This window comes from Pristis pectinata, chromosome 7 (genome assembly GCF_009764475.1).
Source record: "Pristis pectinata isolate sPriPec2 chromosome 7, sPriPec2.1.pri, whole genome shotgun sequence".
Taxonomy (NCBI): Eukaryota; Metazoa; Chordata; class Chondrichthyes; order Rhinopristiformes; family Pristidae; genus Pristis; species Pristis pectinata.
In genome coordinates, this window is record NC_067411.1 from 38,585,560 (window position 1) to 38,646,192 (window position 60,633).

A 60,633-nucleotide genomic window follows, 5' to 3' on the forward strand; every position below is an offset into this window, starting at 1 on the left:
TGAGACAGGGTTCTAAAGGCTTCATAATCACAGACCATGTGCATGGAGGAAGTGTAAATAAGTGATGAATGAAAACAGAGAAAGTGAGAGACAGAAAAGGTACCAGAACTGTGCGGTGCAAAAGATTGGAGAAGCAAAACTGTACAGATGCTGGAAATCTGAAATGGAAGCAGAGAGTACTGGAACTACTCAGCAGATCTGGTAGCATCTGTAAAGAGAGAAAATTAGAATTAATATTCATAAATATTAAAATATCTATTCATAGAAGTACAGTCACTATTTCAAGTTGATAAGCTTTCATTAGAACTGGAAAGGCTGGTTACCCAAAATTATTGAAGATGCAATACCTGCTCTTTCACCAGGTAACCAAACAGTCCTTCCAGGCACATCAGTGATTCACTTGCCCTTCTTCCAATCTTATATACTGCGTTCACTGTTCACTAAGTAATCTCCTCTGCACTGGAGAAACCAAACATAGTTTGGTATTCTCTTTACAGAGCACCTGTTCAGTCCACAGAGGTGATCTGAGCTTCTTGTTACCTGCCACTTTAATTTTCCAACCTGCCCTTACTCTGCTCTGCCTGTCTCTGGTCTCCTGTACTATTATACTGAGATTGAATACAAACTTGAGGAGCAGCACATCATCCACCATCTGGGTGCATTGCAGCTTTCTGGACTACAGCTACAGATAACTTGCTTTCTCTGTATCAGGATTGACAATTTTTGCTGTAGGTCATCCATCTGTGACACTGATTCAGTTTTTCTCTAGCCTGAACTGCTGGGCAGGTCCCACCGCCCGCATATCACAACATTTTACATTCCTTTGTCTGCATTATCACTCCCTTACTGCCAACATTAATCCATTGACTGCTATTTATCACTATTGGCGTTGTTTGCCCAACATCTGCCTCACCCCATCATAGATATTCCCCTTGTCCTATCCATTTCTCCTCCCACCTTCCCTGCTTAAAATTAACTTGTTTCCTCTCTTTCCCCAACTCTGACAAAGGCTCGTCAACCTGAAATATTAACTCTATTTCTCTTTCCACAAATGCTGCCTGACCTGCTATGTCTAGTCTAGCTATGTCTAGCATTTTCTGTTTTTGTTTCAGATTTCCAACATCTGCAATTTTCTTATTAAAACATGTAAGCTTCTGAGGGGGGGTTGATAGGATGAATGCTGGTAGGGTGTTTCCCTTGGTGGTGTTATAGAATCATAGAGAGATACAGCATGGAAACAGGCCCTCTGAGTCCAAGCCAACCATCAACCATCCAATTACAGGCCCTCCCCAGCTTACAAAATCCCAATTTATGTTCAGCCTGTACATAGAAACGAGTGTTTGGGAGATTGGTGGGATGGATTTTCCAACAGCAGACACCGATGCTGGAATCTGGAGCAAAAAATGGCCCAGATGAAGGGTCTCAGCCCAAAACGTCGACTGTCTGTTTTCTTCCACAGATGCTGCCTGACCTGCTGAATTCCTCCAACAGTTTTGTTCTGAGATGGATTTGCCAGCTGCTGCAGGGCTGCAGGCATCTTTTGCAGTGTGGGAACGTGGTTTGCAGCTGCATTTTCGACTTGCAAACTGTTGGGGTTACAAACAGTTCTCAGGAACAAAACCCTGTCGTACCCTGGGCAGAACCTGTATACCAATCCTATATTAATCCACATTCCCACCCCTCCCCCAACCCCCCTGAGATTCTACCATTTGCCTACACACTAGGGGCAATTCACAGTGGCCAATTAATCGACCAACCTGTATGTCTTTGGGACGTGGGAGGAAACCCGAGCACACGGTCACAGGGAGAACCTGCAAATGCAACACAGAGAGGATGGTAGGTTGGGATTGAACCCAGGTCTCTGGATCTGTGAGGCAGTGGCTTTATTGTGCCACCCCCACATAGAAATAGGAGCCATTGTTTAAGAATAAGGGGTCTGCTCATTGAAGACTGAAATGAGGAGGAATTTTTTCCCTCAGAGGGTTATTAGTCTTTGGAATTTTCTGTGCAGAAAGCTGTGGTGACAGAGTTATTGAATATATTCAACTCAGTGCTTGACAGACATTTAAACTCCAAAGGAGTCAAGAGATATGGGGAGGCAGTGGGAGAATGGTGCTGAGGCCAAGTTTGGATCTCACTGAATGGTGGGACAGGCTGGAGGGGCCCGATTGTTCATAGTATACTTCAGTGTTCAGTGTACTTCCACAGCACCAGTGTATCAGCCCAGATGTAATGCTTTCTAGAGACAACCTGCTGAATCGGTACTGAAAATCCTCAACGCCACAGTTAACAGTTAATCCAGTTTACCGAAAAAGAGAGAGGCGCTCTTCAATGTGGAACTTTAAATAAACGTTTAAGATCTTTTAGCAATCTAGTCTTCAAATAAGCCAGCCAATTACATTCTCCTCCCGGAGTGGGCCAGCTTCGTCTTTTGCCCTTGATAAATTTTGTTATGCCATTACTATCGCCTAGAGGGAGTTCGCTCGAAGGACTGCTGACGATTGTATTTGCATAGTGAAAGAACGAGAACGCAAGCACTGCAGAGCGGCTGCAAAACATGGCAGTCGGGAAGGGAAAGCGATATGAGATCTGTTGATTGTTTATTTGCGAGGCCGTAGATTAGCATTGTTACACGAAGTGTGCACCGACCAAAAGGGGAGAGTGTTTTTAAAAACGCACCATGCAGCAAAAAAATACACGGAGAAGAAATGGTTTGCGAAACGGAATACCTAAGAATGGCCAAAGCCTGGAGATAGGCTTGTTGCAGAAGGCTGTGGTTCACATGCAATGATCGCAAGGAGATACAAAAATCGATTTTATTTGATTCATGGTGCACTGGTATTCGTAACAATTTATATTAAAATACCGTATTTTCTAAATAGATTAACGTATGCTTCGTGCAGTCTATTTTCGTATGCATCAGTTGAAATGTTATATATAATAGATATCTTGCATGCTAATAAAATTCTGTAAAATGGCGCGTGATGGTCATGTGTTTGTGATTGACAGGCATTAGGCGTTCTGCCTTAATCGGTGTGTATTTCCTCCTGAGATCTGTTTTCTTTTGTAACCAACTCATTTAATGAAATAAATGTTTACGGACGGAAATTGAACATTTTCCAAATGCTGAAAATGATTTGCATCGGCTGAACTAATTACAAAAATTACCATTTTACAGTGGAAAAATTGTACAGCTTTTTTATTGTTGAGTGCGTGAACTTAATGTTAGATTTTAACCACTGATGCAAACCTGGTCTAAGTCAATATCATTCATTACACAAATATGTTAATTTTCCATATATGACATAAAAACACACCACATGCAAGTTTGGAAAAAAAGACTTTAGTCAACTCCATACTAATGATTTCTATGTCTAGTTAAGAAAAGCAGCAGAACAAACAAACCTCCCCCGAGATGGTTGAAAACAACATCATTTCAAGTAATCTGTATGACCTGCATAATTTATGGAGTCTATCCCTCGCCTGAAAGAGCATCCATATTTTCCTCATTTTGTAGCACTGAGATCACACTTTCTAATAAGAGTAGCTTGAGCAAGAAAAAGGCGGTTCGAAGGGGGCCTCCTGTTTTATAGTTATGGCAGTTTTACTCCCCTGTCACTGGGCGGCACATTATACTGCACCTTTCGGTGGCATGTTACTTTAAAATTAAGGATGTTTGCCCTTTCCATTCACGGACGTTACCCAGGATTGAATTTCATTGAGCGCACACATTTAACCATCTGTACAACTATTTAACAACCCGCCGCTTGCGATATTTCACTGCCTACAATATTCCACGTAGCTCGCCACTTTGCTGACATGCAAATGCCACACTTATTAAATAAGTTTTAAATAAAATTTTGTTCGAGGAAACGTTTTCTGTGCGGTTAATTTATTTTATAACCCTTAATATAAGAGCTGGATTTTAACCGATTACCCCGGTTCTTCGAATGGTCACTAAAACGCATGCTGTTTGTGAGGGAAGGGCTTCAAGGTTGCTGGTCCCAGCGAGCAACGTGTGCATTTCCGTGTATGCACCAGGAGATGGCGGCTGCTGGGGGTTTTGGAAAGTAGGTCATTTTAGTTACGTTGAGCTAATTATTGTCCTTAAACCCACATCCACGCCTTTGTCACCAACATTCAACTATGTCAGTTTTCTTCTGGTTGACCACCCAATCTCCAACTTCCAAACTGCAGTTCATCCAAAATTGTGCTGCCTTGACCGCATCCCTGCCTAAGACGTGCTCATCCACCAGCGCTGTGCTTGTTGGTTTAAATTGGCTCCCAGTCAACAACTCCTCTGTGAAATTTTCATGATCAAATCTCATAAAGACCTCCCCCCTTCCTAACTGTATAAACTCCTTCAGCCCAACGTTGTACCGAGAATTCTGCCTTCCTTCCATCTGTCTTGTGCATTCCCCATTCCCATAGCAGTCCAAATAGTAAGTACACCTCCTTACAGATGGTGAGAAGGCCCAATTCACCTTGATAAATCTAATTCCATGGAAGTGACATCAAGCATCACCATTCCATTCACTTCAAATGTACAGAACCTGCAGTTTAGTTACGCACATTAAACCTACACTACGTGATGTTGTCTTAACCAGGTACATTTTTTCATTATAAAGTGGTGGATATGAACAATACATGCTGAGATTTGTAACAATATCAATTGTACTAGATATTGTACCAACTGTTAAAAAATCATTTTATAAGGTTTAATAAAATTATCAACAAAATCTTTGCAGGTACAATTAGATTCACTGTCAAATATTGTTTGCTTTTGAAATCATTGAACTTTATTTTCATTCTGAATTAATCTGTAATCAACTGTGTTTTACTCACCTTAACAGGTTACAATGCATGGGTCAAGTCTCTTATGGTGGTACATTATCTTCCCTTGGGAAGAAAGATGATATTGTTCTCTCTTATACTATGCCCCTCATGCTAATTATTAGGTCAGCATAATGCTGGTGGTTTTTTTTTGTAGGACTGGTAGCCATTCTAACTGAATCCATGTGAGTGTTTTACATGGCCCTGAGTCTCTCCCGGCAGGTGGAAGGAACAGATGGTGAGTGGGCTGAAGTGAAAGAATAATTAAGATAATTAAACATTTTCATAGAAAATGAAAAAAGTAATTCCTAAATACTTCTAAGTGAGCATTAGGATCCTTTCAGCTTCAAAATGAGTTCAACATAACTACTGCCATTTTTCCATGTTTCAGTAAGCAGCATTGGAAAGATTTGGAAATGAACTTGTAACTGTTGAAATATCTGTACATTAAAAATTGTCAAAAGGATTAAATGTTTTTCTCTTCAAAATGGTTGGTAAGAAGTTTTCTATCTGTAAGAATACATCTTATTAATATTTTAAAAAATAAAATGTACATTTATAAAATATCAAGATATTTAAAAATGGTCAATTTACTATGATTATGACTGTCATTAGACACACTGAAGCTAACAGTATTTTTTGAACCAGTGCTTATTTCATCAATAATTCAATGTGAATAAAGTCAATGAATCCACTAAAAATATTACTAAAATAACAAATTAATTTTCTTGGAAGACTTGGAAATGAAGCTGGCAGTTGAACTTGTAGTGAATAATCTTGTTTTTAAAACTTACTGAAACAATGTAGGATGGGTCCCTGAAGTTTGTTGAAGAATAGCTTAAGAGTTTTATTGGTAGGGTAGTAGACTCCTACTCATGGCCATCTGGGAACAGAATTGGGATCAGTAATCAAATCTGCTGAGCAATTGAGGAAGTGTTGCCAGTTCTTGGTTGGGTTCGTTACAATAAGCAATCTTAGAATCTTAGAATTGTTACACATAGAAGGCAGCTATTCACCCCGTTGAGTCTGTGCCTTCTCTTTGCAGAGCAATCTAATCAACCCTATTTCCTTATCCTTTCCCTGTAAATTATTTACCTTTAAGTGCCGATTTGATTCACCTTTGAAAGCTCACATTGACTGTTTTGATGATCCTTCATAACCCCCCTTGATAAAAAAAATCCTCACACTCATCATTATTTTTATCCTATTGTATATCTATGTTCCCATGTTAATGGGAACAGCTTCTTTCTATTTATCCTGTCTAACCCATTGTGATCTTTTGCACCTCTGTCAATGCTCCTCTCAATCAATTGTCCAAAGAAAACAACTTCTTCTCCAATCTAACCTTGCAGCTGAAATCCCTCCTTCCTGCATTGATGGAGCCGACCTATGTTTCAGTAGCATATTCCATGTTACCTGATCAAGGAACACCTTTGTTGTCATCTATATAAATATTTACAACAAGCGCATTCTGCTCTATATATAAATAGAGCAAGCACAGCAGCAACAATCAGAAGAAGGTATTTGAAAAAAAACAGATATCTTGAATTAATATATATGTTTTATACTGTGTGTTGCTACACACAGTAAAGGGAACAATTTAGATTTTCAGTCTTTCATATCTTGAAGTGATAGGATTCTATTTTTACCAATTCTGTCAATGTTTACCAATGAAAATGATCATTTGGATAAACAAACCAAAAGCATGCCTTGAGCTTGCAAGAAGATTCTCCCCTGTTGCTCTCAATGCAAAATGAATAAATCTTCTTAGTAAATTAGGCAATGTTGATTTAAAAAATGTGGTTGTGTTTTTAAAGACCATGTTTATATAATACCTGTATATTAAAATTCAAAAGAATCACGGTTTTTAATTGGAACAAGAGACATTTCACATGGCTGCGGTGTGTCAAGAACAAGAGGATGTGGTCTCACTCTCTGGCCATTGAGAATAGAGATGAGAAGAAATTTCTTAAACCAAGGAGAGTTGAACTTTTGAAATGCTCTGTCCAACAGGGTGGTGGAAGCTCACTGGATGAGTATATTCAAGAAAGAGATTGAAAAATATTTAGAGATTGAGGGAACCAAGTGCAGGAAAGTGACACCGAGGTAAAAAGATAAGCTATGATCTGAGTGAATGGCAGAGCACACTCCAGGGGCTAAATGACCTCTTCTGGCTTCTGTGCTGTGATGTTAAATATAAATTGAAGATTAGAGAGAAAGGTATAGATCAAGCAATCTGTAACAGAAAGCTTTGTGAACCTTTGGAGCCTTGGAAATGTCACATCAGGAAAGTTAGAAGATCAATGGTGAATGAAATGAGATTGTCTTATTTTGCATCAACTCTGACTGGGATTGGGTGACATTGAAATGATCAACAAGAATCTTTCCTCTCACAGGAAAGGCATTGTGCCATTTTTTTACATTGGCTCCCACGTGCACAAATTTGCAATTACTCTAACTCATAAGTAACGTTCACATGTGACTTACCAAAGTTATATTTCAACCCTGCAGTTGTTATTCACGTAACAAAAGATAAATAAAATGCAGAGCTCCCATCTGTTCCGTTCACTGGCATTAAGGATGGACAACAGCCTTTGCTCTTATTTTAAGAGTGTGGTAACCAAAGAAGTCAAGCGTGATTTTTAGAGAACCAAGATGCTGTGCATTTAATTGCAAAAAAAGTATTTTCTAGACAAATTCTATAAAGTCAGTGCTAAACCTCCCTTATCATTCCATATCATTTATGAGGACTTTAACCTTATTTTACTTTAACTTAAACTGAAATTCCTCCTGTGGCCCATAGGCAAAATGTCCTAAGTGACACTGAGACCTGTGGTGTACCATTTTTCAGATGAGGCCACTGCTAATTAATATTTTTCTTCTCAAATTTACTGCTCAAACAGACTTGCTGAGGATTATCTATCAACTTCAAGGTTGAATCAGCGTGAAATAAGTGGAATACAGTTGAAGTGGCTCAGCAGGTAGCTCTCTTATCTCTGAGTAAGGAGGTTGCGTGTACATATCCTGCTCCAGAGATCTGAGCTCAATAATTCAGGCTGACACTCATGACAAGGGGATGTTGCATTGTTGGAGATTCCATCTTTAGGATGAAAGGTTAATATTAAAGATCCTATGGTAATGTTTTGAAGAATAGAAGACTTATCCCTGACAGTTTTGGTCCAATATTTATCCCTCCATCAACATTTTTCAAGGTCACTACCAGCTCCTTGCTTGTGAGCACAATTGACTGGCATGTTCCCACATTACAACAGTGACTGCACTTCAAACTTACTTCACTGGTTATAACGTGCTCTGGGACATGGAAGTTGCTACAGAAATGCAAGTCTTTCTTCTTTTGGAATGCATTTTTTTTGGTCGCGAGAATTATCCAGACAGCATTAACACTAATAAGTGGTTGAAAATATAAATTTAGAGGAGTACGGTACAGTTTACAAGATCGCGAAGTGGAATTGCGAATAAGACAAACTGGTGCAAAATAAAACCAGTTTTGGCCCATGGAAGCTCTTCCTAATGCCGACCCTAAAAATGACAGCAAGGAGATTAGGCCGTGTTTAAAGATATTGGCGGGACTTGATAACGAAGAGCATGTTATTGCAGCATTAACTTTTAATGCTGTGGCTGGGTTTTAGAAGGACATTCTCCTTTAACAGTGTGTGATGTGGCTGCTTTGCTTGTTATCCACCGGTGGCAGCAGTGAGTCTTCTGTGTTTCCATTTCCACCCATGGTTCTCTCGCTCGTTCTGAGCACTGCTTGCTGGTTGGCGCGGGCAGAGAAACTGGCGTTTGCTCATATTACCGACACACTGAGTGTAGATCGTCAAGACTGACTTCTTGCTTGGATTAACAAATTCATCATCTTAGACCATTTAAAATAAAAAAAATGGACATGAAAAAGAGAATCCATTTGGAACTGCGGAACAGAACGCCGTCTGATGTAAGCTCCCTCCCTCTTCCTCACTGTAATTTTGTAACTAACATTTTTTGGGTGTTAGTTTTGTTGGCGTTACTTTAACAATATTAAGGTAGTCGTGACCCTTTGGTGACCACATGGTTTACATTTTATTTCTTTTGTAGCGGGACTATAAATTTAGAGAAGCGAGTTTATAAAGGAGGAGGGGAGATTTGAAACAAAATATACAGAGGCATATGTATAAATTTATTTAAGTATCAAAAGAGTGAGGCGGGAGTTGCTGCTGTGTTGCAATTTAACTGTTTGAAAGCTGGTTTTGTTTTTGGAGGAGCAGAATTAATGGGAACTTTCTGCTGTAGTGGGGGGCGTATCTCCTCTCAGGACGTGGAGGGATGAAGGAGACATCGTCTCTCTCCCTGGAATTTTTTTTTGTAAGGCACTGGAAGCCATATTTGTAACATACAGTCAAGGCGCCCTTTTAAAGAGAGCACGGGGAGGGGGTTAATCTCCATGGAGAGTTATATTTTTATTTTTTTTAATTTGGTAAGGCACCGGTCTTTGATGCATTTTCTGGATCAGATTACACTATCTATCTTATTTACGATCACCACGTAGGCACCCTCCCTCGTTTTAATGTTTGTGACAAGGGTCAAATATTAAATATGCAGCTTCGATTTGTGTTTACCAAGGGATAATGTGCTACAATTTAAACAACCCAATATCGCGCGATTGCAGAGATGGCGACAAGTTTATCATTTGGTTTATCCAATTTGGCTCAAATTAGTTGCAAAAGGTAAATCTACTCAGTAAACTTTTTTTTGGAGGGGGCGCGAGGAAGAATTGCTGTATCGTTTCCTTTGGGCATAAGGAACATGGTTCGGATGCTTCCCGCCACGCGTGTTATTGGTTTTCCGTAGGTGTTTTGCTCGGGGAGAGGAAGATTTGTCTTCAGCGCAATCCGACTACAGAGCTGACCCGAGGGTTATCATTAATATCTTTCTTTTTGGCCAAAGATTCGGTTTGCGAAATGACCCGATGTGGGTGGGTGGGTGTTGGGTGAGAGATCCTCCAGCTCGATACTTGCGAGAGTTCGCCATGTTGGTAGCACGTTTTCTACCCGAGCAGCACTTAAAAGACACAATTTTTTAATATATATTTTTAGAAAGCTATAACAACAAAATACGCCTGCAGAAGTTTCCTGGAATCCAATGTGACTCGTTAGAAGAGGAGATGTCTAGCTTTAAAATAATTTTTACGTTGCTGTGTGTCTCCGTTATACGTTGCTGTTGTGGCGAAAAGGCTTGTCTTTGCGCTCTTTAGCCGGTCTGGAGCTGCCTGCCGAGGCGACCCGGCTCCAGGTGCCTTTTGAAACAGGCGAGCGACTCGCGCTACATTGTAATCCGGGCACTGATCAATTTCCCACCCCCCACACCAATTCTTGCTGGAACGCACCGCTGGCTCTTTTGCTACATCACGTTCCGAAATGGAACCTTCAAAGGCGCCGCCAAAGTATCCCCGGAGCGAAATGTATCCATTCTGCAAATGTCGCCGTGTTCTAATCATTTAAAGGAAGTGGGGGAAGAGAAGGGCTGACGTCATTGGACAGTGCACCCACCACTGGGGTAGGCGAGGAAGAAGCTTGTTGTTTGATAAATTGCCCCCCTTTGTGTGTCCCTTAAGTTTCTCTCTTAAACATCCCCTTCCCCGACATAAACACGAAGTTTGCATGAAATTGAAAGCAATTGAACAAAGTATGCGAGGAGGGTAAAGGAAATATAGGAGTGCACGGTAGAGTCGTTCAGCGTCAAAAAAGGCGATGTAGCCTTTGCAGTGAATATTTTGTTGAACAACGATTAATACCAGCGTAATTCGAAAAACACGGGCCATCGTTTCTTTCCAGTTTGGGATTGCTGTAGATATTGGGTTAGGGCACAATTCACAGGAAAGTATCACTAATTACACTATATAAGATCCCAGTAGTCCTCGGATCTTTGCGCCTTATGAGCATTATGGATTTTAATCAACAAATAAAATCCCGCAGATGCTAGAAATCTGAAATAAAAAATAAAAATGCTGGATTTAGCAGATCAGACAAGCATCTTTGGAAAGGAAAGCAGTTAATATTTAATACATAAGCTTTTAAACTCATTTTAAGCAGTTAATATTTAAGCTTTCATTGGGATTTCTGATGAAAGGTCATATAGTTGTGCAGCACAGAAACAGACCCCTTGGCCCACCATTGTTCTGACCTAAACTAATCCTATTTACCCAGATCTGGCCTGTAGCCTTTTATGCTTTGGCTCCTTCTAGCCGAAAAATTGTCCATTTCTCTCTCCACTGTTGCGCCTGACCTGCAGCACTTTGTTTTTATTTCTGGACATGAATCAGTTCACCACTGGTGGGCATACCTGTAGCTGTTTGGGGCCCAAGCTCTGGAATTTCCCCACACTCCCTCCATCTTTCCATTTTTAGCTGTTCAGTTATCCAGTTTTGAAGAGCAAGCTTGTCAGCACAACATGGTGGGACGAAGGGCCTGTATTGTGCTGTATTGTTCTATGGTAAGCTTTTGGTCAGCTTCCTTAATATGTGTGTTTTGAAAGATTTTGCCAAATTTTGTTTGATAACACTCCAATAAGGTGCTTTGGGATGTATTACAACACTGAGGATGCTATTTAAACAAGTTTTATTCTCTTTCCCCACTTCACTCCACTTTCCACTCTTTCCCATATTAGTGTGACTGCTACTGCTTTTTAAGCTATTTCGAGCTCCATCTATGCTTTGTTACTAAAATTCTAGTTTTAGGTCTTTATAACCGATTATACAAAGTCAACATTGTTGAAACAGATTTCGTAACTAAAATTATTTGTTTTCTGGTTGCCCGAAATTGGTGGTGTGGTACAACTCAAATGACTGTGAGGAAAAGTTCCACAGTGTAAAGCATAATCCTTTTTAGGGGTGATCTTTGTCATAGTTTGTTCTAAACACAGATACTGCACAGAGATCCCTACCTTCTGAGTGCAATGCAGCATAAAATCTATGCAGATTACTGGCGTAACTAAAGCCCTCCTATTTGGGTGCCACCAGTGAATTGTACTCTTGCCTCTCAGTCAGATGTCTCGCTCTGGAGACGTGTGCATAAAATGAAGTTGACAATTCAGTGCAGTACTGAAGGAGTGCTGTGCTGTTGGAAGCTCTGTCTTTTGAATGAAGCATCAAAATAAAGTCTTATCTGCCCTCTTGTGAGAACATTCAAGATCACAAGAGAATTGTTTTGAAGGAAACACAAGTGGTTAACCTCGTTTCTTGGCCAAAATTTTATCCCTCAGCTATCATTCAAAACAGTTATCTGGCCATTAATATATTACTAATTGCCAGAGCTTGCTGCTTGTTATTTGGCTGCCACATTTTCTACAGTACGACTGTGGGTTAATTGGCTGTACAGCTCTTTGGCATGCCCAGTGGTCACAAAAGGTGGCTTTCTTCACTGGATTTGTTATGATAATGCCCTTATTAAGAGATGCAAATTGGTAATGGCTTTGATATCAAATTATCCTGATTGCACTTGCCAAATTCCCATGTTCCAGATATGTTGGGTGGTATACTCCCTTTTAATTCTTTATATCATTAGGTGTGGTGGTGCTGCAACTTGATTTATTTTTGCTGGTGCACAGCATTCTGCATAACTGGAGCAGTGCCATGAATCTTCCTTGTACGTGCCCTGTGCTGAGTGTGGTTTTGAGGTTTACAATTTAATTGCTGCAAGTAAAACCATCTAGCAACTGAGTTTTGTCTGAGCCCCGAGGATTTATAACTGAAAGGTATCTCAAAAGTTGGGAAAAGAAAGAAGTGCATTTATTTAGTATATTCTGTGCCCCTTTGGAGTGACCCAAAGTAGTTTGCAACAAATGAGGCATTTTTGAACTGTTGTCAATGTAATGTAGGAAACATATGCACAGAAAGTTCCTGTAAACAATTTGATAATTATGAGATGATCAGTGTCACTATAAGACTATGTAGACTACATATAAAGAGAATTATATACAGTATACTACAGAAAGGCCAGGACAACAGGGCTGTTCTTTGAAATGGTAAAAGGGAATCTTTTTACACCCATCTGATAGCAGCCTTATTTTTAATTACTCACCCCAAAGACATTGGGCTAGGAATCCCCTTGCACAGCTCAAAACATAAAATCATTGCTTTGTGGCTGAAAATTGATGATCCAGTGTAAAGAGCACATCTTGGTGTCTTTGCACCTGATGGGAAATTCAACTACTGACTTTTTGGCATACTCACTGGTAAAACATTAGCCCTCCTATTTAGGTGTCCCCAGTCAGTCACATTCTTGCCTCTCAGTCAGGGGGTTGTGAATTTGTCTTCCTCTGGGATGTGACAGACAGAATTTCCTCTATCTGGGGGGAAAAGAAGTTCTCATTTACTTGCAGAACAATTGGGCTTTGCTAAGTTTCCCCTGAAACTCTACCATTTCAAGGGCCAATATTCAAACTTCATGTTAAAATACTGAGGTTTCTGATCTCCTGGGACCTTGTATGCAGCCTCTTAGCTACTGGAAGGCAGGGTCATGGTCACTCTCAAGTCCTTAGCCTCAAGCTGTTGCTGCTGATCTCTGCCAGATCTCACAGTTTTCTGCTTGGTGCTGCATAAGGAAGGTCACCCAAGCTCTGTACTCAAGGAGAGAAGATTTCATCGACTTCTCCTTCAGCCCACAGCAGCTGGCAGTGCAAGCGCAGGTTTCCCCAAGTACAGTAATTCATAGAGTGCAGTGACGTCATAGGGACCTCCCTGGAAGTCTTCTACCAGGCTGTACCTTCAAGCATAAAAAAAGAACATGCCACCTGCAGGCAGTTTTCTTCACTAGAGACACAAGAGACTGCAGATGCTGGAATCTGGAGCAACACAAAAAGCTGGAGGAATTCAGCAGGCCAGGCAGCATCGGTGGAGGGAAATGGACAGTTGACGTTTTGAGTTGAGACCCTCCCTCAGATCTGAAAGAGGGGAGATAGCCAGTATAAAAAACTGGAGGGAAGGGGTGGAACAAGGGCAGATGATTGGTGGATCTGGGTGGGGGGGGGGAGGGGAGAGAGTTTTCTTCACCTGTCTATTCAAAGCTGTGGGAACACTCTCCCACCCCTGGCCATCATTGGAATATCTAGTGATTCATTAGCACACTCCCCTAGAGCTGGAAGATTGTTACTTGCATAGTGGTGTGTCCCTTTAAGAGTTGTCTTTAGAGGTTGCACCTGGTGGGCTCAATGCTGGCAGCTGTATAGATCTTGCAGTAGATCAATAAGGAACACCATTTGAAACTTAGGGGGAAATCCAGCTACAGTGTTCTATGAACTTTCCTGAATTGAAGATTCCTGTTCTTTATGCAACTTTCACAAGCAGCATTAGGGTGACCTATAACACTGCTTTAATGGCATTAAGAACAACTAAACCAATATCTAGATCCACAAGTCAGTACTGCAGTGGAATATCAGATAGTACTCTGGTCTCTGGACTGAGACTTGAATTCTAAATCTTTTTCACTCCAGGGTGCTATGAAATGACCCCTGCCTTCCGTGTAGTTAAGTCCAATTGGTACACCATTTAGCACTTTGAGTTTGCTTTATCCCTTACCAGAACAGATGATCTAGTCATTATCATTGACGTTTGTGGAAATTTTCTGATAATAAAATGGCAACTGCTTTTCCTGTGATATAATAGCGACTGTACTTAAAAGTATTTCCCTTAAATCCTGGCTTGGTCATCTGTATCTTAACTTCATTAGATCATCAGAAAGTAAATGTAGCAGCTGTTCATTGTACAGATGATCCCACCAAAATGAAATTCAATTGATGTAAATGTTGGTGGTGTAATTTTAGGGAGGAATATTGGTTCCACAGCTCTCAATTTGACAGCTATTGAGCAGACAGAAGTATAAATTGACTTCGCCATCTCATTGGAAGGATGACGCCATGTGTAGCAGCATTATTTTATGTTCCACTGAAACCAAGTGATCAAAGCCTGAAGACTTGTACAGAAGGCCATGCAGCCCTTCATTGCCTGTCCCAGCTCTTTGAAAGAACTGTTCGGTTATTTGTAGTTGCATACTCTCCATCGTAGCCCAGCACAAATTTTTTCTTCAGACATTTATCCCTTGAATGTCAGCATTGAATCCACTATCCTTGAAGACAATATGTTCCAAATTGCACCTTGCTTCACAAAATAAATTCTGAGACACAAAAAATTCTCCCTGTTTTCTTCATGATGTATTTGAATTATTTTCAATTAACATAATTCTGGTCCTTTTGCAACCAGAAACAAGTTTCTCCTTATTAGTAAAAAAAACTTCTGAACGCCTCTATTAAATCTTCCCTCTAACTTCTCTGATGAGAACTGCCCCAGCATCTCCCCGTCTTCACATAACTGAAGTCACTCATCCCAGGAACCACTCTGGTAAGTCTTCCCCACCCTCTCCACAACCTTGGAATATAGAAAGCTACAGCACAGGAACTGGCCCACAATGTTTGTGCCAAATTAAATTAATCCCATCTGGCTACAAGTGTTGTATATCCCACCATTCCTTGCCTGTTTATACGGTTGTCTAAATGTCTCTTAAACATTACTGTTATATTGTCGTCCATCACTTCCCCAGGCAGTGCATTCCAGGCAGCGACTAATCTCTGCAAAAAAAAGGGCCATATGCTGCCTTTACCACCCTATCTTCTTGTGTTGCCACTTTTAGGGAGCTATGAACTTGCACCCCAAGGTCCCTCTGTACATCAGTGCTCTTGAAGGTCCTGCCATTTACTTTCCTCTTGCATTTGACCTCTCAACGTGCAACAACTCAAACTTGTCTAGATTAAACTTCATCTACCATTTCTCCACCGATATTTACAACTGATTTATATCCTGCTGTATCGTTTGACAACCTTCCTTTCTATCCACAACTCTGCCAATATTTCTGTTGTCTGCAAATTTGCTAATCAGCCCGCCTTACATTTTCCCCTTAACGTCCTTCCTGGAGAGTGGTGGCCAGATTTGGAAACAGTGGTCTCATTGGCGACTAGTCTGTGATTTGTCGAGATTTACTGTAACTTCCTTTATGATCTGCACTTGCATTTATTGTGGAACTAAATTCAAACAACTTTGAGATGTGACATTTCTTACCCTGTACAAAGCTATTTGTATTTTATAAAAACAAGGCAGCTGGATTGCATTCTTTATAATCCATTATCTATTTCCTGCATTGACACATTGTGGCACTTGGAATGATTATTTTGTTTCTACACTTAAGTTCTTTCCCTTTTCTGTTTTATGCTTTCCCTAACTAACTGGTCAGGCACCCTTGTGCTCTACAAGTGACCACAAGGTGGTGCTGATCTTTTAGTCTGCATCCAGTAATAGCATTTATTTTGTATGTTAAGGCGAAGAATCAGAGGTTTTCATTTGCATAGGGTTGTTCTGCATCTCGGGTTGTTTCATAGTTCTTTGCAACCAATGCAATACTGCTGAACTGTAGTTACTGTTGTTTAAATGAGAAATTGAGCAGCAGTCAGCTCTCACAAATAGCAATGTGATAATGACCAGAAAATCTATTTAATTGATGTTGATTGAGGGCTACGTATTGACCAAGACTTTGGGAACTCCTTTGCTTGCCTCTTACGTTCAGGTTAGGGAGTGGAGGGGGCCTTGATTTGACATCCTGCCCAAAAAAACTACATCGCTGGCACCTTGGCACTTCTACAGTATCTCACCAGGAACGCCAGCCTCCACTGTTGCATTTAGGTTTCTAGCATAGGAATTAAATCTTTTACTAAAAGCTGCCCACACCATCACCACTGTCAACATGGGCAAATAAAACACTTTTTACTGGTTTGTACCAACGTAGAAGGTCTCAAAGAATGGAGGAAAATCTTCCAGTGACCTGGGCAATATGATTCTTAAACTAATATCAGTTTTTTAATGAAAATAGATTACCTCATTGTTGCTTGTAGAATCCTGCTGTGCACTTTAGCTGCCTGGTTTTCTACATTGTAACTGTTGCTATACTTTAAAATGTATTTTGCTGACTGTTAACATGCTTTTGGACAACTACACGGCATGAAGTGCATTGCAAAAAAGAAATCCCCTCTTTAGGTTGTGGGACATGAATAATACGTGTGCAAGCGAACGTTTGTACCACTCATGTTGCTGTTTAGTTGAAATGAAGATTTGTTTCAAATGCTGTGTCTCAAATCGGACTTTGATGATTGGCTGGAGTAGAGGGCATTCCTGCAGAATACAGTGTTGCACAAGTTCAAATATCTTACATTGGAAGGGAGATGACCACATGGATTAGTCTATCCAATCTCGTTGCTCTCCTATATGTTGGGAGCAGGAGTCTTTAGATTCAGTGTGCTCTCCAATTCTCTCTTTGTGGGCATCTTTCACCCTGAATACAATCTCATTTCATTGGTGGGCATCTTCCCAGTCCCTTCAACTTAACTAGGATTGTTTTCCTCAGAAGAGAGCAAGCCAAGGGAAGGTTTAATCGATGTGAATCAAATAATGACTGACAGAGGCAGAATGAATAAGAAAGAACTTAATTCCCTTTCAGAAGGTTAAGGGGGCATAGATTTTGAAATTAATTTGTGGAAGGAGTCGAGATGCGATTTTTGTTTTTCCCCAGGGAGTGGTGGGATCTGGGATATTGCCTGAATGGGTGATGGAGCTCCAAACTTATAGCACACTTAAAGATGTTGAGGGAGAACTTGATGGCTGTAGACCAAGAGTAGGTAAGCTGTAAGGAATAAGATGGAGAGCTCCTTCTCACTTGGCAAGGACCCGAAAGGCTGAATGCCATGAATTCCTGAGTCCAGACACAATAATCTCTTACCAAAACAAGAACTGTGTAGTCCGGACACCCTTATGATTCTCTACACACAGCTGCTATTGAAGGTAAATAGTTACTGTTGTTTCCCTGAAATTGATGGAAATACTCAGTGGATCAGAGCGAATTAGTGTTTCAGTTAATAACATGGTGTTTAGGAGATTCGAGGGGAAAAAAGGACAGGGTGGAAGGCAGTTGGCCAGAGGAAATTAATTGCCAAAATAAATAATAGTAAAAAGGTTTGGTAATGGGATAAAAGAATAGCCCAGAGGAGGTATAAATGGTAGGTCTCCAAGATGGAGAAAAATTCACAGTTTTTAAAAGTGGTTTCTTCTTTTTGCTTAATGCTTATACATGGCTGTAAGTTGCACTCTTTTTCTTTCAAATTAGAAGGCTGAAAGTTCAAATCCTCAGAAGTTTGAACTCAGATATTCAGACTGCCACTGCAATGTAGTACCGAGGGAGTGCTGCACTATTGGAGGATCTTCGTTTTGGGTGTTAAACAGGGTTGGCCAACTCACTCAGGAAGGTTTCAAAGGGAATTATCAATACTGTCTAGGTTAAAATATATCCCTCAAATAGTACCAACAAAAAGAAACCATTACCGTAGAAGCCTGCTTTGTGCAAATTAGCTCCCATGTTTTGTGCATTACAACTGTGACTGCATTTAACGAATGCAACTTAATTGGCTATAAGGTGCTCTAGGATGACCAGCTTTAGTAAGAGGGGTCTATAGAACGTCAATGGCTTACTTCATTCCTCTTCATCAATCCTTCCCTATGGCAGTTATCATAGCCCATTCTCCTCATCTGTTCCTTGGCTCCTTTAGGACTTGCTCCATTGGGTTGCTGTTGGAGCCACTTACCATTGGTTTCTCTGTCACTATATGTCACATGTTACACATTTCAACTCCTGAGTTGCATTTTTTTTGTGTGTGTGGTTAAATTGCTCATGTTCTTGATTTCCATAGAGAGTGAGCAGTGATGGCCCACTATTGTTGGTCCAGCCACAAGTTGAGAACCTGTGCAAACCTGTTTATAATTCGCTTGTAAATCTTCCTGTATGACATTCACAAGGTTTTATTCTTCCCCCACTCCCGCACTACCAAACCATTTTGTTGTCCTGTGTCTAATCTAATGTAGTGACAATTGGTTGTAAGATTGTAACCTTAGAACAATTAATTTGTCTTTGTTGCAAGATCTGCAAACTAACACCATCGCTTCTCAAGGGCACAGCCATTGTTGCTCAGTGGTTTACTGTGGACCAACAGTTGTTTTTCTGCCATTAGCCTGAAGACATTGAGGCTTATTTGTAGCACTCTCAAGGCTAGCGTAGTTGAAGCTGCCTAATTTAATATAGTCAAGACCACACAGCAACAACTTTCATTCATATAATGTCTTTACCATGGTGGAAGTGTACAAATAACACTAAATGGGTGGGAAATCAAACAAAAACTTGATTTGAGCCACACATGAGATACGAGGTGAGAAAGCCAAAGGCATGGTCGAATATAAGGTTGTAAAGGAGAAGGGAGAGAGATGTAAGAGATTTGGGGAGAGATTATTTTGTGCCCTTAATGTATTCCAACTTCAATGGTCATAAGAACACTATCAAACAAAATTTGACCCTGAGCCTCACGTTGAGACATTAGGGCTGACGACCAAACATTTGGTCAAAATGATAATTTCTTTGGAACATCTTAAAAGAAGAAGGTGAAGAGATTTAGAGAAGAATATTTAGAGCTTGGCAGCTGAAGGTTTAGTGCCAATGGTGCAGTTGTAGAGAAACTGGGGTGCCTGCAAAGATGGAATTGGGGCAGAGGGTTGTGGGGACCAGATGGGGTGAGGCCAGATGGATCTGAAAGCATGGATGAGACTTTCGAAAGCAAGACTGTAAATCAGCAAGTTCAGTGGTGACAGGTGATCTGGACTTGTTAGTAGAATCTGAGGGGGAGTTGTTGAGAATGTGGAGAGAATAAAATAGGTTGGGGTAGGATCAGAGTAAATGGTTGGCATGGACTTGGTGGCCAAAGGGCCTTTTTCCGTGCTGTATCTCTCTATTGACTCTATGAAGTAGACGTGGATACTCTCAGTTTTACATTGGTTATTATGTGATAGAGCTGAGGTGGGGCACAGACTGATGAAGTGACGGAGGTGAAAATAGATTGTATTAGTGAGTGCACATATGTGTGTTCCCAATCCTATCTCTAGGTGATATATAACACCAAGCTTGTTCATTTCCAGACAGTTACTAGGGAGAGGGATGGAGTCAGTGGTTAGGAAATGGAAGTTTTATGAAGCTGGCAAAATACTTTAGCTTTGATCTTTCCAATATGTGGTGGGAAGAAGGTTCTCTTGATCTAGTATTGAACGTTAGATAAGTGTTTCAAGGACATTGTAGGGATTGAGGGAGACAGGGTGTGGTAGAGCTGAATTCACTGGGTTGTCAATGGTATGATGCATTCCTTTATTTTTAATTTTGGAGCAGATTCAAAAGGTAAGACAAGCAATTGAAAAGAAAATTACATGCAGCTATGGGGAAAGAATCAGTAAGTGAAGAGTGTGAGTAAATGTACTGCTTTCTTAAAAGCTAGTATGGGTATGATGGTGTGAATAGCCTCTTGTGGTGTACAGTTCTGCCAAATTTTAACCAATTAATGTTTCCACAACGATTTAAACAGAACCAGATAAAGACTTGTTTTTAGAGGGGTGGGGAAGGTGGATCCCTGCATCTGAAGTGCAGTCCAGATGAACGGTCGTGACCTGAAACTTTGATTGTCCATTTCCCTCCATAGATGCTACCTGACCCGCTGAGGTCCACTGGCACTTTGTGTGTTGCTCCAGATTTCCAGCATCAGCAACCTCTTGTGTCTCCTGTTTATATCATTTTGTAAATTCTGCAACTTGTGATATCAGTTAGGAAGACGGACGGGAGCAGAGGGTGTGTGGTAAAGCCGGGATTTCAGGTCCTAATCCAAGGCACCATCCTAGAAATACGTTACTGTTCCATCATCATCACTAGGTCAATATCCTGGAAGCCCCTACTCAGTAGCACTGTGGGGCTAGCTTTCCCAGATGGCGACACCTTGGAGCAGCTTGTAGAGCCGCTGCCTTGCAATGCCAGAGACCAGGGTTCAATCCTGACCTCGGGTGCTGCCTTTCTGGAGCTTCAACGTTTTTCCTGTCACCGTGTGGGTTTCTTCCAGGTGCTTCAGTTTCCTCCCACAGATCAAAGAAGTTGGTGGGTAGTAAGTCGCCCGTAGTGCGTAGGTGAGTGGTAGAACCGGGGGAGTTGATATGAAACAACAAATAATCCGTTGGAGGAACTCAGTAGGTCAAGCAGCATTGGTGGGGTGAAAGGAATTGTCCATGTCCTGGGTCGATGTCCTGCATCAGGGCCGATGCTGCTCGACCCATTGAGTTACTCCAGCAGATTGTTTGTTGCTTCAGATTCCAGGATCCGCAGTCTCTTGTGTATCTTGTTGAGACCACACCCGGAGCATTGTATGTAGGTCAAAGTAAGTAAGGTAGTTGATATGAATGTGGGGAGAATAAAAATGGGATTAATGAAGGATTAGTGTAAATGGGTGGTTGATGGTCAGCATGGACTCGGTGGGCCGAAGGGCCTGTTTCTGTGTTGTATCTTTCCATGACTCTAAGAATGCAACAGTTCAAGAAGGCAGCTCAGCGCCCCTTTCTCAAAGGGAAATAGGCTTACCAGTAAATACTGGCCTTGTTATCAATCCTCAGGTCCCAGGAGGGAATTAAAAACAAATGGATTCATTTGTATTTTGCAAGCTATAATGAGGAAATGAATGCCTGAGTTCAGGATAAGCCTTAAGCAGGAAAAGATTATAACAGTTGAAGGATAGTAACTGTCTTTGGACTTGGACTGAATTCATTGTAAGCAGCAGATTTTGGTTTAATCAGGAGAGAATTCACAATTGCTGTATCTTACATATTTGCTTTTATTGATGCCTGAAGCTAGTATCTGGTGGGTTTGACTTGGAAAAAGAGAGGAAACCGATACAATTACAGAAAATCAAATCCTATAGCATGAGGGCAGTAATAATTAACTTTCACAATTCTCTGCCTAAGGGTGAAGTGTTATTTTCTTATTTATTTCTCTGGAAAAAAGAAGACTGCAAGGTGGCCTGGAGCTGGTCTTCAATTCCATGAAGATGTGAGATAGAGTAGATGTAGGAAAAAATGTTTTCATTTGTGGATGAGACCAAAATAGGGAGTATTCAATGCAAGGTGGTCACTAATAAATTCAGTCAGGAATTCAGGAGTAATTTCTTTATGGAGAGACTCTTGAGAATGTGAAACGCACCAGCACAAGAGTGGTTTGAGGTGAATAGCATTAAGGTGATGCTAGATAAATACATGAAGGGAAGAGAAATAGAGGTGATGTTGATAGATTGCAATAAAAGTAAAGTGGAGAAGGCTGGTATGAAGCATTTGGGTTGATAGCCTGGTTTCTGTGCTGTACATTGTATATGATACTTTAGTCCTGATTTTATATAAAGCTTTAGCTACTGGAGATTCTCTCTGTGTGACAAATTTATCTTAAAATTGAACCATAAAGACTAACAAGTCACCAGGTTTGACCCTGATCTCCAGTTAGTCAATATTAGCTGAGATGGAAAAAGTAGCCATGGGCATTAGGTCAGCAAGTGGGGGATTGAGGGGAAGGTAGAAGCATTTGTTTCAATGCAAGGAGTATTATGGATGAGGCAAGTGATCCTAGACCCTGGGTCAGTGCATGGAACTATGATGTTGTGGCCATTACAGAGACTTGGTTGAAAGAAGAACAGGACTGGCAGCTCAACTTTCCAGGGCTTTGGATGTTTCAGACGCGATAGAGAAGGATATAAAAGGGGTGGGGGAGTTTTACTACTGATCAGGGAGAGTGTCAGATCTGCAGGAGGAGAGGATGGTCTGGAAGGATCATCCAGTGAGGCAACATGGGTAGAGCTTGGGAATAAGAAAGGTGCAATCAACAATAAGGTTATACTACAGGTGTTCCAACAGCCAGCGGGTGGTAAAGGAACAGATATGTATGCAGATTATGGAAAGATGTAAAATCAAGAGAGTTGTTGTAGTGGATGACTTTACTTTCCCCAATGTTTACTGGGACTTCTTTAGTGCCAGAGGCTTAGAATTTGTTAGGTGCATCTAGGAGGATTTCTTGACACACTGTGTAGATATTCCAACCAGGGAAGGAGCCATACTAGACCTTGTATTGGGTAATGAGCCTGACCAGGTGATCGGATTTTCAGTGGGAGAGCATTTTGGGAACAGTGATCATAAATTTCAAGATAGTTATGGATAAGGATAAGACTGGGCATGGAATAGCATAGGAATAGGCCCTTCAGCCCAACATTCTGTGCCGACCAGGAAGCTAAATTAAACTAATCCCACCTGCCTGTTCATGTGCGTTCCTAAATGCCTCTTAAACATTGCAACCGTATGAGCTTCCACAACCTCACCTGGCAGCGCATTCCAGGCACCTACCACTCTCCATGCATATATTTAAAAAAAACTTGCCTTGTAAATCTCTTTTAATCTCTTCCCTTCTCACTTTAAACCTATGCCCTCTAGTATTTGGCATTTCTACTTTGCGGGGGGAAAAGATTCTGACAACCCTATCTATGCCCCTCATAATTTTATATACTTCTACCAGGTAAATATCCCTTGGGGGGTGGTGGGGGAGGAGTGGGGAGTGCTAAACTGGGGGAAGGCCAGTTACAACAGTATAAGGCAGGAGCTGGGGAGAGTAGCTTGGGAGCAGCTGTTATTAGGTAAGTCCACATCTGACTTGGGAGTCATTTAAAGACCAGCTGGTCAGAATTCAGGGAGAGGGAGAAAGGCAAGGATGGCAAGGATTGGGAACCTTGAATGATGAGAGATGTTGCAAATTTAGTCATAAGGAGAAAGGAAGTGTATGCAAGGCTTAGGAAGCTGAAATCAGAAAGGGTGCTTGATGAATATAAAGGAAGCAGTAGAGAACTTAATCAGGAGGGCTAAAGAGGGCCATGAAATGTCCTTGGCGAGTAGAACTAAGGAGAATCCTAAGGCATTTTGTACATACATTAAAAACTGGTGGGTATCTAGGGAGAAAGTAGGACCTCTCAAGGACAAAGGAAGAAATTTATGCCTGGAACAAAAGGAAGTAAGTGAGGTAATAGATGAGTACTTTGCATCAGTATTCACCGAAGAGAAGGACATGGAGGTTAGTGCTAACAGGGAGGGCTATGCAGATATTAGAACATATTGATATCAAGAAGGAGGAGGTATTGTGTCTCTTGAAGAACATTAAGGTGGATAAGTCCCCAGGACCTGGTGGGATCTATTCCTGTTTATTGAGAGAGGCAAGAGAGGAGATTGCTGGGGCCCTGATGGAGATCTTTGCATCTTCTTGAGCCACAGGTGAGGTTCCTGAGGTCTGGTGAATAGCCAGTGTTGCTCCTTTGTTTAAAAAGGGCAATAGGGACAAACTAGGAAATTATAGGCTGCTGAAACTTGCATCAGTGGTGAGGAGATTCTTGGGGATAAGATTTACTCACATTTGGAAAAGCATGAACTTATTAGGGATAGTCAGCATGGCTTTGTGTGGGGGAGGGCATGTCTTACAAACTTAATTGAGTTTTGAGGAGGTGACAAAGATGATAAATGAGGTAGGGCAGTGGATGTTGTCTACATGAAATTTAGTTAAGCATTCAACAAGATCCCTCATGGTAGGCTGATCCAGAAGATTAAGGCATAAGGGATCCACGGTGACTTGGCAGATAGGGCTCAAAATCGGTTTGGCCATAGAAGACAGAAGGTAGTGTTGCAGGGGTTTCTCTGACTGGATGTCTGTGACCAGTGGTGTTCTGCAAAGATCAGTGTTGGGACCTCTGTTGTTAGTGATGTATATAAATGCTTCGGGCAAAAATGTAGGTGGGCTGATTTGCAAGTTTGCAGACGAGACAAAAATCGGCAGAGCTGTGGATAGTGAGGAAGGTTGTCAAAGGATACAGCAGGAAAAAGATAAATTGGAAATGTGGGTAGAGAAGTGGCAGATGGAGTTTAATCTGGACAAGTATGAGATGTTGCACCTTGGGAGGTCAAATGTAAGAGGAAAGTATACAGTAACTGGCAGGACTCTTAGCATTGATGTACTGAGGGATCTTAGGGTGCAAGTCTGTAGCTCCCTGAAAGTGGCAACACAAGTAGACAGGGTAGTAAAGAATGCGTACGGCATAATTGCCTTCATCAGTCGGGACACTGAGTACAAGAAAGTGGAAAGGATGAGCAGCTTCAAGTTCCTGGCCGTCAACATCTCAGAGGATCTATCCTAGGCCCAGCACATTGATGCAATCACGAAGAATGTAAGCCAGTATCTCTACTTTGTTAGGAGTTTGAGGAGGTTTGGTATGGCACTAAAGACTCTTTCAAATTTCTAGAGATGTACGGTGGAGACCATTCTGACTGGTTGAGTCACCGCCTGGTATGGAGGGTCCAATTTGCAGGATCGCAAGATGCTGCAGAGGGCTGTAGACTCAGCCAGCTCCATCCCGGGCACAACCCTCCCCACCATTGAGGGCATCTTCAAGAGGTGGTGCCTCAAGAAGGCGGCATCCATCACTAATGACTCTCACTATCTGGGATATGCCCTCTTCTCATTACTACCATCAGGGAGGAGGTACAGGAGCCTGAAGACCCACACTCAATGATTTAGAAACAGCTTCTTTTCTTCCACCATCAGATTTCTGAACGTTCCATGAACCCATGAACACTACTTCATTGTTCCTTTTTTTTGCACTTATTTATTTTTGTAATTTATAGTAATTTTATATCTGCACTGTACTGCTGCTGCAAAACAACAATTTTTTACATAATCTAAGTCAGTGATAATAATTCTGATTCTGAAGAATTGGTAAGTCATGTTGTAGCCATATAAAACTTTGGCTAGGCTGCATTTAGAGCATTGCATGCAGTTCTGGTTATTCCATCACAGGAAGGATGTGGAGGCTTGGAGAGGGCACTGAAGAGTTTAAGTAGGATGTTGGTTGGATTAGAGAATATTAGCTATAAGGAAAGGTTGGGCAAACTTGAATTGTTTTCTCTGGAGTGTTGAAGGCTGAGTGGTGATTTGGTTGAAGTATATAAAATTATGAGAGGAATAGATAGAGTCTTTTTCCCGGGCTGGAGATGTCAGATGTTAGAGGTATTGGTTTAAAGTGTGAGGGGGAAAGTTTAAAGGTGATTTTTTACACAGAAGAGTATAGGTGGTTGGAATGCGATGCCAGGAGAGGTGGTGGAAACAGATACTATAGCAGTTTTTAAGAGGCATTTAGGCACATGAACAGGGAATGGAGGGATATAGATCATATGCAGGCAGGTATGATTAGTTTAAGTTGTCATAATGGTTGACCGAGACATCATGAGTTGCACTACACTGCTATCGCAAAACAACAGATTTCGCGTCATCTAAGTCAGTGATAATCTGATTCTGAAGGGCCTGTTTCTGTGCTGTATTGTTCTATGTTCAATGAGATTGGTTGGATTAAGAAATAGAATATAGAATTGGATTCCTGCTCCTGATGAGTGCCCTAAGTCAACAACAGTAAGTGAAGCTATTTAAGTCACATATTCTGAAAGATCTCGCAACTGTTCCTCCCCTTGTTTACCATGGATTCGGCGACTCCCATCCCCGTTCCCCTCTCCTACCCCTTCATTCATTGTGACAGATGTCACAAAACTTAAAAGAAACTACTACTTGAAACATACAATGCCTTCAAGGACCTGGAGCCTGAATGAGATTAGGGGTGCTTCATAGTCTTTAATATCTCTTCTTAGCAAATATCTGTCACTCATTTAAAATTAATGTTTGCTGTAGCATCAACTGCCACTTGTGGAAGAGTGATTCAAATCGCTGTGTTGAAATGGTTTGATGTTTCAGTTCCTAATTCAGTTTCATTTCTGAAAGACCTGGATCCAATAATCCCTAGTCTTAGTTTCACCACTCTCTGGTTCCTGGCAACAGAAAGTGTTTCTCTCTATTCCCACTATGTTTTCCTCTTGATATCCCAAAATCCAAACAAATCACCCCTTAATCTTCTAAATTACAGGGAATACAACCCTACTTTCTTTAATCTCATTGTCATAATTCAGCCCAGGAATCATTCTGATAAATCTACATGTACTCCCTCTAAGTATATCCTTCCTAAGGTGTGGTAGTCAGAACTGCTCACAGTACTCCAGGTGTGGCCTAATGTGGACTTTGGATATCTGTAGCTGAACATTTTTGTTACTCTTACGGGATTCCACCTCCTTATCCTCCAGTTCTTTGGATGATCAGGCTAACATTCCATTAGTAATTTTGATTATTTTCTGTATGGTTCCATGATATTTTCCTGCATAAGGGCTTCTAACACCTTTTGGAACTCCTCTGCTACTTGTTTTTTTATTATATATATCATTTAGCAAATAATCAGATTTTTTTTTGGATCCAAAATGGTTAACCTCACATTTACCTATGTTGGAATTTATTTTCTGTAATTCAGTTGCTTAACCTATTGTCTCTTTGTGACTTAATGGTTTCATTTTAACTCTTTACACTGTTTGAATACTTCGCTTTCTATCCTCTCACCCAAATCATTTATAAATATGGTGTAGGGTGGGGCACCAGCGTGGATGCTTGCAGGACCCTGCTAGACAAGTTGCCACTTTGATTACCTGTCGTACTTTGTCTCCTGGTGCACAACCAATTTTCTAAACATGTCAATAATTTCTTTCCATAAGATTCACCCTTTAGCTAATGGTTTCTAAGAGGAACTTTATCAAATGCCTTCTTGAAGTCTCTATAAATAACATCTACAAATATGCCTTTCTTCACCTCCTTTTCTTCTCAAAAAAAATTATTTGGGCACATAAGGCATTTATGAATTCATGCTAGCTCTTTAATCTGCTGAAAAATTTTAAGTCTTTGAGCCACTCTATCATTAGAACAGTACAGCACAGGAACAGGCTGTTCGTCCCACCATATCTGTGGCAACCATGATGGTCAATCCAATTAATCCTATATCCCTATATTCCCTGCCTGTTCATGTACCTATCCAAATGCCATTAGATTTCAATCTGTTGTTCTCAATAAAAAGACAATGTAAGTCCTCCACAGGTTATAAATGCCTGACTTCTGGACACCCTGTACATACGATCAAGCTATCGCTAATTGTAGGCCAATAATTTCCAAATAACGGAGGTTGGACTAGCATGCCTATAATTCCCTAGTTTTGGTTTCTTGTCATTCCTGAATGGTGGAATGATGTGTTCCGTGGTGGAGTGACATGTTCAATAGAACAGTACAGCACAGGAACAGGCCCTTTGGCCCACAATGTCTGTGCTGAATGCAATGCCAAATTAAACTAAATCTCTTCTCCCTGCACATGACTTCCCTCCATTCCCTGAACATTCACGTGTCTATCTAAAAGCCTCTTAAGTGCCACAGTCCTACCTACATCCACAACTATCCTTGGTAGCCCATTGCAGGCACCTACTTATTTAAAACAAAAATTGCCCTTAAATTTCCTTAAACTTTCCTCTTCTCACCTTAAATGCATATCCTCTACTATTTGACATTTCTACCCTGGGGGATAAGGATTCTGGCTATCTACCCTATCTATGGCTCTCATAATTTTGTGAACTTCCATCAGATCTCCCCTTGGCCTCCCACACGCCAGAGAAAACAACCCAAGTTTGTCCAACCTCTCAGACCCTCTAATCCAGGCAGCATCCTGGTAAACCTCTTCTGTACCCTTTCCAAAGCTTTCACATCCTTACTGTAATGGGGTGACCAGGATTGCACACAATTTCAAGACTGTTTCTGATCAGAGAAAAATTTGGATGGTTATAGTATGAATATTTGCAATATTTTCACCAACTTTCTTTAAAGAACTGCGGTGGAAACCATCTGGTCCTGGGGTCTGTCTCTCTTCAGCATTATTATTTCCTACAAAATAACTGGAATAGGGGTAGGACTGTTTTCCTTGCTGTACTTTAGTTAAATGCAAGCAGCCTACCCCCCCACCCTTCCTTGAGAAGAAGGGAGGCATGAGAAAAAATATTCTTGCAGCAAACCTCATTACTGTATTCTTTCTTGGATGTTTTTGACTGATGTGCATTTCTTTTGAGTTTAATTGTCTATGAAATGCTGCTTTACATTAGTCTCCTGGTTTGCGTTTATAGATACTAGTAATTTTTTTAAACCATTGTGGACTAGTTCTTGTAGAAGTACTTGTGAAGATATTTTTAGCCCACACAGTAATGAAACTTAAGAGTTAGGAAGCTGTTTAAGTACCCCATGTCCACTCATGCTGGTACTTTCCTCGATGGCAAAAGGTTTTTTGTAAACTGCGCCTGAGACCTACCATGTTTCGGAGGTAGTACAATCTCTTCTGAGTCTGGAGGTCCCAAGAGACTTGAAAACAAGTCACAGGAGCAGCACGGTGGTGCAGCTGGTAGAGCTGCTGCCTCACAGCTCCAGTGACGCAGGTTCAATCCTGACCTCGGGTGCTGTCTGTGTGGAGTTTGCAAGCTTTCCCCGTGACTGTGTGGATTTCCGGTTTCATTTCCACATCCCAAAAGCATGTGGGTTGGTAGGTGAGTTGTCCGCTGTAAATTGCCCCTAGTGTGTAAGTGAGTGGTAGAATCTGGGAGGAGTTAAGGGGAATGTAGGGAGAATAAAATGGGTTATGGTAGGATTAGTGTAAATGGGTGTCGGATGGTTGGTGCAGACTAGGTAGGCTGATGGACCTGTTTCCATGCACTATGACTCTGTGACAAAATCTTAGGCTGACACTTTGGTGCAGTAGTGATGGATGAACTGTAGGAGGTGCCATCTCATGGATGAGGATTTTAAACTGATGTTCTATCTACATTCTTTGGTCATCAAAGAAGTGTGGTGTAGGCTCTACAGTACATTGGTCAATATTTATCGTTCAATAGACATCACTAAAACAATGTGTTCATTGCACAAATTTTATGCCAACATTTCTACTTTACGACAGTGACTACATTCATTGCATTCAGACTGGACTTTACCAGGTGAGGCTGGACCCTAGTTGGAGCACTAGAGTCAAGAACATGGGTAGCTTTGCAGCCAGAAACGGGGTCCGGAATGCTTGTATATTTCCTGCTACCTTTTAAACTGGCAGGCTCACTGGAAGATTTATTACACTGTGGTGTAAATAAAAGTGAATAAAAATAGAAGTGTGTTGTGGTATTATTAGACATAACAACCAGTAATCTGCTGGTCCAACATCACCAAAAACCTAAACGTGTTGGATTATCAGAATGTTACAATATGCACAATCTTTTAGTGAAGCAAGATGTCCCATGGTGCTTCATATGAGTGATTAGTACGGAAGCAGGCCCCTTCAACAAAATTTAACCTGGCCTCGTAAGGATTTACTAGGGCAGGTGATTAAAAAACTTAGCAGTAGTGTTGAGGGTTGCTTTATAGACATTACAACACAGTACAGGCCCTTCGGCCCACAATGTTGTGCCGACATTTTATCCTACTCTAAGATTTAACCCTTCCCTCCCACATAGCCCTCCATTTTTCTATCATTCATGTGCCTATCTAAGAGTCTGTTAAATATCCCTAATGTATCTGCCTCCACCACCTCTGCCAGCAGTGCATCCTTCCTCTAATCACCTTAAAATTATGCCATTTTCACCCTGGGAAAAAGTGTCTGACTGTCCGCTCGACCTATGCCTCTTATCATCTTGTACACCTCTATCAAGTCACCTCTCATCCTTCTACACTCCAAAGAGAAAAACCCTAGCTCACTCAACCTATCCTCATAAGACATGTTCTCCAATCCAGCAGCATCCTGGTAAATCTCCTCTGCACCCTCTCTAAAGCTTCCACATCCTTCCTATAATGAGGCAACCAGAACTGAACACAATACTCCCAGATGTGGTCTAACCAGAGTTTTATAGAGCTGCAACATTACCTCACAGCTCTTGAACTCAGTCCCCCGACTAATGAAGGCCAACACATCATACGCCTTCTTAACAACCCTATCAATATGCACGGCAACCTTGTAGGAGGTCAGAGAAGAAGTGACTTTCAGAGCTCCTGGCCCAAGTAGTTGTCAGTGGTGGAGTGATTAATATTGATCCAGGAGCAATGCGATGTGGATCAGGGAGCACAGAGGTAATGAGTGAATATTGTGAGTTAGGATACCAAATTACTGAGTGCCAGAGTTTAGCACAAACTCAGAGACTGAAAGATGGTGGGATTTTTCTGTGCCTGTTATTTTGTGTTCTATGTGGTCTGTCATTGTTACTGTTTTTCAATAGAGAAAAATCACAAATAAAAATTAAGTTTGTTTTATTTTGTAAGGTTTGTTTGTTTGTTTGCTGTTTTGCTATGTGTTTCCATCCAGTGGGATTAGATACCTAGATACACATATACTGTATTATGAAGAGGTTTGACAGAGTAGACTGGGGAGTGGTGTGAATGCTTCCATTGTGGGATGACCAATAACCAGAGGGTTCATATTGAAGCCAATTGACCAAGAATGTGGGTAGATGAGAAGAATTCTTTTCATGCTGTGATCTGCTATGCATCGTCTGAGAGGACATTGTAGAAACTGAAGGAGATTCAATGGTAACCCAATTGTAACCTGAAAGGAGGAAAAAAAAACTTGCATATCTAGGATATCTAAAGAGGGAGACCAGGAGAGTGGGATTAATTGGCATCCACTATCAAGGAGCTGGCACGTCCACAACAAGCTGAATGTTCTCTTGTGTTGTATGGTTCTATTTTCATAGCACTGGTAGAGCTACTTGCCTGAGTACTGCTTAACAGGGGTGTTGTAGAAAGTGCTAAAAGTTCAACCCTGGGATTAATTTTCTTTACAGTAGCAATACTGTTTATAAACAAAAAGTTGGATTGAATTTGAACCCTCGATTGAGGGAATCAGCACAGATAAAACAGCTGAATGACCTGTTTCTATACTGTACGATTCAACTGAAAGGCAGATAAAAATTAATATTTCATCATGTATGTCTTGAATTTTGACCCTTGTGGCGAAATCTTCTCATGGGATGGTTTATAGTTTGGCTTTTGCTCTTAGAGCACAAACGCTAACTTATTGTTGCTTCATTCCAGGTGCGAGAGCTTGTTCTGGACAACTGCAGGTCAAATGAGGGTAAAATTGAAGGCCTGACGGCAGAGTTTGAGAACCTGGAGTTCCTCAGCTTGATAAATGTTGGCCTGATATCTGTCGCAAACCTTCTTCGCCTTCCTAAACTGAAAAAGGTGAGTCTGCAGCCTTTGGGTGGAATTGGGGAAATGGTCTATGAGTTGTATCTTGGCCACGTAGTGATTGTAGTCGTTTGCTCTCGCCATACTTAGGAATGGTACGTTTATCTCTAATGAGCATTCCACCTTCACCTCCAATTATTACAAAACCATTTGTTGGATCACAGCAAGAAAGAAAGACTTGCATTTATATGGAGAAGCATTCATGCCAAAATACTTCGTAGCCATTGAAGCAATCTTTGAAGTGCGGCCATTGTGGGTCCCCATAGGCCACAGTAAAAAGCCCAAACAGGTAATGTGAAATTTTTCAGCTAACCCAACAATGCAGCATATCCTCGGGACTCCACTGGGAGTGTTATCTGGGTTGGGAGTGGGAATTAATGCCAAAATTTTCTGATTCAAGTGATGCACACCTTCTGATCATCTGTCCAATTAGTGAATGTATTGATGCTGTTGTGTCAAGATGGATAAGAGTCTGGAAAGCTCCTGCAGTGTGGGACCAGTAGAGAGAACAATTTTGTCTCCTTCCGTTGCATGGAGAGTAGGGACACAGTTGTAAAATTGGGAATGGCTTTAGGGAAAGGGAAAGTTTAAAATAAGACTTTGGTTGGCAGTATAGCAAGTGAGAGATTTGCACCCTTCTCTCACACTCATTTTGTTCATTCCACCATTGGTAGCCATGTCATTAGCTGCTTCTGGAGTTTATTCCTAAGCCTCCATCTCTCTAGCATCTTCGCCTGGTTTAGGATGTTCCTACCTTAACCAGATTTCTGGATACCTGTGCTACCACCTTTTTAAAAGAAACATGATAATTCGCTGATCTCACTGCTATCGGTGGGAGCTTTGTGTCAACAAATTGGCAACTTCCTTACACTCAAATCTTGTCTTCAAGTCTTTAAATTGAGTCTTTTGTCATATGGAGTAGTACATGTATGCACAGGTACAATGAAAACTTTACTTGCTGCTGCATCACAGGCACATAGCATCTGGTATGCAACATTCATAAGAAAAACATAAATTAATCATAAATCATACAAAGCTATACAAGAAAGGAGACAATTAGAACAAAAAAAACAAAGTCCGTAGTGCAAAGTTCCGATCATTGGGGGCGTTTAAGGAGGAGATAGATAGGTATCTAATTAGTCAAGGTATCAAGGGATATGGGGATAAGGCCGGAAATTGGGGCTAGAAAGGAATAGTTTTTTTCTCTTTTTCTTTTTTTCCCTTTTCTTTTTTCTTTTCTTTTTTCTTTTTTCTTTTTCTTTAGCTCATGGAGCAGACTCGATGGGCCGAATGGCCTACTTCTGCTCCCTTGTCTTGTGATCAAAGTGTTCATAGTGTTACTGTACTGAGGTAGTGATTAGAGTTGTGGAGGTTGGTTCAAGAACCAAATGGTAGCATTTCCCTTCACACTTTAAAAGTATAGGAAGATGCAGCAGACTAATGAGTGGCTGAAGAGTTGGTGCAGGGGTTTAGATTTGTGGATCATTGGGATCTCTTCTGGGATAGCTATGACCTGTACAAAAGGGATGGGTTACACCTGAACTTGAGAGGGACCAATGTTCCAGCAGGCAGGTTTGCTAAAGCTATTGGGGAGGGTTTAAACTAGGTTGGCAGGGGGATGGGAACTGGAGTGTTAGATTAGAAGATGGATCAGTTGGTGTAGAAGTAGATCACAAGATCACAAGACAAAGGAGCAGAAGTAGGCCATTCGGCCCATCGAGTCTGCTCCATGAGCTAAACTAAAACTATTCCTATCTAGCCCCAATTTCTGGCTTTATCCCCATATCCCTTGACACCTTGACTAATTAGATACCTATCTATCTCCTCCTTAAACGCCTCCAATGATCAGGCCTCCACAGCTGTACATGGCAAAGAATTCCATAATTTCACTACCCTCTGGCTAAAGAAATTTCTCCTCATTTCTGTTTTAAACTGGTACCCTCTAACTCTAAGATTGTGCCCTCTGGTCCTGGACTCACCCACCAAGGGAAACAGCTTAGCCACATCTACTCTGTCCAGTCCTCTCAACATTCGAAATGTTTCTATGAGGTCCCCTCTCATTCTTCTGTACTCCAGTGAGTACAGTCCAAGAGCTGACAAACGCTCATCGTATGTAAGCCCTTTCATTCTGGGAATCATCCTCGTAAATCTCCTCTGAACCCTCTCCAACATCAGTACATCCTTCCCAAGATATGGGGCCCAAAACTGCACACAGTATTCCAAATGAGGCCTCACCAGTGCCCTGTAGAGCCTCATCAACACTTCCTTACTTTTATTCATTATACCTCTCGAAATGAATGCCAACATAGCATTTGCTTTCTTTACTGCCGATCCGACCTGGTGGTTAACCTTTAGGGTAGCCTGCACGAGTACCCCCAAGTCCCTTTGTACTTCTGTAATTTGAATTTTCTCCCCATCTAGATAATAATCTGCCCGTTTATTTCTTTTTCCAAAGTGCACCACGCCACATTTCTCAACATTGAATCTCATCTGCCATTTCTTTGCCCATTCTCCTAAACAATCTAAGTCTCTCTGCAACCTTCCTGTTTCTTCAATACTCCCTACTCCTCCCCCTATCTTGGTGTCGTCTGCAAACTTAGCCACAAAACTATTTAATCCATCATCCAAATCATTAATGTACAAAGTAAAACGAAGCGGCCCCAACACCGACCCCTGTGGAACACCACTAGTAACTGGTAGCCAACCAGAACAGGATCCTTTTATTCCGACCCTTTGCTTTCTGCCTACCAGCCAATGTTCCACCCATTCTACTGTCCTACCTGTAATTCCATGAGGTGTGATGTGTACAGAGAATGTGAGGAAGGATAGGCAGGGCACTGGGCAATAAATGCAATCAGTTAGATGGGTTGAAATGTGTTTACCTTAATGCGAGAAGTGTTAAGAATAAGGGTGATGAACTTAGAGTATGGATCAGTACATGGAATTACGATGTTGTGGCCATTATAGAGACTTGGTTGTCGCAAGTGCAGGAGTGGCTGCTTGAGGTTCCGGGGTGTAGATGTTTCAAAAGGGATAGGGTAGGAGATAAAAGGGGTGGCATTGCTAATCAGGGATAGTATCACAGCTATAGGAAGGGAGGACATCATAGAGGGATTGTTTATTGAGTCAGTGTGGGTGAAAGTCAGAAACGGAAGGGAGCAATCACTCTATTGGGAGTAGTCTGAGGGCACACAAATAGCCACCGGGACACTAAGGAGCAGATAAGTAGGCAGATGTTGGAAAGGTGCAAAAATAACAGGGTTGTTGTCATGGGTGACTTCAACTTCCCTAATATTGATTGGCACCTCCTTAGTGAAAAAGGTTTAGATGGGGCAGAATTTGTTAGGTGTGTACAGGAAGGATTCCTGACACAGTATGTGGACAGGCCGACTAGAGGAGAGGCCATACTGGATCTAGTATTAGGCAATGAACCTGGTCAGGTGACAGACCTCCCAGTGGGCGAGCAGTTCAGGGATAGTGACCACAACTCCCTGACCTTTAGCATAGCCATGGACAAAGATAGGACCAGACATTGTGGGAAAGTATTTAATTGGGGGAGGGCAAATTACGAGAACTAGGCAAGAACTTGGGAGCGTAAACTGGGAACAAATGTTCTCTGGTAAGTACACAGCGGAAATGTGGAGGTTGTTTAGGGACAATTTACATAGGGTTCTAGATAGGTATGTCACACTGAGACAAGGAAAGGATGGTAAGATGAATGAACCATGGTTAACAAGAGAGGTGGAAGGTTTAATCAAGAGGAAGAAGGAAGCATATTTAAGGTTTAAGAAGCAAAAATCAGACAGGGCTCTTGAGAGTTACAAGGTAGCCAGGAAGGAGCTTAAGAAGGGACATAAGAGAACTAGAAGGGGACATGAGAAGGCCTTGGCAAGTAGGGTTAAGGAAAACACTAAGGTGTTCTACACGTATGTGAGGAACAAGAGGATGACTAGGGTGAAGGTAGAACTACTCGGGGATAAAGGGGGGTAAAATGTGTCTGGAGGTGAAGAAGGTAGGGGAGGTCTAAAATGAATATTTTGCTCAAGTGTTCACCAGGGAGAGGGACTTGGAGGAATGTGAATTTAGCGTGGAACAGGCAAATGTGTTGGGGCATGTTGAGGTTAAGAAAGAAGCAGTGTTGGAGCTACTAAAAAGCATTAGGATTGATAAGTCCCCAGGGTCGGACAAGATATACCCCAGGTTACTATGGGAAGTGAAGCGAGAGATTGCTGGAGCGTTAACGATGATCTTTGAGTCCTCCCTGGCTACAGGAGTGGTATCGGAGGATTGGAGGATGGCAAATGTTGTTCCATTGTTCAAGAAAGGTAAAAGCGATAATCCTGGGAATTATAGACCAGTGAGTCTTATGTCAGTGATGGACAAACTATTGGAGAGGATTCTTAGGGACAGGATTTATGAGCATTTGGAGAAGCATAGTCTTAATAGGGATAGTCAAAATGGCTTTGTGAAGGGCAGGTCATGCTTCACAAGCTTAATAGAGTTTTTGGAGCAAGTGGCAAGACAAGTTGATGAAGGTAGTGTGGTGGATGTGGTATATATGGATTTTAGCAAGGCATTTGACAAGGTTCCCCACGGTAGGCTCATTCAGAAAATGATGAGGTATGGGATCCATGGGAAATTGGCTGTGTGGGTTCAGAATTGGCTTGCCCACATAAGGCCAGGGGTAGTTGTAGAAGGAGAGTATTCGCCCTGGAGGTCGGTGACTAGTGGTGTTCCGCAGGGATTTGTTCTGGGACCCCTGCTCTTTGTGATTTTTATAAATGATTTGGATGAAGAAGTGGAAGGATGGATTGGTAAGTTTGCAGGTGACATGAAGGCTGGTGGTGCAGAAGGTTGTTGTAGGTTGCAACAGGATTTAGACAGGATGCATAACTGGGTGGAGAAGTGGCGGATGGAGTTCAATCTGGAGAAGTGTGAAGTGATACACTTTGGAAGAATGAACGAAGGCAGAGTTCATGGTTAATGGCTGGATTCTTAACAGTGTGGAGGAACAGAGAGATCTTGGGGTCCAAGTACATAGATCTCTCAAAGTTGCTGTGCAAGTGGATAGGGCGGTTAAGAAGGCGTATGGTGTGCTGGCCTTCATTAGTGGGGGGGGGGATTGAGTTCAAGAGCTGAGAGGTAAGGCAGCAGCTCTCTAAGACTCTGGTTAGACTGCACTTGGAATATTGTGTTCATTTCTGGTCACCACATTCAAGGAAGGATGTGGAGGCTTTGGAGAGGGTGCAGAGAAGGTTAACAAGGATGCTGCCTGGATTGAAGAGCATGTCTTATGAGGAAAGGTTGAGTGAATTAGGGCTTTTCTCTTTGGAGCGACAGAGGATGAGAGGAGACTTGATAGAGGTATATAAGATTATGAGAGGCATAGACAGAGTGGATAGCCAGCATCTTTTCCCCAGGGTGGCAATGGCCAATACTAGAGGTCACCTGTTTAAGGTGCATGGAGGAAAGTTCAGGGGAGATGTCAGAGGTAGGATTTTACACAGAGAGTGGTGGGTGCCTGGAATGTACTGCTGGCGGTGGTGGTAGGGACCAATACGTTAGGGTCACTTAAGAGACTATTAGATAGGCACATGGATGACAGTAAAAGAGGATTATGGGAGGTGAAGTAGAGAAGGAGATAGATTGAATGTTTATATCGGTCAGCACAACATCATGGGCTGAAGGACCCATACAGGCTCTGTGCTTTTCTATGTATAGTATTAGTTCTGAAGCATAAGGTGCTGTGGAAGCACAAGCCCTTTTCTAACTAGGAAACAGTGATGTATAATTGCAAAGCATTGTTGGGACAATTCTTATGCATTAATTATGAATGCACCCCCCACACCCCAGCCGCCCCTGACTCTCCCAATAGCCACCTGCACTAGGGGTAATTTGTAACCAATGCACCCACCAGCCAGCACATCTTTGGGACGTGGGAGGAAACCCACGGGGCGACGGGAAGAACATGCAAACTCCACATAGGCAGCACCTGAGCAAACTAGGGTCACTTGAGTTGCCAGACTGCTGCAGTACCACTTTTGAAGCTATACTTGATCAATGAGATTAGATATTGGTGATCCCCTATTTCCTTTGCCCCAGTGTGTAGGCTGTCAGTGCCCTGAGCATCCCTGCCTCTCATCTCTCTCCTTTAAGATGCTGCTTATAATTCACCAAACTAGATTAGTCTGCACTTTGTTTGAAAATGTTCCTGTGAAGCACCACATAAAGGCACTACATAAATGTGAGTTGTGTTAGAGATATGTTGCATAACCTCATACTCTCTTTTGCATCAAAGCTGCAACCAGACCCTCTGATAACTTTACACAGCTGGTGCATTGGGGCGTATTCAACCCACAACATTTCTGGCTCTCTCAAGGCATTCTGTGTGGTCCAGTCTATCAAAGCCCTTGGAGTTTTCCTCGTGTACTGAATGGGATGAAAAAAGGTTGGCATAAGCACCACTCGGTTAATCATATCATCTCTGAACCTGCAGTCAGCCAACCAGGATTTACTTAGCCACTTCACAGCCATGTTCAAACCAGATAGGGTCACTGCACCACATAACCATATCAATGGGACCTTGACAATGATAGCAAATGCCTTTATGAATAAGTTCAAACCATGTCCTACACTGTTGTTCATTTTCAATGCCACCTGCAGGCCTTCAAACCCTCACGCTGGTGATAACATTGATTTAAGATGGCTGAAGCAATATGTCAAAAGCTTTATGCTAAATAACTATTTGAAGAAAGAACTGTGGAAATATGAAAGCTCCATACAGAAAAGCTGCAAAGGTATAATTTTACGCTGATAGAGCATTTACTTCTGCATTATAATTAAGACATCAGATTTTGGAAATAAACCAAAATGCAGCATTTACCTCTGTGACCATGGGAGGATTTTAGCAGCAGATACAGATCGTATTGAATAATTCTTCCTGAATGTCTGAGCACCCCTAGAAATAATAAAGAGAAGGCTGGCCACTGATGTCAAAATAAGGGGATACCACAGTTGATCAGAAAGTCGTAGCCTAATAAAAAAAATGTTTAATCCCGATATTGAATCAAACCCTTATACCTGATAGGGTGAAATTATAGGTTGCAGATTTTAATCGTCACTAAACCTGGCCAGTTACTGCCAAAGAAATTTGCTGCACAAAACCCACCATTTGGCCCAGCTGATCCACAATTATGTTTAAGCCTTTCCCATTCTGTTTTCATTGAATTTGATTAGCAGATCCTATTCCGTTCTACCTCTTGTGCTATTTGCCTTGATCATTCTCTACTTAATGAAGAGAGAAACAGGGAGAATGTGCTGAAGCTGACCATTCTGTGGAGAGTGCTAGTGCAATCCAGACTTCCCAAGCCTGAACAATGCCATGAAGTATAGAACGTGCTGGAGATGCATTTAACACCCAATCAAAATGCATTCCTCATCTAGCACAGTCAGTCCCATTCATTTAGTTTTTCAATAAAAAGGTAAGATTAGCAAAGCTTTTTTTATTTTCCTTTGTTTCACTGTATATTTGTTTTAATTAACCGTACTTTAAAATGTCTTCAAATTTTTACTTTTTATTTTATTTATTTAAATTGATTTCAACTGTTCCTGAATATCTGACTATCAGGGACATAAAGTCGGTGAAACAGACCTGTGGTTTTTGTCCTTCCTTCCTTGGGTGAGTGAGAAATGTTTATGAACTGAAAGGAAGTTATGAACAGCTTGCATTTAAAAAAATACTTTTTTTCTGAATGGCTTAGTTGTTGCCCTCAGAGTTTATCTCTGCCTCGGGCTCACTAGGACACTGGTGGGAATGGAGCCTTGGGATACACTCTCTAGAGGGCTGTCTGTCACCAATACTAATCATCTTAATGGAATGGCCTGGGAGCAGAGGTCTTGAGGTTATTGGGAGGTGTGAGGTTAGTGCGGAATGCGTTCAATGAGCACAATCCAGCCCGGGGATTCAGTTTGACAACCTGACGTCAGAACTGATGAAAAGTCGTCAATCTGAAATGCTAACTGCTTCTCTCTCCACAACATCTCCCACCTGCCTAAGTCAGGAAGAAGGACATGTTACCTCCCTGTCCACCCTCAGTAACCACTGTACTGTACAACGTCCACTTCATCTGTGAACCCTCCAGTCTATGTAAATGTGCCTGTCTCAAACAAGACTAGAATCTGAGAGGGATGCTGTGGCAGGGAGAGTAATTTAAAGAATCTTATGGCCCATTGTGGCTGCAACCAGCTCTTTAAATCAAAGCTTTGAAATTCCAGTTAGCTTGCATGAGTACAGTGCCCCAGTGTTATAGAGGGACTGGCCTGCACCCACCAGTGCAGCACCCCAGTGTTGGCCTGCGCCCACCAGCGCAGCACCCCAGTGTAGACCTGCACCCGCCAGCACAGCGCCCCAGTGTAGACCTGCGCCTGCCAGCGCAGTGCCCCAGTGTTAGACCTGCGCCCACCAGTGCAGTGGCCCAGTGTTATATAGTGATGTACCTATCAGTACTGTGCCCCAATATTAGACGTGTCCACCAGTACAGTGCCCCAGTGTTATATAGTGCAACATCTATCAGTGTGATCCCCAGTGTTATACAGTAACAGGCCTGCACCCAGTGTTATGCAGCGACAGATCTGTGCCCACCAGTACTGTACCCCAGATTTATGCAGTGATCTACTCGTGCCCACTGGTACAGAAGATTGGACTGGGTCTCGCACAAACTGTGATCTCTCCCCGGCCCAGTGAGCTCTTTGTGAGCTCCCCAGTGAAGTCTGGCTTCAGAAGGAGTGGGGGCAGAGGGGTGATGTGTGCTGGGGGCCAGGCATTTTGTGGGCCCTCGGCACTAGTTTAACAGTGGGGCAGATGAGTCCTGCAGCTGCAGCCTCTCCAGTTCTCCTCCCGGTCCCTAAGCTCCTTCCACTAGATGACACCCCCAGGCCACTCCTTCTGATTTGGGTTGTCCTGGGGATTTCCTGCCCACATCCAGAACATCTGTTGCATTTGTGGGTTAACTAGTGTCTTGTAGGATGTCAACCAGGATGAACATTATCCCCTTAGGTATGTGGCTGTGGACAACTCTAACTACTGGGGTAGTCCGCATGGGAAGTAGACAGAATAGACAGAAGCAGCTCTCGTGGGGGAGCAGCAGCAAGTTGGACAGACCCATCTCCAGGGTCATATATTGTTCACCACCTTGAAATTTCCCCATTCTGTTGTTCATTTCTTTTTCTTCTTACCATCCACATCCTATTTTCCTTCACATGAGGCCCCCATAGCCCCTTGGGTGAGAAGTGTTCTCTTCTGTAGCCTTGCCAGTATTTTTCACCCTACATCTTTTTCTTAACAAAGTTTTGTTTGCCCATTATTTCAGTGCTGTTTATTGGAGCTGTGTTGTGTGGCTGCCACAGTTCACATTTTGCAATGGTGATGACACTTTGGAAAGTTTCAATGGCTGTAAAATCACTTTGGCATGTCCTTCCTGCTGACAATGTATAGTTATTTCTCCAAGGTGTATTTAGCATCAGATCCGCTGTACTCAGGTGAATCAGACTATCAGGAGCCAGAACTGAGCTTCTGATTTTGTTTCCCTTCCAACCCTTTTACATTTCTATATCAACCTTTCATCCCATGCAAACAAAGTTTCTCGGAACTTTACTATTCAGAGTCTAACCTGCATTTCATCCCATCGCCCAGTACCCTGTGTGCTTGCTGACCCACACTCGTTCTTGGTCTGGCAACACCCCGAGTTTAAAAATCTCATCCTTTCTTTCAGATGCTCTCTTGTACCTATCCAATCTCTTGGAAGTTGTCCAGCTCTACAACGGCATACCCTCCAATATCCCTGTAACCCTCCGAGTCCTGGCCCCTTGTGCATCCTTGATCCTAATTCCTCCACCATTACCAGCTCTCCCTTCTGCTTTCTAGCCCCTGAGTGCTGAAACTCCCTTCCTAAATCTCTCCCCCTCTCTTTAAGAACTCCTTTGACCAAACGTTGCCATATCCTTATGTGGCTTGGTGACTTATTGCGAAATATTTTGGGGAAACTTTACAAGTGCTTTGTAAATACAAGTTTTAATTTTTGAATTCATGTAATTTTTTAAAATTTCAGCTCGAGCTAAGCGACAACAGGATTTCTGGAGGGTTAGATGTCTTGGCAGAGAAGCTTCCAAATCTCACACACCTAAACCTCAGTGGAAACAAACTGAAAGACATCAGTACATTGGAGCCTCTGGTACCTTGTCCTTTTCTCATTTACATTGTTTAACCCCAAAGTACGGGTTTATTGTGCTTGCACATGCTGCCTGTGAATTTGTTGCGGCTTGCTTGTATTATTTTAAAGAAGGTCAACAGAATTTAGAAACTGGTGATGTCTTTGATGAATGTTCACCCGAAACATTTTGCCTGCATATTTCTAAATATAGATACATTGTGCCCAATAAAATCCGATCGTGCATCACTGACTCGTAGCTCTTTACCTTAGTTTCTCTTTTATTATTGCAACCCCTGGGATATCTAAATGGAAAATCCTCTCCACAAGAAACAAATCAGGAACATGTTGGTATCTCCTCCACTTGGCTAGAGGATGCAGCTCCAAGATGTCAAATGAACTTGGCAACATTCGGGACAAAGCAGCCCACCTGATTGGCACCCCATGCACCAATCTGTGATTCACTCCCTCCATCACCGGCTATAGTGTATACAGATTATAAAGGTGAGAGTGCTAACAACTGAGCCCCAGATGAGAAATATCAAACCATCCTGTGATGGGTGATATATCAAAGCCAATGTGACCAGGATCAAAGCAGCGGCGTTAGCTATCAACTCCATTATGCTGAATACCTCTTATCTCCCAAATAGGCAAAAAGGTCAGCATGGACATGATGGGCTGAAAGGCCCTTTTCTGTGCTATAGAACTCTTAAAGTGTAGTCCCAGCTCTGTTACCCTAGAAACTATTTGAGATCATCAAATTGAGGCAATATTGCCTAGTGATAAACCATCAATACATTAACTTACTGCAATTTATATTTAGCTTCAAACCACTTTGCACCCTCTGAAGACCTCCAACCCTTGGGAGAATAACTTGAAGTCAACTGTAAGTTGAAACCGTTGAAAGCACACTTCCCCTGAGACCAAAAGTTATGGCTCCAAGAGCATCGAACCCATGACCTAAGCTGCCTCAGTACAGTAGGAGGGGGTGCTCTATTGTGATGATGCACCAAGGCCCTGACTGCCCTGTCAAGTGCCTGTATTCAGGGCTGCTACCTGTGTGCTTCACAACGTGTCAGTCAAATGCCATTGTTAACTAAACTGTTCAAAGAAGGCTGAGCAGGGCTTATGAGAAATCTTTAACATTTTGAAGGGATTTGATAGGCTGAACTTAGTGGAAGCTTTTCAGTAAAGAGGAGACTGCCCTGCAAGGATCCCATGGAGCTATTTTAATGATGGGCAGGGGAATTCTACCCATTGCCCTGGCCAATATTGAACCTTAATCAACATCACTGAAAAATAATCATCCCAAGGTCAGACTGCTGTTTGTGGAACCTTGCCCCACACACCTTTTGCTGTATGTTTTTGATATTACAACAGGAAAAAAATTTCATTGCTAAACAGTAATTTGTGAGATCCAGGGTTCCCAAAAAGCACTGTATGATTTCGAGTTCCTTCTTTCCTTGTGTCCGCACTCTGTCTAAATCAATCAATCAATCTGCTGTCCATCGCTCATCAATTCTTTCTCGTTTCCTTTCTCCCTGTTATTGGTGCCATCTCGCTAACCCTAATCACAGGTTGTGTTTCTCTGCACATTGGCTCATTCCTGTTTTGTCTTTGTCTTTCCTATAATTTTTGTGCTGGTTTCTGCATCTCAGTTCGTTTTTTTTATCCATATTAATTCACTTAAAATAGAAGAGGTCACCAAACTAGAGAATGACAGGTTGGAAAGAGTTCTCATATTATTTGAATCTTTTGAATTATTGTCTTAACTTGGAAGTTTTACCTGGAGGACGTTGGAATGTGATCAGTGAAGTGAAAAAATGTCAAGGTAATTCAGCACTGTTGGAATTGGTCAGGATTGCATTTACACCAGCTGCGCTATCCTTTGAAAGATTCATGTGCTCGTACAATTTAACATCACTGCCTGTGTTCTGAGCTGTCACCCGTACAGTTCATGGCACATCAGTCAAGTGCCATTGTTAAATAAACTGTTGAAAGAAGGCTGAGGAGTGGCCTGAGAGAAATCTTATTTTGAAAGGGTTTAGAACATAGAACAGTACAGCACAGGAACAGGCCCTTCAGCCCTGATGTTGTGTCAAACTAATTAATCTAATAATGAAAAGTCTAATTAAACTAGTCCCTTCTGCCTACATAAGTCCATATCCCTCCATTCTCTGCATATTCATGTGCCTCTTAAACGTCTTTATCATAGTTGCATCCACAACCACCCCTGGCAGTGCATTCTAGGCATCCACCACTCTGTAATACTCCAGATGCAGCCTAACCAGAAGTTTATAAAGCTGCAACATAACCTCCTGACTCTTGAACTCAGTGCCTCGACTAATAAAGGCAAGTATGCCATACGCCGCCTTTACCATTCTATCAACTTTGAGATCAAACCTAAGGTCTGTGAATGTAGAATAGTCCCTAAGAAATCCAATAAGGAATTTGGGAGAAAGTTCTCCACAGCTGGATGAGAATGTGGAACTCTTCTATCCCAAGGAGTGGTTGTCACAAGGGATAGAGATGCATTGGAGAAGAAGTTCAATTAAACATGATGGAGACAGGAATAGGTGTGGGTGAATGGGATTACCTTGAGAGCCAATGTAGACTCAATGGTCTGAATGACCTTCTTTTATATCATAAGGAAATCTGGAATGCTGATAGGGGGAGACGGAGAGAAGTGGGAGGAGGGTTGTTTGCTGCAGAAACACTGGCATGGACCAGATGGTCTGAATGTCCTTATTCTCTGATGTAATGCACTATTTAACTGTGTACAATGTTGTGTTTGCAGCAAAAGCTGGAAAGCTTGAAGAGCCTAGATCTTTTTAACTGTGAGGTGACGAACCTAAATGACTACAGAGAAAGTGTATTCAAGCTCCTCCCACAGCTCATGTACCTAGATGGTTACGACCAGGAAGACCGGGAGGCTCCCGACTCCGACGCAGAAGCTGATGGTGTTGATGACGATGAGGATGATGAAGGTAATAACAGACAAGATGCTGGAGGAACTCAACAGGTCAGGCAGCATTTACAGTTTGGTGGAAAATGGACAGTTCGTCTGGACTGAAAGAGTAGAAGGGAGATGGCTAGTATAATGAGGTGAGGGGAAAGGGTGGAGCTAGAGCTAGTGGATCCAAGTGAGGAGGGGTGATAGGCAAGTGGAGGAGGGAAGAGTTGAAATACCGACAGAAGCTGGGAGGTGATAGGAGGAGACAACAGAGGGCTGCAGGTGATGGAATTTGATGGGAAAGAAAGTTGTAGCATGGAACCAAATAAGGGAGGTGGGCAGATGGGAACAGTAGGGGGAGGGTTATGTAGGTGATGAGCACACGGAGTGGGTGGAAGAGGGGAAAGAAACAGGGTGATGGGGGGCTGAGATGGGTGTAGGAGGAACTGGGTAGATCAGAAGACAGAAAAGGGACAAAGGAGGAGCAGTTTGCCTTAAATTGGAGAATTTAATGTTCATGCCGTCAGGTTGTAGACTACTCAGGCAGAATATGAGGTGCTTTTCTTCTAGGGAATAGGTGTTCTTCTAGGGGGAAGATCCTCCAGTCACACTGTGATGGGAAAATCTAATGCAGAAGTAGACTTCCAAGCAATTATTGAATGGTACCATATAGGATGAGGCCACTCATCCCACAATACTTGTGCTGGCTCTTTGAATGTACACTCCAAATAATCCCACACCACCAATCCTTTCACTGTAAAACTTCTTTTGCTGGATTTTTTAAAATCAAATTCCCTTTTTCAAAGCTCTTAGAGAATATGCATCAACTGCCCCTTTGGGCAGTGCATTCCAGATCACAACTTGCTTCTTGCTTCATGCTTCATGCTTCATTTATATTTATTTTTCTCTCTCTCTCTCTCTCTCTCTCTCTCTCTCTCTCTCTCTCTCTCTCTCTCTCTCTATCTATGTAGAGAGAGTAGAGAGAGATATATATATAGAGAGAGAGAGAGAGAGAGATATAATACATATATACACACACGAAGCATTTTTTAATATATATAAAAAAGAACAAAATTCTCTAAATCTTCCCTTTGGTTCTTTTGCAAATTATCTGCAGGGTCTGCTCTTTGGTTCCTGACACTTTCACCCAGAAATCAGACTGTCAATCAAACCAGGCGTCAAGCTTCATAATTTTAAACAACTCTGTTAAATTTCCCACTTAATCTTCTGTGCTCCAAGGAGAGTGGGTGGTTGATGATTGGCACGGACTTGATGGGCCAAAGGGCCTGTATCCATTGCTGTACCTCTCCCTCTCTCTATGACTCTCTGTTCTCCTCATTTGACCAGTGGAGACCATTGTGTGAAACTGAAGAGGTCAAAGGACATATGAGACCCTATGGATAATCTACCTTCTGGGAAGTTGAAGGAGGTGTACGCTATGTGTTCTGGACGGGTTAGAAAGGCCCAAGGTTTAAAAGAAATGTTTGAATGGAATATTACTGAAGGGTTTTGATTTGAAATGATTGTTTACAGAAGGTGAGGAAGAGGAAGAAGATGATGAGGAGGAAGATGGAGAGGAAGAGCTTGATGATGAGGAGGACGAAGATGAAGAAGGGGAAGATGACGAAGATGAAGTCAGCGCAGAGGAAGAGGTAAGAACTCAACAGTGTGAATTCAGACTCTTGCGTGCTTTGCTTTTAGTACTTTCCATGTTATAGCTTTTTAAAGTCTCGTATTTGAGTGTATTTTCAACGTTTTAGTTGTTTAACAGGAACCAATAAAACTGGTTGAAGGTCATTGCAAGTAAAGGAAATTTTTGCATTTCCTCTGTCTAACCTTTGGTCATTGGAAGTTTAACCAATGCGCACCAGCTAATGGTTAAAGAGATGCGATTTCTTGGTCTTCGGAGTAGGCATCCATTTGACACGTTGTGCTTTTTATAGAGCTCTCCAAAGTCCCACTTCCCAGCACATCCCGCAGATCACTGTAAGCATTGGCACTTCAAGTGTTTATCCAATTCCTTGTAAATTATCAGTGAAGCTACCTCATTCCAGATTTTTAATTTGCTGAGTTTAAAAAGAACAAACTCTTCGGCTTAGACTATTCTTTTGACAGCTTTGTGAGTCCCTGTGATGCAATTTGTGACGGTAACAAGAACTTAGATGGCAAAGTTCATCAGCAGTGTTGCTGGGCTTTCCTGTGTAATTACGTGCTGAAACTGCTAGTGTTCCACCATTGCAGCACTCCTAATTGGTGTGCTTGTAAGATCTAGCGGTTCTCAGTTAACTCCTGAAGGAGCATACAAGCAATGCTCTTCCATCTACAAGTATTGCTACTAAATTAACATGTAGTGCAGTGGTGAGAGTGAAGTGGAAAAAGGCTCCAAGGTAATCAGAGGTTGCTGGTTTTTTGCAGGATGCATTTTTTTTGTGCATGAGGGCACGGGGACCCTCCAGTGCTGTCTGGTAAGGAATTGTTGAGCAGTTCTTTGTAAGGACCTGAGTGCAGCCTGTGAAGGATTGGACTTTGGGGAAACCTGCACTATATCTGCAAGTTGCTGTGGGCTGAAAGATAAGTGGATGAAGTCTCCTCTCCTTGAGTTTGAATGTTCTCCCTAATGCAGCAGTGAGCAATGAAGGTGAACACAAGGAATAGAAGCCAGAACTTGACCATTTGACCCCTTCAGATTGCTCTACCATTGAATAGGTTTGTGGCTGCAACTCCACTTTGGTTTATTATTGTCACATGTACTGAGATACAGTGAAAAAAATTTGTTTTGCACACCATCCAGACAGAACAGTCCATACATAAGTACATCGAGGTAGTACAAGGGAAAAGCAATAACAGAAAGCAGAATATAGTGTTACAGTTACAAAGAAAGTGCAGTGCAGGTAGACAATAAGGTGCAAGGGCCACAACAAAGTAGACCGAGAGATCAAGAGTTCATCTTTATTGTAGAAGAGATCCATTCAAGACTCTCATAAGAGCGGGATAGAAGCTGTCCTTGAGCCTGGTGGTGCGTGTTTTCATGCTTTTGTACCTTCTGCCCGATGGAAGAAAAGAGAAGGATTGGGGTGAGGGAGGGGTGTCTTTGATTATGTTGGCTGAGGCAGTGGGAAGTCCACGGAGGGGAGGCTTGTTTTCATGACAGACTGGGCTGTGTCCACAACCCTCTGGAGTTTCTTGCGGTCTTGGGCAGATCAGTTGCCGTACCAAGCTGTGGTGCATCCGGATAGGATGCTTTCTATGGTGCATCTGTAAAAAAAATTGGTGAGGGTCAATGGGCACGTGCCAAATTTCCTTAGCCTGCTGCCTTTTATTGATAACCCTCTCCTATAGATGAAAGAGTGCGGCTCCCTCCTTCACTGTCCCCACCCCAGAGTGGGAGGAGAAGGGGTTGTTGTGCCTGCAGTGGAGGGAGAAAGAGGTGTGTGCCCACATGCCCTCTGGGCACCCCATCAACAGTAGGGGGGGGGGGGGGAAGGAGAGGTGGTGGGTCCCACCAAGAGAACCAGTGATGTTTTAAGAATTCTTTTGCACAGCTGATGATTCTGATCTGGGAGGACAGAGGGGACAGGTTGCATACTGACCTTCAAAAGTGAGTTGAAGAAAATTTGTGGCACTGCTGAGAAATAGAGGGACTAACCAGTAGGCAGTACATGTGTAATGGGCCTTATAACCTCCAAATCTGCAAAATAATTCATAGTGCAGTAAATCAGGGCATAGAAACATTTATTGGTCAAAGTTGGAGTGTCTGCTATTTCTACAAGGCCACCTCATGGATATCATGTTAAGAGTTCCTCTCCATTCCAACTGTACCTGACCAGTGTGTGATTTGAATCAACATTATTTATAGGGCTTGGCTGCTCAGATTGGAAAAATTCTTCGGTCAGTTTGGAGAAAGGGAAGGCTGTACATTTAGATACTGCTTTCACACCAATTTTTTGTACCTCTGAATAGTTTTTGGGTAACTCGATCTTGAAATTGATTCTCAATGAGCTAGTTGTGCATTTCTTTTTGTCTCTGAGAGCTGGGCATCCCTGGTCATTTGACAAGATGCCTGGGCAGTGCCAGACTCTGTTGCTGTATTATTAGTTGGTGCTTATTGCTGCTTCCAGAGCCTTAAAGGAGAGGGGCTTGCATTTTTTTTCAGTTCCCTTCACAGTATCAGAATGTCCACATGCACTCTGGTCAGTGAAGGACTTTTTTTTAACTTGGAAACTAATCTGTGCACAGCATGATCCCACATACAGCAATGTGGTGCTGACCAGATAACCTCTGTCCTTTCTTTTTTGATGCCAATTATACGGAAGATTTTTGCCAGGGCAGAGTGGAGAACTCCCTTGCTCTTAGTAATTGAGTCCAGGGGGTCGAATGTTCAAAGAAGTAGGAAGTAACTGGATGGGGTTGAAGGTGGGACCCACAAGGTCACTCATCGTAAGCCCAGCTGAGACACTTTGTAACTGGAATACTGCTCTGTGTTTTGCAGGAGGGATATGGGCAGGATGGTGAGATTGATGAAGAGGAGGATGAAGAAGAGGAGGACGAGGATGAAGGTATGAACCCCACTTCTATTTCTCACCTGCATAACATAATGCAGCACAAGGGAAGCCATTCACCCCCTATGTCAGCTTTTTGCTAAACCTCTCCACTTAGTCCGACTCCACTTGTTTTTTCATTGTAGCCTTGCAAATCCTTCATCTTCAGTTATTCCCTGGCTCTCTTCTGAAAGTTAATGTTGAATCTGGTTCCCACACCCAATCATGTGACTCCTCGTGCCCACTCCACCATTCTTGGGTAATTTTCATCCTTGTCCACTTCCCAGCTACTCCTCGTGCTTGAATCCAAAGATCTATCAGTTTTAGCCTCAAGCTCACAACTTGTCGAGCGGAAGACCAATTCTCATCTCTCCTCTGACTCATTTGTCAATTACCTTGAGCTCCTGCTGCCAGAGGAAACAGTTTTTCTCTGATATATTCTCATGAAAACAGAGTCATTTTTAAAGGGCTCTGTTAAAGCTCACATTAACCTTCACTGCTGTAAGGAGAATAGTCCCATCTCATTGATCTCTTCACAGAGTCACAGAGAAATAAAGCAGGGAAACAGGCCCTTCGGCCCACCAAGTCCGTGGTGACCATCAACCAGCCATTTACACTAATCCTACATTAATCCTATTTTTAATCTCCCCACATTCTCATAGACTCACCCCAGATTCTACCACTCACCTACACACTAGGGACAATCTACAGTGACTACCAACCTGCACATCCTTGGGATGTGGGAGGAAACCAGAGCACCCAGAAGAAGCCCACATAGTCACAGGGAGAACATGTAAACTCCACGCAGATGCCACCGGAGGTCAGGATCGAACCCAGGTCTCTGGCGCTGTGCAGTAACAAGTCTCCCAGCTGCATTATTGTACCACCCTCGAGTCTCACATTCTGCTTATAATTTTTCTTTGCACCCCCCCCACCCCCCCTGACTGTGACACCCTTCTGAAAGTTGTGCTGTCACAGTAACCCAGTTGAGGCCTAACCTCTGCTTTTTGAAAGGTTCAGTGGTAACTAAGTGTTGGGGGAAGCCACATTTCGAAGAGTAGACGTGTGAAGCAGCAAGCAGGGTTATTGTGAGCTACTGTATATTGTGACCAAAGGTAAATTGGTTTATTATTGTCACATGTACTGAGGTGCAGTGAAAAATATTGTTTTACATGCTATCCATACAGATCATTTCATCCCATCAGTAGATCGAGGTAGTACAAGGGAAAAGCAATAATAGAATGCAGAATATAGTGTTATAGTTACAGATAAAGTGCAGCGCAGGCTGATAATAAGGTGCAATGATTGATAACCCATGGCTGAAACCATTTGCTGTCACTTTACAGATGAAGATGAAAGTGCAAAAGGGCAGAAAAGAAAACGAGACACAGACGATGAAGGTGAAGAAGATGATGATTAAGAATCCAAGTGACCTGAAAGACTATTTAGTACTCAATGGGCTCTACTGCCCTCCCTTTTTGCCCTTCCTGCCCCTCTTGAGCCCTACCCCAGATTGGCAACTGCTGGATATCGTCACAGCACTGAATATCACTGAGCCAGCAGTTGTCACTGTCTTGACATTCCATGTATTTATAATGCAGTTAATCCGTATTCCATGGAGTAGTAAAACTGGGTAGAATTTGGTCCAGTGCTTTTATGATGTTGGGGTTTCTTAGGTTTCCTGCTAAGACTATTACCATAGCAACAAGAACAGATAAAGTGATTTGGATAGTCATGTTTGTAAAATGGCTGCCTGTTACAGAGAGGTTATAGCATTGATCTTTATGTAAGTCAAAAGCTTTGTAAATAAAATCTTAAAATTTTGGATTTGTTCTACATTGCAATACCATTTTGGGTGTTATTTACAAATGCAAGATGTTTCTAAACTAACAGTTTTTGGAAAGTTAATAAATGGTTTCTTTTAAAAAGCCTATTCATTTTTAAGTCCGGTTTCTGGGCTTTTAGCACGGAAGGTAGCTGTTTTGGTGGGTTTAATTTGGTGGAGCCATATTACCTGACCTTGAGCCGGATGGAAATAACAGAACGGTGGCGCCCCTGGCTAGACAGGATTCCTTATTCCTGATGTAACCTAGAGTCCATGCCTCTGCTCAAAAACTTGCCCAACTGTGTAAGGGGAAAAGTGATGCCTAGCATGGCCAAATAGTCGCTGTCAAGGCTTGTGCATGAATAGCAGCTATTTGCACAAGATTCCTTAGGGAGACTAGAGCCCTTAAAATAGGACTGAACATCCATTTGGGAGATAGGAGGGACAAAGAAGTCAGGAAAAGAGGAACATAATCTGGTAAAAATGTTCAATCAAACTTCCTTTGGATGGTTGTCCTTTTATAGAATCCAAGTTTAAACTTTGACACACCAGTGCCCACTATGGGTCATAATTGTAAGAGCAGAAGAAAATAAGAGTGGGTGATGGTTTGAGCCTGCTCTGTCATCCTTTAAGATCATGGCTGATCCTTTATCTCAACTCCATTTTCCCAGCTCACCCACATTTTCCTTAAAGCTCTGAGCATCCAAAGATTTCATCAGTCTCAACCTCAAGCATACTCGATGACTGAGGATCCACAGTAGTGTCGAGAGTTCTAACAATTCTCATCCCTCTGTATGATGAATTATCCCGCTTATTTTCAGTTAAGTAGATTTTTCTTATTCTGGGAAAAGTACCTACTGGAACTTCTCCCATGGATTTGCTACCTCTTGTCTCTGTTAAAGCCCCACCCACTTTAACTAATAGTGTTTTTACCTTCAGTTGATTGGTGTCCAGTTTAATGCTGTTCTTGCTGATTGTGCTATATTTTTGTTATAAATGTTATGGCTGATTTCTTTTTAACCTATTTATAATTGGGTTTATTTCAGGGAGCAATGTTTGTGCCTTGGACTTGATGCATGTACTTGTGATTTGATTTACACCAGTTTCCACAATCAGTGTTATTTCCTGTTGGAGAGAATTTGATCACCTTTCACAATGCAGTGTTACAGTCCCTTTGTTGTTTTGCTTTGCACTGTACTTGGAGCACAAGAAAATAGGAGCAGGAGTAGCCCGCCACCTGGCCCTCAAGCCTGCCTCACCATTCAACATGATCATGGCTGATCTGCCCCAAGCCTCTCCTTTTATGAGCTAATTCCCTATAGCACTCAATTCCCTAATTTTATGTTTTCAAAAATTTATCTATCTCCAAGTAATCTGGCTTCCACAACCCTCTGGGGTAGAGATTTCCACACCTAAGGAAGGATATTCTTGGAGGTGATACTGTATCAATTCAACAGAATGAGGAATTCTGCCTTTGAGGAAGGATAGCTTGTATAGTAGAAAAATAAGTAGTGATCTTGTTTAAGTAAATAAGATCCTGAGAGGTAGATTCTGCTGTTTCCTCGAACTAAGAGTCCAGAACTAGTTGCTTGGACTTGGAATAAGGGGCTGTCTACTTAGGATTAAAATGGTGAGAAATTTCTTCATTGAGATGGTTATGGATGTTCTGAAATCCTTGACCCCAGAGGGATGTGGTTTCTTAATTTTTAAGTTTATTCAAAACAGAATTTTTTAAACACTAGCAGAATTGGTGGATAAGATGATTGGGCAAAGAGTGTGGAGATGAAATAGAGGAACAATTGTATGTTAAGTTGTACAAGAGGCTGTATGGTCTTCTCCTGCTTCCAGTTCTGTTCTTAAGTCATTGTTTCTTTTAAAACAAATCCATCTTGTAAGAGTGTTAATGCAGACATTTCAAAGTACAGGTCCTCCCCAGGGTTACAATAGGGTTCTGTTGCTGTGAACTGTTCGTAATCCAGACCATCCACAATTTGGAATGCTGCCACAAACTGAGTTCCCACACGGCAGAAGATGCCTGCAGTCCCACAGCAGATGTCAAATCCATCCCACAGGTCTCCCAAACACTTATCCAATGTACGGCCTGTACACAGGTTGGGTGTTCATGTCCAGTAACGAGGCAAACCTTAGAGGCACCAATGTAGCAGGAGGTGTATGTCGAGGTCAACAATTCAATCTGGTCCACCTCAATAATTCATCTTTATTGAAGCTTACAACCTATCCCCATTATTGGTATCTCCAAATGAAAGTGCTTTGCTCATGAAGATCCCAACACTTTCAGAGGGTGACATAAAATAAAGCTGCAGATGTTGGAAATCTGAAATAAAAAGAGATGTTGCCAGCACTCAGCTGATCAGGCAATATCTGTGCAAAGAGAAATGTACACAAATAACCTTCGACAAATTTGTGCTAATGGAGAGACACTCCATACCCAAAGTTTATATAAAGCTCTAATTCAGTAAACTATAAACGGGGTAAAGGAAGTTTTACCAAACTGCTGCAGAAAGTATCTGTTCTCACCCTTAATGTAAAGTGTAGGATGTACTACCATCACTTTGCATTTTTGATCTTGCCCTTGGGAATTTCCTTAGAACCTCTGCACGAGGAAGTAAAGACTTTAAGTGAGGAAAGACTTGCATTTTAATGGCATCTTTCATAGTCCTGTAACATCCCAAAGCAATTTTCAACCAATTAAGTACTTTTGAAGTAAGCCACTCTTGTAAGATGCATATCAGATGATTTGCGAACATTGAGCTCCCACAAAACAGCAAAGCAATCTTTATTTTTGTGATTTTTGACTGAGTGACCAGCATTGACAAGGGTATTAGGTTGTTCCCCTGCTCATTAACAAATAATACTATGTCATCTTGTATCTTCACCTGAGAAAGCAGATCTGGTTTAGCATCTCATCTGAGTGTCTGCCAGGACTTCTGTTGGAATCTCTGGAGTACGACTTGAACCCACAACCTTCTAGTCAAGAGGGTCAATCATGGCTGTAAATTCTATAGTTAATATTTATGAAGGATTTAGTATGGAGGATGCTGGAAGCTTGTACCAGACATTATGCTCTGAGCCAGGATGAGTTTGAACACAAACGGATCACGGGAAGAACTTAGCAATTCAATTAGCATCTGTGGAGGCAAAAAGTTGACCTTTTGGGTCGAGAACCTGCATTAGGATCTGACGCAGTCCTGGGGTCCTGATGCAAGGTATCAACGTGAAATGTTGACTTACACTTTTTGCCTCCACAGATGCTGATTTACCCACTGAGTTCTTCCAGCATTGTGTTTTTTTTAAGATTCCAGCATCTGCCATCTCTTTTTGTCTGTTTGAATGCCATGGTTGAGTTTTGATGGATGAATCTGTCAAGTGGGGGATAACAAGGTGTCTCCCATTGGTATTAAAGGTCAGGTCTTTAGAGCTACAATGTTATGGATCTAACAGAAGAAATATATACACCCCAAAAATCAGAATGTTATTCTCTTTGAATTTTTCAAGCTCCCTTCATTATGAAAAGGATAACCTTATTAAGCAGTTTTTAAAATTAATAAAAATAAAGTCTTTGTTTTAAACTTTGTTGCAATCTCAGGATGAGCCAAAGAGATTTACAACCGATATATTAATTCTGAAATGTGACCATTTTGTTATGTAGGCAAACGTGGCAGCTAATTTGTATACCCACAGCTCCCACAAGCATTGAATGAAATGTCTTACTTCTTAAGTGATGTTTGTTAAGGATTAAAAATTAACAAGGACATGAGGGTCATTAATACTAACTTGACTTTCACTTCTGTGTTTAGTTTTTTTTAGCATAAACAGCTGGGAACTTCTTGAAAGTTGTTGAACATTGTGTAGATTGGGCCCATGCCACAAAAGGAACTTAGGCAACAGATAAGCTGGTGATATTGACGTGTGATTAGAAAATGCTAATTGCATAAGAAAGATCTCAAAACAGTCTTAAAAGAAAACAGACTGATTTCCTAGATGCATGATTTAATATACAGTACGTGCAGTATTTAAACAGTGCCGGTCTTTAGCAAAGCTCCTGTAGATAAAGATGTAACTTGATCACTCTGCTCCCCAAAAGGTGGTATTTTAGTACAATCTAGAAACCTTTCCAGATTTGGTGAGCAATTTTCCAATGATTCTGGCTGTTTGAGTAGAAAGTCTAAACACACAGTTGCATTTGGATCACATGTTATCCTGCTCATTTGTAATGTGAGCTTAAAGAAAATGAGCAAGATAATTTTATTTTTAAACTAACAATGCCTTGAGATAACCCCAAATTAATGGGCATGGGAGAAAGGTGAGTGTTTGTGAACTCAAGTCTGGTAGAGATACATAAAATGTTTTTGATTTATTGCATGGAATATTCATTGATTGAACTGGTTTATAGAGAAAGTGCTCTCTGTAACACAACACTAATCACTAGATGTGTATTCAGTGCTTATTACCGTTGAGAAATGATTTATAAGTATAGAATATTTATATATCTTGGAAGTTGCAAATGGATTTACATCTAATATTTATGGTTAGTATAGCAGATTGTAAACCTCAAAATGCATTTGTTAATAATCACATCAGGGCTTAAAATGTAAAATGACATGCCCCTTTTAAATTCTTTCTGCAAGAACATTGTAGAGAGATTTATGTTTAGGACTTATTTTGATTGTCCTACAGAATACTGTGTGTGGTTCTGCATGCGCGGGTGTGTGTAATTATCTCTACATTACCTAATGATTGCAGCCAGCAACTGTGATTAAACACACACAAAGCCACATCGATGGGATCGTTGGCATCACTTTGGTACAAGGTAATCCTTTATATTCTTCTTCTGCAGGAAAGGAGGAAGAAATAAATGTGACAATTTAATCCTTTGAAAGTAACCATTAGGATTGTGACAGAATTCAATAACTTCACTAAGGCCAAGCAAGATTATGAATTTTGCTCAAGATCTTTGTGTTCTTACAATTCTAACCACTCAATCATCCCTAAATTTAATTCATCCTATTTTTTGACATCAATGCCATGAGCAACGCAGCTTCCAGGCTCTGGAATTCCTTCCCTAAATATGTCTGCTTGCTTGCGTTGCTCTAAGATGCATCTTAAACCTATCTCTCTGACCAAGCTTTAGTGGCTCAGTTTCAGACTTTGGCCAATAATGTTCCCATGAAGCATAGAACTTAGGAACAGGCCCTTCGGCCCATGATGTCTATGCCAACCATGATGCCAAATCAAACTAAACCCATCTGCCTGCACATGGGCTATATCCCTCCAATCCCTGTATGTTCATGTGCTGTCTAAATGCCTCTTCAACACCACTTTCGTGTCTGCTTCCATCACCACCCCTGGCAGGGCATTTCAGGCACCTACTAGGCAGTTCGGGACATTTTACTACATTCAACAATCACTGGGTTCTCATTTCTCTGTGCTTGATGTGCAAAGTTCATTGCTTGAAATGTGCCCAGTGATGTGGATTTTGATCAGGATGTTACTCTAGTTGTGGTGTGCCTCAGTGAGTGTGTTCTCCCTGTACCAGCTGTGACTGAGAGGAGACTGAAGAGCTTTATGCTACGTGCAGCTGGTGTTGCGATGGAGTGGTGAAGTACCAACGCAAGCTCATCTCTCACCTGCCTTTGCTGAACTGCTTGCTTGAGTGCAGATTCTTAACTCCTGCCTTTCTTGTCTAAACAACTCAAGCTTTTATCTTCTGCTTTTTTTAAAAAAAGAAACAACCATTTCAGGGAAGCTGGAACATTAGCGGAACTTCCAAAGAATTGGAAGCTACAATGAAAGAAAAATGCTTCAATTTGTATTGCATCTTTCAGGCAGTGCCGAAGAGCTTAACAGCCAATGAAGTGCTTGTAGTTGAATAATTGGTTTATTATTGTCACATGTACTGACTTTCAGTGAAAAACTTTGTTTCTCATGCCATTCAGGTTATTTCAAAACGTATATACATTGAGGTAGTACGAGGGAAAAACAATAACAGAATGCAGAATATAGTGCTATAGTTACAGAAAATGCAGTGCAGGTGGACAATAAGGTGCAAGGACCATGATGAGGTAGATTGTGAGATTAAGAGTTCAGCTTTATCACACAAAAGGTCTATTCAAGAGTCTTATAACAACAGGATAGAAGCTGTCCTTGAGCGGGCGGTATGTGTTCTCAAACTTTTGTATCTTCTGAGTAAGTATCTTCTGAATAAGAAATAAATATTGGCAAGACTGGGAAGAATCTCCCTGCTCTTCAAAATAGTGCCGTGGGATCTTTTTATGTCCACTTGTGAGAACAGACAGGGCCTTTGTCTCATCTGAATGACAGCACCTCCAAAACAGGTTCTCCTTCATTATTGCATATGAGAGCAGAGGAGATCTTCAGTGTTAGATGATTCTATTTAGTAACAACTCGTTGGCTACTTTTAGTGTTGCATGATTCTATTTAGTAACAACTTGTGTGGGTAAGTCTCTTGGAGAGCCTTGTGTCAAGACACTTTTTCAGGAAAGGGAGTCTTTCAAGAGATGCCAGCCTTGGTTTGTTAGCTGACGTCTTAAAGGAGCAGGTGCTAATTAAACTCCTTTGTTACACATCTCATCTTCTTCATGTGTAACTGTGCAGTAATCCTCACTGGAACAGTGGTAATTGCTGCATCTAAGTAGGAGTAATCACCTTGTTTTATTTATGGATAACATGATACAAGTAATCAGTTGTATGAAAATAATGTCACACTTCATCAACACTTAATGTCTGAAGTTACCAGCACTTCATTCCAGTTAAAATCTTCCCCTGCCATCTCTAATTGATCCATGATACATCACTGGAAGAGGCCATTTGGTCCATCATGTCTGGTGGGAAAGGCCTGTTAAGTTCGTCCCAAGTGCCCCATTCTTTCCCCAGGGCTTGCAATTATTTTGTTTTCATGTATACATGCAATTCATTGAAGCTTCAGGGAGTGCATTCCAGTTCATTGTAATTGGTGTGTTTTCAAAAAAAGTATTCTCATCTCCCACCTTTTCTGTTGTCAACACCTTAAATCTGTGTCCTTGGGCTACTGTCCCTCCTGTTTCTAAATATTGAGGAGTAAACCATCAACACCATAATGTTGAATTAAAATTTACTGTAATACAAAAATTACAAGGTAAGCAAAACAAAAACAGAAAATGCTGGAAACGTAGCGGGTCAGGCTGTGTCTGTGGGAAGAGAAACAAGTTAATGTTTCGGGTCGAAGACCCTTCGTTAGAACTGGGAATGAGATAAAAAGACACAAGACTGCAGATGCTGTAATCTTGTGCAAAAAGCAAACTCAGTGGGTCAGGCAGCATCTGTGGAGGCAGAGTCATGGTCGACGTTTTGTGTCAATACTCTGCTTCTCTTGTCTCCTTCCCAGTCCTGATGCAGGGTCTCAACCCGAAATGTTAACCATCCCACTGCCTCCACAGGTGCTGTCCGCCCCACTGAGTTTCTCCAGCAGTTTGCTTTTTTCAGGACGCAAAAGAAACTGACTAAGCTGCAGGGAGGGTGGGGGGGGGGGAGAGGTGGGTGTGCTGATAGGGTAAAACTGGGTGACCATGGGGATAAGTCCTCAACAAAGCTACCTGGTCAATGACAATGGGAGCAGTTAGAAAGCAAGAATATAGACAAAAGAATGCAAGAGTTGCAAAATACAGAGCAGGAAGAATGCCAGGTAGGTCAGGCTGGACATGTCCTCCACTCTTTTATCTATGGTCTTTTGTCTATGTTCTCACTCTCTTTAACCAGATAACCTTGTCTCCAGCTTATCCCCATGGTCACCCCGGTTTTACCCTATCAGAAACAACCCCTTCCTACCTTAGCTACCTCTGCAGCTTAACAAGCTGCTTTTGTCTCCTTCCCAGTTCTGACGAAGGATCTCAGACCTGAAATATTAATTTTGCTTCTCTTCCCACAGATGTGGCCTGACCTGCTGAGTATTTCCAGCATCATCTGCTTTTATTAGATTTCCAGCAATCTACAGGTTTTTTTTTGATTTTCATTTAAAGGTAAGCTTTCTGCTGAGGAGATGAGAACAATTGCCCAGTTGTTATTAATGAAAATTGCAATTGATGCAATCCAATATTGTATACAGAATAATTACCATGTCTATTAAAAGGTGTTTGCTAACTTCAAGAAATCAGAGGTAGTGTTAATACTGTACTCTGCATATACACGTTCACAGAATGTGGTCTTTCCCCCCAAAATATATTGCAATTTCTTGTAAAATACCAGCCTGAGAAGCCGTTAGATTTATCAGAACAAACTGAATATGTGTAAGGCGATATTGCAGGTTGTTGTAGGAACTACTGCTGATAAAGAGGATGTTATTACCATTACAGTCAAGGCAAGGCACACAAACTATTGATGTTATCGTTGGAAAAATTATGTTTTGCTTGTAATACAAATTGAATACGTTATTTTGTGTGCAATAAAATCACAGGATATACAGAATGCAGTATTTTAATAATGAGTAGGTTGATAGGACGAGAACTGATTTTGTGGACATGCAGTGACCTTTCAAATGGATTGATTAAGAACTCTAACAATTCTGAATCTCTGTTATAGGCTTTGATTGTAAGAGTAGGTTTGGAAATAATCATTCTTTCAAGATGAAAGAACATGATGAGGCCAATCAGCCCTTCTAGTTGGCTTTTCCATTCAATCAGCTGGTGGGTGACCTCAGTCCCAACTCTAAACACTCACTTTGCCGCTAAACACCCAACAATTTCCACTTACAGGCAGTTCCTGGGTTACAAACGCCCGACTTATGGACATCCCTACGTATGAACGAGCTCCCATAATATTAGATTCAAAAGTCCGACATACATACATATGTTCATTCCTACGAATGGCAGAACTAGTTTCCTCTTTCTCTCCACTTTTAATAATTGTTCTTCCTTATCAGCCTTAAGTGCTTTTGATGCCATTCATTACAATACTGTGGAGGTGTGGTTACCATATCGAATGATTTTTTTTGTGTATTTTCAAACTTATGGATAAAATTGAACGTGGGCTGTCTGTGAAAACAGAACCCATTCATTACACGGGGACAGCTTGTATATAAAAGGTCCCAAGGGGCTTCACAGTTACATTTATTAGACACAGATTTGACACTGAG

The 60,633-nt window shown here is 41.7% G+C and overlaps 1 protein-coding gene across 2 annotated transcripts; it reads left to right on the forward strand.

The window, feature by feature from the left end:
- The first annotated feature begins 8,568 nt into the window (after positions 1–8,568).
- Positions 8,569–51,591, forward strand: anp32b (acidic (leucine-rich) nuclear phosphoprotein 32 family, member B). Of its 2 annotated transcripts, none has more exons than XM_052020077.1 (7): positions 8,569–8,788; positions 31,809–31,958; positions 42,071–42,193; positions 44,967–45,156; positions 46,659–46,774; positions 49,612–49,678; positions 51,007–51,591. In XM_052020077.1, exons 1-7 carry the CDS (start codon positions 8,735–8,737, stop codon positions 51,078–51,080), a joined length of 774 nt encoding a protein of 257 aa, XP_051876037.1. In that variant the 5' UTR covers positions 8,569–8,734; the 3' UTR covers positions 51,081–51,591. The 2 variants fall into 2 exon arrangements, with proteins under 2 accessions (XP_051876037.1, XP_051876036.1); XM_052020076.1 differs by having other exon boundaries at positions 8,571–8,788; positions 46,656–46,774.
- The last annotated feature ends 9,042 nt before the right edge of the window (positions 51,592–60,633 follow it).

Coding starts and splice junctions, on each gene's coding strand:
- anp32b (XM_052020076.1), top strand. CDS start 8,735: ATGGACATGAAAAAGAGAATCCATTTGGAACTGCGGAACAGAACGCCG. Junction 8,789..31,808: donor GGAACAGAACGCCGTCTGAT/GTAAGCTCCCTC, acceptor GCTTCATTCCAG/GTGCGAGAGCTTGTTCTGGA. Junction 45,157..46,655: donor TGACGATGAGGATGATGAAG/GTAATAACAGAC, acceptor GATTGTTTACAG/AAGGTGAGGAAGAGGAAGAA.